Source organism: Lycium barbarum, chromosome 7, assembly GCF_019175385.1.
Source record: "Lycium barbarum isolate Lr01 chromosome 7, ASM1917538v2, whole genome shotgun sequence".
NCBI lineage: Eukaryota > Viridiplantae > Streptophyta > Magnoliopsida > Solanales > Solanaceae > Lycium > Lycium barbarum.
The window spans coordinates 93761976-93834064 of NC_083343.1; the positions used below are offsets into that span (position 1 = coordinate 93761976).

Below are 72089 nucleotides of genomic sequence, written 5' to 3' on the forward strand. Positions count from 1 at the left end.
GACGGGGTCCTGTCCCGTCTATGCGCTTTGTACTTCAGTAGAGGCTCGTAGATACATGGTGTGGGTTATGTGGTCAAACAGGGTCATTATGGTATAATTGTATATATTATTTTGATAGCCTAAAGGGATTATGTATGTGAAACTATTTATGTTTGCAAATGAAACGTGACTTTCTCATGATTTGAGTATAAAATCGATAAAAGAGTAGTTAATGAGCATGATAAGTAGTAGAACGAGCGGTGCTCGGTGGTTAGACTCGGGTACCCGTCGCGGCCCCTAGCTGGGTCGTGACAAAAGTGGTATAACGAAGAAGTACTAGGCCTAATGAAGCCCTTATCCAGCAAGTCCTGCAATTGCACCTTTAATTCTTACAATTCGGCAGGGGACATATGATAGGGAGTAATAGAGATGGACTGAGTGCCCGGATACACATCAATTGCAAATATGATTTCCCTTTCGGGAGGAAGACATGGTAATTCATCGAGGAATACGTCCTAAAATTCATTAACTATAGGAACAGACAGTAAAGTTGGTGGTTCGACTTCAGTGCTCCTAACTCAAACCAAATGGTAAATATAGACTTTAGAAATCATCTTCTGCGCCTTAAGGTAGGAAATAAACCTACCCTTTGGTGCTGAAATATTGCCCTTCCATTTAAGAACTGGTTTGCCAGGAAACTGAAACTTCACAATTTTGGACCAACATTCATCATTGGCATAGCAAGAAGCTAGCCAATCCATACCCATAATAGCATCGAAGTCCACCATTTCTAATTCTACTAAATCAGCAAGAGTTTCGCGGCCACATTTAGTAATCACACACTTACGATAAAGTTGTTTCGCAACAACAGGTTCCCCACTGGATAGAAACGGAGAAAGGCTTGGATAATGATTCTGGCATAATACCAAAGTTAAAAGCAACATATGGAGTGACATAAGATAATATGGAACCTGGATCAATGAAAACATAAGCACCGTGAGAACAGATGGATAAGATACTTGTCACAACATGTGGGGACGACTCAAGATCTTGCCGCCTTACGAGTGCAAAAATATGATTCTGAGTGATACTTGAACCAGACGTCTGACCTCTGCCCCTTTATTTACCTGCTGGGGCTGGAGAGGAACCTTCCCAGGAGGGCGAACAGAAGATGAAGAGACTCCGATCGAGCCTGTATAACATGACCAGGCTGCCCACAATTATAGCACACTCCCATACCCTGGAGGCCTTGACTGACTAGACTCTCGCTTGAAAAGAGAAGTTGGTGCCCTCGAACTCTGACCAGGTCCAGAACAGGTGGAACGGTTATAATACTGCCCCTTAAAATGTGAAGATGCACTAACTACTGACCAGGCCTATCGTCTGGAGAAATGAAGCCGATAACCTCCCTGATAATCACCAGAATAACCCACAGACCTTTTCCGTTTATGACAACCTCTATTCAGATCTTTTTCGGCTCGCTGGTGACGCTTGCAATCCTCCAGATTCTGAGCATATTCCTGAATACGAGCAATATTCATACCATCCTGAAGTGAGGCCATCATACATTTATTTATGAAGTGGGGCCTAAGACCTATTATACAATGATGAACCCTATCTTCCATCTGAGCAATAATTGCAGGGGCATATCTGCTCAAAGAGTTAAACTTTAAACTATATTCTCGAGCACTCATATTATCCTACCGAATCGATAAGAACTCATCAACTTTGGCCCTACGAACCTCGGCCTGCAAATAGTGAGCCAAGAAGGCCCTAGTGAACTCGGGCCATACTACTGGAGGTGCATTCTGCCCTCTCGACTGTAGCCAATATTCATATTATACTGCCACATCCCACAATTTATAAGAATCCAACTCTACTGATTCTATATCAGAGGCATGCATTACCCTTAAGGAATGACCCATTCAATCTATAAAGTCCTGGGGATTCTCCTTCGGGTTTGACCCCGTGAAGACCGGAGGATCCAAATTAAGAAAATCACAAATGCAGGAACTGACAGCCCTATTCGAAAGGCCAGCTTGCCGCTAAGTCTGAGCACCTACCAACTTAGTCAATAACTGGACTGCATCTCGCAAATCCTGATCTAGGGCAGCAGGGGGAGGAGCCGGAGGAATTAGAGCACTTCCATGCTCTTTTACAACTGGAGAAATAGGGGTGGCATGCGAGGGAGTGCCGCTCTGAGCCTTACTATGTCCTAACTCAGCCGGGGGTACTTGGCTGGTACCTTCCCCAGCAGTGCCCAGTATTTTGCTGACTTTCTTCTTTCTCGGAGGCATAGCTGAAAATTTAACAGGGAGAAGGAGAGATTAGATCACTGCATTCTTAACTTGGCTCTACCGCATGATCTAGATCACGAAGAAAAATGACTTCCTAAATGCCCTGTAGCCTCCTTGCTATAGATATAGTGCACGACATACCGATAACCAGGACTCTACTTGACACGACTCATAGACATCCCTAGGATTGACCTGCTCTGATACCACCAAGTCTGTCACACCCCGATAAGGAGCATGATGGGAACCAACCTGTAGGCCGAATACCACCTGGCGAAATATTTACCGTGATAATCATATAGCCGTTATTCGATATAATAAGACTCAAACATGACTCAGAAGACACCTACACGCAGAAAAGGCCCAATCATTAAAGTATGCAATGATCCAACAAATATATATGTACAGGAGCGAGCTGACGATGCCGCTACAAACATCATAAGTGCCATAAATCCGACAAGGCTATCAGAAGAACATCAAAACCAAAACAAGTCCGACAAGGCTAGACATGACATCTACATACACCACTATGTCTTTGAGCCTCTAAGAGTTAGCGTATAAAAGCATCATGGTTGTGACAGGGCCCCGACGTACCCATGTGAACATATAGCATGATAACATAAGTATACCAAAAGCTAGCAAGTCCGGAGTAGTGGCACTTGCTGACACTCGTTGAAGCTGGAAGTCCTACTGCAGTTGCTCTTCAATAAATCTGTCAGGACCTGCAGCACGAAATGCAGCGTCCCGTAGGATGGGATGTTAGTACGGATAAAAGTACTGAGTATGTAAGGCAAGAATACAACAACATCATCAAAATATAAGTGTAAGTGGATGGAAACAACCTGAAACTCCGAGGACATATGACATGCATGCATGAGTTTGGAAAATCATATGCATAGACATACATATATAAATAGCATCATCATCATAACATACCCAGCCTTTTTAGTACTCGGTGTGTAACGTACCCGGCCATAATAGGACTCGGTGTGAAGCGTACCCAGCCACAATGGGACTCGGTATATATATAATGCATGAGGGACTCATAAAAGTAACACATGGGCCTTTCAGAGTGACGTAAGGTCAATAACCTCCGAATAGCATTATGGAAATCAAATCAATGTCAAGAACCCTTCAATGAGGCAAAAACAATCAAGACAAGAGTCTGCTACATAGCTAAGACATAATAAATGAAGCATAAGACATTAGAATAGAGTAAATTTGTTATGGAACGTTCATGGTCAAGTTCTACTTAGATTCGTGCTAATGGAGAAAGAAAACGAACACCTTACATACCTTTAGTGTCGAACCTCTACTAGTGATGTCCAACTAGCCTCCTCTACCCATTAATGTAAAACACTATTAGAACCAGCCCGCTCTATCCTGAGCTTTCAAGAAACGAGCACTACAAAAACTACTAGGGCGAGCAAGATGTGAACTTCAAAATTGGACTTCAAAGCTAAGAGGAATTCCTTCAAATTGGATTCTACAAGATGAAAACAATTGTTGCTTAAGATTTTTGCCTCTTCAAAGTAGTTCATACGTAGTACTAATGTTGATGTAAGGTGTTGGCTCCATCAACCAATTATCCCCAAAATATAATTAGTTAAAATGACAACTTTATATCTAATTAGTCTTATAATGACACATGTCCCTTACATGCCACCTACACTAATTAGTCACCCCTTTATAAGTGAATATAGAAGATCACACGTTTCTGACTCTAGGACCAAACATTGGTCTTTATCCATTGTTATTTATAATGGTGAATATTCACTTGTGGGACCCACATGGGAATATTGTCCACTAAACATTACCCAAATATTTTTAACTAATTCTTTTTCCTTCCACTTCATCATAACATTTAACTAATTAAAAAATTTAATAATTTTTTGGTCTCAATTTACTTATATATTAATCTCCTTTAACATACTCCATATACTCATTATCATGGCCATGTGATATGGCACTAGTCCATAAACCATTTTGACAAACAAAATATTATCTCCAATCATCATCGTCACACTTTTCCGTCTTAAATCATTTCAGGACTTCATCCTTTTATGCACAGAGCCCTTGATTTGCATGCTTGAATATGATCAAATCCTATGGGCTCGGGTAAATTTATTCAGGTTAGACGGTCCGATTTCCTAGTCCGAAAAAATGAGGTATTATAGCTTGTACCGTATTTCATTCAAATAAATATTGATCCTCGACGAAACATATTTTCTTCGATTCGTTTAACTTCTAATCCTTACGATGTGTCCGTACTATCATTCTAACCACCTACAAGCTTTGAGGATAACCTCATTTTTCACTACTTATGTCGTTTACTTGCACGCTTTCTAATCCATCAAAAAACGGGATGTAACAAATACACCTCCAACTTATACTATGCATATGTTACCATCTACCTATGACTTTACTACCTCAATTGGGCTTGTACACACCTCAGGGTCACTTTAATTACATTTTTAGGAGTACGCTTAGCCTAAATTAATCATGACCAAATTTATCGCGTTTCATCTTACCCTGGGATCAGAAAGACAGATAAGAGAACTTTTTAATATCATTCAAGCTAGGTTAAAATGTTTTTTTAATTGAAGCTAATGAAGTTACTGGTTCGTTGACTATACATGATCAAGACCTACATCTAAAAATTCATCAAAATAATAACAATCTCCCTAGTACTAGAGGTCTCCTCAAACAAGATAAAATTTTATTCCTCCATAAGGCTTAGGTTTCTAAGAAATGATTTTGTGTCGTATAGCTCACGATTTTAAATTAAGATATGTTATGCTCCCGAGAATGCGCTTCATGTGCCCCTAAAATCTCCCCAAATTCCGTCAAGACAAGATGAATGTGCCTTCTTCTGGAGACCGAATCTGAACCACTAGGGAACATCTGAATGACCCTCCTAACTCTAACAATGTCCTGAACTCTTACGCTGCTATTATTTTTGTTCCTTCGAAGAGAAAAAGAGACTGCAGTTCAAGGTGCCTGAGATTTACAAAGGTGAACCAACCGTCCTCTTCACATCTCACTTTGTTCCTTTGATTGCTGAATTCCCCCCTAGAAAGTTTAGAAACAAAGACTATGAGTACGGTCCCTGACTTGGTTTCTGTCTCATTTTCCTCAATCTTGCACTGCTTCACTTCCTTGCCTTTCCACTATCAACACTATTTGTTTTTTCATCTAAAATGTGTGTCATGCCTTCCTTGATTATGATATGTTTGGTTCTGAACTTTGATACTCAATTCCATGCTAAAACTGGAATAAAAACTACTTTTGCAAGAAACAATGTAGTACCTGCTTACTTGTACCTGCCTCTATAGCTAGTTTGTGAATTACTGTGGCCCATACACATGATTTCCCACCTCCACCTGCTTGCTTGTGACCATGACAAGTTTAATATAGTATTTTGAGCCTAGGACAGTGTCATGAACCCATTTTGGGCCACAGTTAGGACTATTTGGATCTGTAATTGTTCTCATATAACTCTCCTGTGATTTGTGATTTGGTATGATTGCAGTTTGAACTATGTTTGCACCAATGTTAGCTTCATCCTCTTAGGAACTTGGTCCTGTCTTGGCTATTCATTATACCATGGTTAAATTATGTTTGATCCTACATTCAAGTTAAACCAATCATGCTCTTCCTAACTGTGCCATTGCTATCTTCTGTGTCACGACTCAGCTAGGGGTCGTGACGGGTACCCGAGGCTAACCACCGAGCACCACTCGTTCTACTACTTATCAGGCTCATCAAACGTTCTTTTATCAAAATCACCCTCAAATTACAAGAAAATCATCTTTCATTCGGAAACATAAATACTTTTTTATGCACAAGCCTTTTGGTCATTAAAATAATATATATATATATATATATATATATATATATATATATATATATACATACACAGTATCAACCTCATGAGCCCATACAACCCACACTACGTATCTACAAGCCTCTACTAGAGTACTAGACATATGGACGGGACAGGACCCCGTCATGCCCAAAATATACGTATGTACACAAAAGAATAATCATAAGCACCTCCGAAACAATGGAGTGCTCTCAACTCAGCTAACAGCTACTACGGGTCTGGATCAAGCTCACCTCCCTGTCTACCTGTGGGCATGAACACTCCAAAGAACACGGACGTCAGTACGAATATTGTACTGAGTATGAGAGGCATAAACATTATTATAGCGTCAATGAAATAAAGGAAGTATCAATAAGGAACATCTGTATCTGACTGTCAAATATAAAGGGAAAGACGCATGCTGGTTTACTCAAAATCATCATCATATCATATATGCATAAATGTATAAACTGCCCGTCCATATCGGATCGGTGTGATAATCAATAGCTTGCGTCCAGGCCTCCTGCGTCCGGGGTATCATCTCATGCTGCTCACTAGTGGTGTCTGCCCATGCCATCTGGCCATAGTGTACATGCTGTCTGCCTTAGCGGTGACTGCCCGGCCAAATAGGCGCGGTGTTATATCATCATCATAATATGCTCATCATAGTGCATGCATAAAGACTCCAGGATAACTATGCTTTATTCGGGTGACGTAAGGTCGTGATTCTCCGATTTCATTATGGAGCACTCATTAACATTCTGCCTCACCTTGAAGGGAAAGGTATATGAGGTGAGTGTAGGCAATAAATGACATCATTATTGGGCTCATAACATAACTCTTACCTTGTGTAGCTATTCAAGAACATAGACTCATAGTTTTCCGGAATTTAAGAGATTCATGAAGAGGGAGGAAAGTCATACTATAGGATTCATGCCATGAAATAAAGGACTAGCCTCACATACCTTTGTCATTTAACTATTCAATCGCTTGATCGTCCTTCTTCGATGCTCGCGTTCCTACCTTCAAGAGGATTCGCATTAACATTAGTTACTCGGCTATAACAACATTTTACTATTTCTAGGGAAAATAAAGCAGCATTTCCTTTGTTCCTACTACTTTCCCCACGTTCTATATCAACTCCCGAACGTTCATAACAATATTCAGAATAACGCAACAATAATCATCAATCGTCTACATTTACCACAATTCACCATTTCCTTTCAATTTCTCCACAATTATGGTTATAGCTCATTATCGTGTTTTGTCATATATAATACTTCTTCCATGTTCTAAGTGTCATTAATAACATATTAACTATCATAACATACTAACATTCATAATTCCTCCAAACTATTGTTCAATAGTGACATTATTCACTCATTCATGACCCATTTTCTACCTCCTTTTACAGTCTAAGTGTTTCAACTTTCAACACCTTAAATAACATGTAAATACCATAAAACTCACCTTGGATGATGGATGAACAACCTTTGAGGGGAACTTCTCTTCTAGCACCAAAACCCTAACTTTCTTCTCTTGAGTTTTCTTGGCTTAGATAAACTTTTAATGGGTTTCATACACTTGTTTTCATGGATTTGGTGCAGTTGATCTTGGCTTTCCCTTAGTTTCTTGAGGATGAATGGATGGAGAAGGTTCTAGAGGGTTCTTGGCGTGTGGAGGAGTGAGATGGAAATGAAATAAAATGAAGGAGGGGTCCTTATTTCAATTCTCAAAATCAGTCTCGACCGAGATATACGGTACGATCGACGGACCGTCGATCTGATCGATGGAGCATTGATCTGGTCGTCGACGTCGTTAAATTTCCAGTGACAAATCTGTCGTTTCCTTTCATTCTACGGTGAGAAGGACGGTTCGTCGAACTGATCGACGGAGCGTCGATCTATTCGTCGAATGGTCTTCACTCTAGCTCGCTTCTACGGCACAATCGACGAATCGTCGGCCCGTCCGACAGTACAAAGAACGACCGTCGGACTTCCTTTTCGCAGAACTGCAGTGAAGTTTCATTTAACGAACTTTCTCCCTTGCCTCTAACTTCTTTGGAATCTTAATTAGGATTATTAAGTATCCCTTCTTACTTGTAGGGACATCATGTAAACCTTAGCTTGCGTTAGTCCCCTCACTGCTCAACAACCCAAAGTTCCAGGGTGTAACATTCTCCCCCCCTTTTGGAACATTCGTCCTCGAATGTTAAGTACTCGGGAATTCTACAAAAATTTTGCCAGATTTTCCCCTGTAATATGGCACTACCATCCTGTCACAACAACCCATAATAATTCTACCTCACAGGGCTACAACACAATAAAACTCTAAGAAGGACTTACGAAAGCTCCCGAAGATGGGGGATATAATATCTGAGTAATTATGGAAATAGGGGTGTTCAGATACTCTAATTATTACACTTCATTTACTGCATACATACCTTATATTGTTGGTATTTCATCTTGAACCTCTCCTGGGGGTTGGAATAAGTGTGGATACTTGCATTTCATTTTCTCTTCCGCTTCCCAAGTCATCTCTTCTCGATTGTTATTCCGCCATAAGACTTTAACTGAAGCCACTTCCTTGTTTCGAAGTCTTTGTACTTGCCTGTCTAAGATGGCAATGGGTACTTCTTCATATGCTAACTTTTCTATCACTTGCACATCATCTATTGGAACAATTCTCTTGGGATCTCCAACACACTTGCGAAGCATTGAGACATGAAAAACTGGGTGAACTGATTCATGCTCCGAAGGCAAGTCTAATTCATAGGATACTTGGCCCACCTTACGGATAATTTTAAAGGATCCAATGTAGCAGGGACTCAATTTCCCTTTCTTGCCGAATCTCATCACTCCTTTTATTGGCGATACCTTCAAAAATACCCAATCATCAACCGGAAATTCCAAGTCTCGCCGGTGGTTGTCCGCGTAAGATTTTTGGCGACTTTGGGCTGTCAGCAAGCAATCTCGGATCACTTTGACTTTTTCTACCACTTGCTGAACTAATTCAGGGCCTATTAACTGTACTTTCCCTATTTTGAACCATCCAATTAGGGACCTACACTTTCTTCCATACAAAGCTTCATACGGGGCCATTTGGATACTTGAATGGTAACTATTGTTATATGCAAACTCAATAAAGGGTAGGTGATCATCCCAACTACCACCGAAATCCAGCACACATGCTCGGAGCATATCTTCCAAAGTCTGAATAGTACGTTCGGCTTGTCCATCGGTTTGCGGATGAAATGCCGTGCTGAGCCTTGCTTGAGTACCCAAACCTTCCTGGAAAGATTTCCAAAACTTGGCTGTAAATTGTTCTCCTCTATCCGTGATAATGGATAATGGAACACCATGAAGTCGCACAATTTCCTTGAGCTATAACCTCGCATAATCTTCTGCAGAGTATGTGGTTCTGACTGGAAGAAAATGGATTGCTTTCGTGAGTCTGTCCACGATCACCCATATAGAATCATGCTTGCCTCGGGAAAGAGGTAAGCCCACAATAAAATCCATATTGATCACTTCCCACTTCCAAGTAGGGATTTCCATTGCTTGCAATAATCCTCCTGGCTTCTGATGTTCGATCTTTACTTGTTGGAAATTTGAACATTGGGCTACAAATTCTGCTATGTCTCTCTTAATTCCATCCCACCAATATATCAATTTGAGATCGTGGTACATTTTTGTTGCACCTGGGTGAATAGAATATCGAGAATAATGGGCTTCTTCCAAAATTCGTCGGCGCAATTCTGCAACATTCGGAACACATAGCCTGCCTTGTTATCTAAGGATCTCATCCATCAAAGTTTTAAATGGAGATCTCTCTTTTTCATGAAATGTGTCTCTATAGTGGCTCAACTGAGGATCTTCATACTGACGCTCTTTCACATTCACATTCAGGGACGATACCATGGGATCATTAATAACAATCCCTGCACTACCTCAATCAAACACACGCACTCCAAGATTAGCTAATGATGGAGCTCGTGAACCATCTCTTTCTTTTCCGAAGGAACTTCACATAAACTGCCCATTGATCTGCGGCTAAGCGCATCGGCTACTACATTTGCCTTTCCAGGATGGTACAAAATATTCACATCATAATCCTTCAATAACTCTAACCACCGCCTCTACCGCAGATTTAACTCCTTCTGCTTGAAAATGTATTGAAGACTCTTGTGGTCTGTATAGATATCAACATGTACGCCATACACGTAATGTCTCCATATCTTTAATGCATGAATAACTGCAGCCAATTCAAGATCATGGGTTGGATAGTTCTTTTCATGCTTCCGCAGCTATCTCGAAGCATAAGCAATAACTCTACCGTGCTGCATTAACACGCATCCTAACCCAACACCGGAAGCATCACAGTATACCACATAACCATCTGACCCTTCTGGAAGTGTTAAGGCTGGAGCTGAGGTTAATCTATCCTTCAGCTCTTGGAAGTTGCGTTCACAAGCATCATTCCATTGAAATTTAGCTGACTTCTGGGTTAGCTTCGTCAATGGAGCTGAAATAGAGAAAAATCCTTCTACAAACCTTCTGTAGTATCCTGCCAATCCCAGAAAACTACGAACTTCCGTAGGTGTCGTAGGCCTTGGCCAATTCTTCACAGCTTCAATTTTCTGAGTATCAACTCGAATACCGTCATCTTATATGACATGGCCCAGAAATGTTACGGAATTCAGCCAAAACTCGCACTTTGAAAATTTTGCAGATAATTCTCGAGCTCGAAGAATTCCAAGTACGATGCGTAAATGATCTGCATGCTCTGATTCTGTGCGAGAATACACCAGAATATCATCAATGAATACTATCACGAATAAATCCAAGAGTGTCCTGAATACATTATTCATGAACACTTCCGGGGCATTAGTCAGCCCAAACGACATCACCCGGAATTCGTAGTGGCCATATCTTGTTCTGAAAGCTGTTTTGGGAATATCTTCTTCTCTAACCCTCACTTGATGATAAATCTTGAACTCAGGGGGAAGGGACCTTAATGACAACAAAAGAAGTGCATGCATTTCCCGATCAAAGAAGCCCTTGAACTCGCCTCCATTCAACAAAGAAATTTCACACATGAACTCTCCTCGGGACTGGACTCTTTCTGACAGCCCTTTTGCCAGCGTAGATGAATCTTCTATCCAGAGACCTCAAGTCTATTTTAGAAAACCACTTGGCACCCTGTAGTTGATCAAATCAATCATCAATCCTAGGGAGAGGATATTTGTTCTTTATCGTCACCTTGTTCAACTGCCTATAATCGATGCACATTCGTAGGGAACCATCTTTCTTTCTCACGAACAAGACTGGTGCTCCCCACGCCGATAAACTGGGTCTAATAAACCCCGTCTCAAGAAAATCTTTCAACTTCGCCTTTAGCTCTTTCAATTCTGCCAGAGCCATTCGATAAGAAGGAATAAAAATAGGCTTGGTATCCGGCAGCACATCAATGGTGAAGTCAATCTCTCTTTCTGGAGGAAGACCTGGAAGTTCATCTGGAAATACATCCAGAAATTCATTCACTACCGGAACAAATTGGAAAGTTGGTGACTTTGCTTTGGTGTCATGAACTTGGACTAGATGATAAATATAGCCTTTAGCTATCATCTTCCTTGCCTTAAGGTAGGAAATAAACCTACCTTTTGGAGAGGCTGTATTACCCTTCCATTCAAGCACGGGCTCTCTCGGAAATTAGAATCAGACTATCATCATTCGGCAATCAACATTAGCATAGCATGAGGCCAACCAATCCATACCTATAATCACATTGAAATCTAGCATATCCAACTCAATTAAATCAGCTTTGGTCTGGCGATTGTATATCACAAGTACATAATTTCTGTACACTAGTCTAGCTATCACGGGATCATCAACCGGAGTAGTTACCTCAAAAGGTTTGATTGGCTCAGGTTTCACCCCAATACGACCAGCAACATATGGAGTAATATAGGAGAAAGTAGAACCCGGATCTATCAAGGCATAGACGTCATGGGAAATATGCATAATGTACCTGTAACCACATCTGGGGAGGACTCGAGATCCTGTCGTACGGCTAAAGCATACACACGGGGCTGAGTGGCACCTGAAGTAGACGCTCCCCCTCTGCCTCTACCTCGACCTGCTGGGATCTAGGGAGTCTGCCCTACTGGACGCACTAAAGATGAACCCGCTGCTAATCCTGTGGGCTGAATCCCCACTCTACCGCTCGTTGACGGGCAATCTCGCATCATATGCCCAACCTGGCCACAGGCATAGCAAGCATCCGAACCTTGGTGACATTGTCCGGAATGTAGTCTACCGTACTGGCTGCATCGCGGTACTGAGGGTCTCCTCTGACTATAATCTTCCCTGAACTGAGAATCTGAGGCCCTCGAACTATGACCCTTTCCTGAATGAAAGGAGCGATAAAATCTCCTACCCGTAAATCGAGGAGGTGCACTACTCACCGACTGGCCTGAATGTCTAGAATATGTCTGCATTGATCCCCCTCTATAATCACTGCCTGCCCCCATAGATCTAGCCCTCTTGCTTTGCTTTCTTTCAATATCGCGATCACCTTTTGGTGGTGGTTGTCGTCCTTCTAAGTTCTAGGCATGAGCTTGTATTCGGGAAATATCCATCCTTTCTTGTAGCGAAGCCGTCAAACAATCCTTGAACAAATGTGGCCTCAAGCCACTCACAAACTTGTGCACCCCATCTCCCATATCGGCCACCATAGTCGGGGCATATCTAGCCAAGGAGTTAAATTGCAGGCTATACTCCTGGGCACTCATACTTTCTTGCTTCAAATTTAGAAATCTATCCGCTCTAGCTCGGCGGACCTCGGGTGGAAAATAATGGCGAATGAAAGCATCTACAAATTCTTTCCACACGGGAGGAGGCACATTTTCTCTCCTTGATGCTATCCAATTATAATACCACAATACCGCCACATCTCGGAGTCTATAAGATGCCAACTCCACGGATTTAGTCTCAGAGGCCTGAATGATTCTCAATGTTCTCAACATTTCATCAATGAAACCTTGCGGGTCTTCATCCGGCTTTGACCCAAAGAATTCCGGAGGATTCAAGCTCATAAAATCACGGGCTCGGGTACTAGTTGACCGATCACTTGGGCCCGCATTCTGCCGTTGTGCCTGGGTGGCAACCAACTCTGTCAATAGATGAATGGCCTCAGTCACTTGTTGACCCGGAGCGACCGGTGGAGGAATTGGAGCTGAAGCTCCTCCTTGTTCTTCTACATTGGGCGGGGTAGAGGAAGCGTTAGATAGGGCCTCATTATGTATCTCTCCCTCTTCTACATTCATTGGCGGCTCTTTTTCTACCCGTCTTTTTGACGTAGTCTTGCCCTTCTGGACGGCTGTAACTCTTCTCTTTGGCGGCATTGCTGAAATCACAACACACTATTAGGAAGGATAAAATCTTATACATGGCTCTATCGCACGATCTCATAAGAAGAAAGATGGTCATTTTTCCTACATGCCCTGTAGCCTTCTATTTATTGATGTGGCGCGCAACACACCATAAACAAGACTCTACTAGACACGGCTCGTAGACACTTCCTAGGACTGAACTGCTCTGATACCACTTTTGTCATGACCCGGCTAGGGGCCGTGATGGGTACCCGGGGCTAACCACCGAGCACCACTCGTTCTACTACTTATCAGGCTCATCAAACATTCTTTTATCAAAATCACCCTCCAGTTACAAGAAAATCATCTTTCATTCGGAAACATAAATACTTTTATATGCACAAGCCTTTTGCTCATTAAAATAATATATATATATATACATACATACATACATAGTAGCAACCTCGTGAGACCATACAACCCACACTACGTATCTACTAGCCTCTACTAGAGTACTAGACATATGGACGGGACAGGACCACGTCATGCCCAAAATATACGTATGTACACAAAAGAATAATCATAAGCACCTCCAAAACAATGGAGTGCTCTCAACTCAGCTGACAGCTACTACAAGTCTGGATCAAGCTCACCTCCCTGCCTACCTGTGGGCATGAACACAGCGTCCAAAGAAAACGGACGTCAGTACAAACATTGTACTGAGTATGAGAGGCATAAACAATAATATAGCGTCAATGAAATAAAGGAAGCATCAATAAGGAACATCTATATCTGACTGTCAAATATAAAGGGAAGGATGCATGCTGGCTTACTCAAAATCATCATCACATCATATATGCATAAATGTATAAACTGCTCGTCCATATCGGATCGGTGTGATAATCATTAGCCTGCGTCCAGGCCTCCTGCGTCCGGGGTATCATCTCATGCCGCCCACTAGTGGTGTCTGCCCATGGTGTATACGCTGCCCGCCTTAGCGGTGACTTCTTGGCCAAATAGGCGCGGTGTTATATCATCATCATAATATGCTCATCATAGTGCATGCATAAAGACTCCAGGATAACTATGCTTTATTGGGGTGACGTCAGGTCGTGATTCCCCGATTTCATTATGGAACACTCATTAAAATTCTGCCTCACCTTGAAGGGAAAAGTATATGAGGTGAGTGTAGGCAATAAATGACATCATTATTGGGCTCATAACATAACTCTTACCTTGTGTAGCTATTCAAGAACATAGACTCATAGTTTTCCGGAATATAAGAGATTCATGAAGAGGGAGGAAAGTCATACTATAGGATTCATGCCATGAAAGAAAGGACTAGTCTCACATACCTTTGTCGTTTAACTATTCTATCGCTTGATCGTCCTTCTTCGATGCTCGCATTCCTACCTTCAAAAGGATTCACATTAACATTAGTTACTCGGCTATAAGAACATTTTACTATTTCAAGGGAAAATTAGGCAGCATTTCCTTTGTTCCTACTACTTTCCCCACGCTCTATATCAACTCCTGAACGTTCATAACAATATTCACAATATCGCAACAACAATCATCAATCGTCTACATTTACCACAATTCACCATTTCCCTTCAATTTCTCCACAATTATGGTTATAGCTCATTATCGCGTTTTCTCAGATATAATACTTATTCCATATTCTAAGTGTCATTAATAACATATTCACAATCACAACATACTAACATTCATAATTCCTCCCAACTATTGTTCAATAGTGATACTATTCACTCATTCATGACCCATTTTCTACGTCCTTCTACAGTCTAAGTGTTTCAACTTTCAACACCTTAAATAACATGTAAATACCATAAAACTCACCTTGGATGATAGATGAACAACCTTTGAGTGGAACTTCTCTTCTAGCACCAAAACCCTAACTTTCTTCTCTTGAGTTTTCTTGGCTTAGATGAACTTTTAATGGGTTTCATACACTTGTTTTCATGGATTTGGTGTAGTTGATCTTGGTTTTCCCTTATATTTTTGTGGATGAATGGATGGAGAAGGTTCTAGAGGGTTCTTGGTGTGTGGAGGAGTGAGATGGAAATGAAATAAAATGAAGGATGGGTCCTTATTTCAATTCTCAAAATCAGTCCCGACCGAGATATACGGTACGATCGATGGAGCGTCGATCGGATCGACGGAGCATCGATCTGGTCGTCGAAGTCGTTAAATTTCCAGTGAGCGATCTGTCGTTTCCTTTCATTCTACGGTGAGAAGGACGGTTCGTCGAACTGATCGACCGAGCGTGGATCTTTTCGTCGAATAGTCTTCGCTCTAGCTCGATTCTACGGCACAATCGAAGAATCGTCGACCCGTCCGACGGTACAAAGAACGACCGTCGGACCCCCTTTTCGCAGAACTGCAGTGAAGTTCATTTAATGAACTTTTCTCCCTTGCCTCTAACTTCTTTGGAATCTTAATTAGGATTATTAAGTATCCCTTCTTACTTGTAGGTACATCATGTACACCTTAGCTTGCGTTAGTCCCCTCATTGCTCAACAACCGAAAGTTCCGGGGTGTAACATTCTGAGTCTCAAACATTTGTTGTGTCTTGCCTTAGTTATCTTTGCATTGCCTAAAGCTATGTATTTTCTTCACCTTATGTTTGATGGACTACTCTGTGGCATTTTTGTTTCTGTGATAACTAGCCTTGCATCTGTGCTTGATTGTTTAAGCTTTGATCAGTAGCCAAAAACTCGAATTTGAAATTGTGTGGATTTCTGGGGAATTTATGGCCTGTACATGACTTGAATATGGTGTTTAGAGTCAAGTTTAACTGAATGTGTAGTGTATATCAAGTGTATATGGAGGGTATGCCCTTTAAAGGGTTTTGCTCTTCATATTTTAGTGGTACACTGATAGTATATCATGTATATTACAGATTTGACACTTAGAAAAAAATTGAGAAAAAATGGAGTAGTATATCTGTGGTATATCATGTATATAACCTTTTAATACTTCGGAAATTTTCAGCCTGGGTTTGTTATTTGGGCCTATCGCCTGTGTGTGGTTTATTATTGCTATTATTTTTGGGCTTATTTCATATTTGGGCTATTTTCGTTATTTTGCCGTCACAAAATATGAAGTGGGTTTTGCCCAAATCTGATGTAATTCAATTTTTCGCATTGTAATAATTATTATAGCTTTTTAATTTTGTAGTTAGTTTAATTTGTGAACATATACTAATGTCATATATGTCCTTTACCTCTCTGTCCATCCAAAACCCGTTGGGGCCCACTAACGTATCTAGATCCAGTCAACCCAACTTGGAGAGAAATGGAGCATACGTTGGAATTAAGATAAACCCGATTGCATAAACATTTTCCTTTTTTGGGCTTGATCGGCCCAAATTCTCTATCTCCTTTAATTATGCACTTTCAATTATTATTTGCGCAATTATTATGTCAATTGGAACGCTTATGAGATTGTCGTATTTTAAAGTCTCCAAAATGAGTTTACTACAAAAGTCAAGACTAATTTTGAGGCATTAATGCAAATTGGGACTGATTTGATTAAAAAGACCAAAATTGCCAATTTTTATGAAATTTGGGACTGATTTGAACATTTATGAAACCTGTGGACTTATGACGTATGGACTTGTGGGACCAATTATGATTATTTAGACTTATACTAAAAATTAAAATTTGACTAAAACTTAGCAAAAGATAGAATAAAAAATGGACTATATATGTAGAATACTATATGGACTATAATAATATGCCTAAATTATTTTCTTAAAAACTATTTTTCTATACTATAAAAATATGTTTTAAAACTATTTTTGGGTGGACTTACGTAGAGTCCTACTTAGGCTAAGAGCCTTCGAGTATTAGCCTAAGTGTTCTAGTCCGACACCCTAAAACGCCCAATTTTAGGCAAAACTTTACCATTTTTGTTTCTTGAAACATGGTATATTTCATGAATGACTAAAATCCTTTATTGAGGAAATATAAGCTGAAACAATTTTTCACCATAAACAGATTATATCTACAAAGGCATATTAGTAGAACCCGTAGGTCAACCGTATTTCACTGATCCTTAATACCAAGGTGCCTAACACCTTCCCCGGGGGATCACCAGAATCCTTACCCATACTTTGGTTAGATTAGGATTCTTTTAAAATTTAACCGTTTTGAATGAACCCTTTTCGAACTGGCTTTTATAATTTCCTAAAATTAGGTGGCGAGTCTAAAATAAGTCCACTTAGAGCACCATCCACGTAGAAGTATATTTTTCCATTTTCCCGGTATGATTGACAACCGTACTTCCCCGGGACACTTTCCTTTTTAATTAAGGCAAGTGCAAATACGAATCGAAAAAATAAGAACCGCTACAGTGTTTGCTTTGAAAATTTTGAAGCATTACTTATATGGAGAAAAGTGTCACATATTTACTGATCACAAGAGTTTGAAGTACTTAGGTATACAGAAAGAGTTGAATTTGAGACAACGTAGATAGCTTGAACTCATTAAATATTATGACTGCATCATTGACTATTATCCAGGTAAAGCCAATGTGGTTGTAGATGCTCTAAGTCGCAAATCCTTCGCCATTTTATCTCTAAGCCCTTTGCCTTTGTTTCTTGAATTAAGATCCATAAATGTTTGTCTTGCATTAAATTCTGATGGCCCTATTGTTGCTAGTTTGCAAGTCAAGCCCATTCTAGTTGAACAAGTGAAAGAAGCACAGAAGTTAGATGAGAAGCTTGTGAATTTGATCAAAGCAGTTCAAACTAGAGAAAAGCTTGATTTTTAAATTAAGGGAGGATGGTGTTCTATTTTATCAAAATAGGTTACATATTCCTAAAGATGACCACTTGAGGAAAGAAATTTTGAATGAAGCACATACTTCACCATATGCAATGCATTCTGGAGGTACTAAAATGTACCAAACCATTAAAGAACACTACTGGTGGAATGGTATGAACAAAGACATTGAAGAGTTCATTTGTAAATGCTTAGTGTTTCAACAAATAAAGGCCGAGCATCAAGTCCTAGCTAGTTTGTTACAACCCTTGTCGATACCAGAGTGGAAATAGAAAGAATAACTATGGACTTTTTTCCTGGATTTCCACATACTCAAAGAAGTCATGATGCAATTTGGATTATAGTTGATAGGCTAACCAAGAGTGCTCATTCTTGGCCTTCAGAGTGGACTACCCACTTGAACGATAGCAGAATTGTATGTTAATGAGATTGTGCGACTGCATGGAGTTTCGATTTCTATTGTATCTGACCGAGACCCGAGGTTTACATCATGATTTTGGAATATGTTGCAAGAAGCTTTGGGTACTAGGTTGAACTTTAGTACTTCTTTCTATCCTCAGACAGACGGCTAGTCCGAGAGGGTAATACAAATCTTGGAAGATATGCTTCGAGCTTGCATTATTGCTTCGGATAGACAAAAGTCTTATGCTGATCTTACGAGGCATGAAATTGAGCACTAACTGGTAGATAAGGTATTTTTAAAGGTTTCTCCATGGAAGAAGCTTATGAGATTTGGCCAAAACGAAAAACTTAGTCCTCGATTTATTGGACCATATGAAGTGCTTGAGAGAGTTGGTCCAGTTGCATATAAACTAGCACTTCCACCTGAGTTAGAAAAGATCCATAATGTCTTCCATGTTTCTATGCTTAGAAGATATCGCTCAGATCCATCTCATGTTCTTCTTGTTGAATCCATTGAGGTCAGTCCTGACTTGACATATGAAGAGGAACCTATCCAAATCTTAGCGCATAAGATAAAAGAGCTTAGAAACAAGAAAATTCCATTAGTAAAAGTCCTTTGGAGGAATCATTCTGGCAAAGAAGCTACCCGGGAGCGAGAAGAGGATATGCGAATTCAATATCCACATTTGTTTCGAGACTAGTATAAGGTAAATTTAGTCCACGAAATTTCTTAAGGGGGAGAGAGTTGTAACACCCCAAAATTTTTAAGCTAACACTTGAATTTTCGATTGGCATATCTTGATAGTAAGGGTATATTTTACTTCGCACTTCCTAAACGTGAATTTGACGATATTTGGAACTTGTTTGTAGTGTTATAGTGTAGTTATGTAAACTACTCCTACTATTTTTCTCTTAACTAAATTAAGAAATGGAATAGATATTTAGAATTTTGGGCAGCCATTTTTTCATATTTATCCAAAGTATTATATAGTACATTTCTGACACACCTTTTCCCAAAGCATCTCTTATTTTCATTCCTTCATGCTAAAGAAAACCCCAATCCTCTCTCCTTCTTATCATCAGAAATACTACACCAAAACCTTCAGGTTCTTCGACTAAATCAACCAGTAAGATTTTTTCTTGTTGATCCACAAGCTACTCCTCTCTTTTCTGGTAAGTTGCTAAGCCCATTTTTACACTGGACAACTGTTAGAAGTTTTAGCATATCTCCTTGTACAAAATTCTGTTTTAACTAAGCCAAGTTGATCTTGAAAGGTATTTTATAGCTCTAAAACTTTTATTCAGGTTCCAAAACCTATGTTTGTTTGTATTTACCCGAAAAGGGGTGATAAAGTACAAGGCAGGTGCTGCCCAGATTTCTGTTTCACAAAACCTCCATGTACTACTGTTAGTATTTTAAGAATATATTTTTGTACAAAACTGATATAGGGGTGATTTAAATTTCTCTGAAACCCTAATACATATATCTACAACTTTAATGCAGACCAAAAAGTCTAGTTTTGTCGTTTACCCCTTTGAAACTAAGCCACAATACAAGACAGTGGTATTGTCCAGAATTTATATTTTGATAGTTTAGGGTGATTTTCATTGATATCATGGTTAGTTTCGATGTGCTAAAACCCTTGAACTTAAATAGATATTTTACTGTGTATTTAAGGTATATATACTCTTGTACAAGGTAAGAGAAATTGTTTGACGAAGTTGACTTTTGTTGGTCTATGGCATAGACGATTTGAACTCCTCGAGTTGTGGTACAACTTGTTGTGTGGTAGAACTTGTTGTGTGGTAAAACGCCAAGGTTTGTGTATAAACCTGTAGTTGAAATATCTTTACTTGAAATTCCCAAAATAGGTCATCTAGACTCCATGTTGACGATGTCAACTCTTAATCTTAACTTAACTAGTTTTCAACTAACGACCCAAATCCCATCTGAACGCCTCAGTTCTCGAACCAACTACTCGATTAAGTCAAAAATCACATTCCATACCGAATAGAGCTATCAGAATTCAATTTCTAGCACATTTACACAAAAGTCAACCGTTGGTCAAAGTTTTCACAAAAACAAAACTAAGAACTCAAAACATAGGTTTTCCTCTCCGATACTAACTCGATTGCCTCGAGAATCATGCTAGCCATCCCCTCAGGTCAAATACGTCAACAAAAGCTAAGGGATGTATTATTAGGAAAAAATGAGTAAAATCGTCAAAACGACCTAACAGGTCGTTACATTATTCACCACTTAAATGCATGTTCGTCCTCGAACGTAAAGGGAAAATAAGTACCTGAATCAAAAAAAGCTGAGGTTACCTACTCTGCATGTCAAACTCGATCTCTCGAGTAGCCTTTTCAACCGGAAGATGCTTCCATTGAACCTTCACCGAATCTACCTCGTTGGATCTCAACTTCCGAATCTGCCTATCTCTAATAGCAACCGGTTGTTCCTCAAAGACCAAATTCTGATCAAATAACACTGAATCCCACTGAATCACATGAGAACCATCTGAATGGTACTTCTTGGGCATTGAAATATAAAATAAGAGATGAACACTCGATAGACCAGGTGGCAAAGCCAACTCGTAGGCTACCTCGCCAATATACTGAAAAATCTCAAAAGGGCCAATTTACCTGGGATCAACTTGCCCTTATTTCTGAGCCTCATCACACCTTTTATGGGTGAAACCTTCAACAAAACACGCTCACCTACCATGAACTCCAAATCACAAAATTTTGATCCGCATAACTCTTCTGTCTCCTCTGAGCCGTGACGAGCCTCACCTGAATCAACTTGACCTTGTCCAAAGAATCGGGTAGAAAATCCATACCCCAAGGCCTAATCTCAAATGCATTGAACCAACCAACCGGAAAATGAAACCTCCTACTATACAATGTTGAAATGGGGCCATCTCGATGCTCGAATGGTAACCTTTTTTGTAAGAAAATTCTGCCATGGGTAAGAACTTATCCTTATGGCTATCAAAGTCAATCATAGAGGCCCGTAGCATATCCTCCAGAATCTGAATAGTCCGCTCGTACTAACCATCGGTCTGAGGAGGAAACGTTGTACTAAGCACCACCTAGGTACCCAACTCCTTACACTACAAAAAAACTGGTTTTAGTGTTGGATCTTAGCGACACAATTTGTTTAGCCACTAGGTAACGACGGATTACCTACAGAATTGTAATTCTATCGCCAAAAAAAATAAATAATAAGAAATGATATCTAAACTAACGACGGAAGAGCGACAGATTTTTAGATTCGTCGCTATATTTTGGCGCGAAAATTAAATGCCTTTATTTTAGCTACAAAATCTACCGACAAATTTGGGCGGAAAAAATTATTACAAATTAGCGACTGAGTTAGTGAGGGATTTTGTCCGTCATTAGATAATATGTATGTATCACCATATTTAAATATCAGTTGCTACAGATATTTTCGTCGTTAACTTTTAAAATGGCAAAATTTCTTGTTAATCTTAGTGATGGAACCTGTCCATTGGTAAAACTATCAGTAAAAAAACTTAAATTTTTATTTTTATCAAAGAAATAAAACAAAATAGACCACAACTAAAACTTCCAACCCACTAGAACTTTCTCTTCAAACCCACTAAACTCTAAACCCACTAAAAATTCAGTACGCTCTTGCTCTCTCTGGCAATTATCTCGCCGGTCGCTCTTAGGGTTTGTCTTTACTTCCCTTTCCTCTTCCCTTTTCTCTTCCCTTTTCCGATAGATCCGATTTATCTTCCCTTTTCTGTTACAAGTTGATAAAATATTAAGGGTTTGGATATCTGTTTCTTCATTTCTTTTTCTATTATGTTTAATGTTTATGCTTTGACTAGGTGCTGTTATAGAACCTAAATTTTGGAGGGAAATTTTCATTGGGTGAAGTATACCTTTTTTTTTTTTTTTTTTTGTGTGTGTGTGGTGTTGGTTTTGTTGTTATGAGTGGTGTGTTGGTTTTGTTGCCATTATGGTTTGAGTAAGCTATGTGATTAGTGAAGAGAAAGTAAACAACTCCAATACCATTTGTGTGTGTCTGTTCGTTCATTTATTTTTTTCATTCTCAAAAGTCAAGAAGCAGCCCCTGCATAATTCACTGGTTTAGTCTTCTTGTTCATCTCACTAGTTATCATTTTCAAGCTTTGTTCTTTCCTCAAAACACAAATTTTTTTTAAAAAAAAATCTTTAGCAAGGTGAAGTTTCTGTTTTCCCCTGTAAGTATTTTTGGTGCTGCACTGCCACGTTATATATGTGCTTTTTGAAAATGAAGGTGGGTGTGGTTAATTTTTCTAAAATATAGATTGGAGTGATCTATTTATCAGGTTACCATTCCAAGAAGACTCCTTTTCAGGCTAAAAAAGAGTATTTTTTATAAAGGTAAAGATTACTGGTTTTCCTTTATAGGTCATGGTTTTCCTGTGCATATTCTCGCTATTGATTTATGCTCTGTTAAGTTTTCTAACTCGTATAAAAACCAATTTCTTATTGACTCGCTTTTTGGTAATCATGCTAAATTTACTTGTAATCAAGTATGAATATTTTCTTGGACTCTTTTTTTTTTGTGTTTCTCAAATATAGTTTAGTTTTTTCTAGAATTTTTGGTTCTTCAGGCTAAATCTCGGTTTCACTAATACTGAAGATTAGGGTTTTTATTTTATCATGGAATTGGGAATTTAGGGATTTGGGGTTTCTGAAGGATTTGATTTTCAACTACTAATATGAAACAAGTAATTGTGTTTACATTCATTTTTGCTGGATTCAGGAAAGAGTTGTACTTCATCAAATTATTCAAAAAGCTCTCGGAAGGTTTGTTGTACTATTTGCTCTCACTGTTTGTTCACAAATGGAAAAGTTTTAAAGTCCTAAAATGAGCTTAACATTAATCCAAAAACTTTGAGTTTGAGTCATTTTTAAACTTTATTTACTAAATACATGAATTAGTCAAAATTGTTGCAATACTTTGAGTCTTGAAATGTTGTAAACATGATCCTCTTATGACAAGGCTAAGTAATTTCAAATGGTAAATGTAACATTCGTTGATTAAGTATAGTATTTCAAAGCACTTTTCGGTTCTGCCCGTTTTTTGCCTAAAGTTAGCAGGTTTAACCTCTCTAAAATGAACATAACTAAGTCTATAGTCACTCTGGGGAGTCCTAATTAATGTGACATGTTATTTCTTTTACCTCACCAAATGCTTGAATTAGTGAAACTATTTACTCCTTTAGCATTTTGATAAATTCTGTAAAGAGCAGATTTGCCTCGTTTTGCTTAGTTGATTTCTTGAGTTTCTTCTTTCTTTAACAACCAGAAAACTAAGAGAATAACCCGTACAGTAGGTTGTTTAATTACCTTTAACTTTGGCTCATAATGTTTGGGGCTATCCTCTATGTCATGCTTTGTTTGTTTAGCCTTGCTGAAATTATTTGTAGTTGATGGTGCATTTTAGTGAAGTTGTATCTGTACATGCTTGTTTTGGAGTTGGTAATCTTTTTTATCTTTGCTACTTTTTTTTTCCTTTGCTATTTAAGTAAGTTTGTTAACTTACCTCTTTAAACATCATGTTCAATATATTCTATGCTTTTTTTGCTACAATAGTTCCAAACAGAAAAATGTTGAGTTCACAGTCATATTTAGAAATTAGCAGAATGATACAAAGTTACTTGTCATTGTTTATAGTAGTTACTTGTCACCACTGCCATAAGAGGATTTAATTTGACATTCTCTTTTAAATATGGTCTTAAACTCAACTTGTTTTTCCCTTTGGATGATATTCTGATTGTCTTACTTATTTACAAAAAGTAACTCTAAGTTTCTTGTTTATTTTAAACTTAAATCGGATAATGGATAATCAACAGCATGGTTGGATGGTCGAGCGGGTATTAATTCTAGTTTCATAACTAGTGTCAATAAGTTCCTTAAGTTCTCATGTTCTCAGAGAAGCCGGATGAGTGGTGACGATGTTAGATGTCCGTGTAAAAAATGTCACAACATTAAATACATGGATGTTGAAACCGTTAAATTGCACCTTTTTCGGTTTGTATTTGTTGAGAACTATTTTGTTTGGAAGTATCAAGGGGAAAAATAAGTGATCAGTGAGATTTATAGTGATTTACATGGTGGTACTCAACCTAAATTGGGATATGATAATCCAATCGCCAAATGATTTTAGATGCAGCTGGACAAAACTTTGGCCTGGGTTCAAGTAATACTGAACCTGAGTCATCTCAACATTGTGAACCTTCAATGGAGAAGGAGCCTAATCCTTTAATGGATGAAGAGCCTAATCTTGAGTCTTAGAGGTTTTATGATTTGTTACAAGCCGGTGATGCAAAATTGTACCCTGGTTCTTCCCTCTCTCAACTGGCAATAGTTTCTAGGATGTTAAATATTTAAAGGGAGAATACTTGGTCATAGAGGGGTTATAATCAAAAGATGCAACTATTCAAAGAGGCTTTACTTGAAGATAACATAGTGCTTGATTGTTATTATCAGACCAGGAAGCTAGTGCATAGCTTGGGTTTGCTTGTTGAAAAGATTGATTATTGAAATTCAGGATGTGTGTTGTATTAGGGTGATGATATGGACCTAAAATCTTGTAAATTTTGTGGCTATGAGAGGTATAAACGTCATCTTGGTTCTCGTAAGAGAATATTGGTCCCTTATAAGAAAATGTATTATTTCCTATGGTTTCCTAGATTGCGGAGATTATATGCGTCCCATGCTACAGCTGCCGACATGAGATGGCATCATAAGTATATACAAGAAGAGGGGTAATGCGTCATCCATTAGACTCTGAGGCTTGGAAGCACTTTAATGAAACTCATTGTTTTTTGCTGCTGAACCAAGGAATGTGAGGTTAGGGTTATGTATGGATGGTTTCCAACCATTTGCCCAGTCAGGGAGAAAATACTCTTTGTGGCCTATGATTGTCTCTCCATATAATTTGCTTCCAGGGAGGTGTATGAAGAAGGCATACATGTTCTTAAATGTTATTGTAACAGGGACACACAATTTTGAACAAAAAATTAATGTTTATCTACAACTTCTAGTAAAGGAATTGACTTTTTTTGTGGGAGACAAGTGTAGAAGCATTTGACATCTCAAAAAAGCAAAACTTTCAATTAAGGGCAGCTTTGATGTGGCTAATCAATGAATTGGCAGCATATTCTATGTTATCAGGATGGAGTACAGGAGGCAACTTAACATGTCCTTATTGTATGGAGGAAGCACAATCCTTCATATTAAAACATGGTGGGAAAACAACTTGGCTTGACAGCCATAGAATGTTTCTTGACCAAAATCATCCGTTTAGGAGAGATCGTATTTTTTTTTTTAAAGGTCATACTGTCACAAGGCCACCACCTCCCTTTAGAACAGGAGAAGAAATTTTGAATCAAATTTGTGAGTTGGGGATAAGGAAATTAATTGATTTAGATGCACAAGAAGTTAATAGGAGAATATGTAAGTCTTGCGGATGGAAAAAATGAAGTATTTTTTGGGATTTGCCTTATTGGACTTCTAACATGATACGACATAATCTAGATGTCATGCATATTCAGAAGAATGTTTTTGATAATGTGTTCAACACTATTCTTAATGTTGTTAGCAAAACCAAAGACAATCTTAAAGCATGTCTAGATATTGAAATATACTGCGATCGACCGCAGTTAGCAAGGAATCCTGATGGAAGCTATCCCAAAGTTGCATATACAATAGAAAAGAATGAAAAAGTTGTCTTGTTCAATTGGTTGGGAGGTGTGAAGTTTCCAGATGGGTATGTTTTGAACATGAGCCGATGCCTTGACACGCAACGATTATTGCCAATTGCCTTTCGTGAGCTACTTCCTAGTAATGTGTTACAGGCACTTACAGAGTTGAGTTTATTTTTTAAAGATCTTGCTTAGACTGTTCTTCGAGTGGTGGACTTGGAGAGATTAGAGGTACACATCCCACAGATCTTGTATAAGTTAGAACGCATATTTCCCATGGGATTCTATAACTCAATGGAACACTTACCGGTACACCTGCCATATAAAGCACAGATTGCTGGACCTGTACAATACAGGTGGATGTATCCTTTTGAGAGGTAAATATAAAATATTTATGCTCAAATGGTGACAAGTGTCCTATAATTTAATGGTTCACCTTTATAGGTACCTTCGAACTCTTAAAAACATGATAGGGAACAAAGCTAGTGTTGAGGATTCCATTTGTGAAGCATACTTGATGAAGGAGTCAACACAATTGTTTTCTCATTATTTTGAACCTCGCTCAAATTTACATTAATCGGTTAGACTCACTCAATGGGCTATAAACATAGTGTTAGTCATGGTTTTCTAGTCGATCTGTGACACCCGGCCCAAAGCTTGCTGCCTTTGAACCCTTAATGGTGTACTCAAGCCAATTTGAACACCTCTTAGGCTATATCTGCTGGGTTATTTACAATAGTTCGTGCTCTACTCTACCAGAGCGCCGTTAAAATGATTAAAATTGGGATCAGCTTATCAAAGATATTCACAGGTTTAACAAGTTGTTGGATTTTTATGGGAATTTACCAACACCGTAGAAATAGTAAATATGTATGTACTACTAAAATGACATTTGTTATGAGCACCAACATAATACCTGACCAATATCTACAATATTCATTCTATACTAATGCTTACTACTACTATGACTCTATCCCTTCTTTACTACTAGTACTATTTTAGTTGCACAGTATGAGTACACTTGTTTTTTTTTTTTTTTTTTGGTTACTTTTTCCTTTGTGAAGATTAAAAAAGAAAAAAACTTGGTATGTTGGTTGCTGTGTATTAAATGATAGGTTTAACTACCATCCGCTGTTTCCTAAGTATTTATTTTGGATATTAGTACTGTACTTTTTGGTTTAGAACAGTAAATTACCTTGTTGTAACTAGCTGAAATATGCAATTCCCAGCTCATCCTGGTGGTTGAAGTATTAATACTTTATTCAACAAAATAGTCTTGTTTTTTCAAATATACTCAACATTAAAGTGAAAATCTGAATTCGTTGACCATGGTTACGTTGGAAAGTCTGTATAAAAAACATCATACATCTACTTGTTTGGAGTAAATATATGGTGAAAACAAGTTTTTAACGAGTTTTATTTGCTAACTAAATCCAGTAGAATCATACTTAAATTAGGATATTTGTGTTAGAGATGAAGGTTTATTTGCTTTCATTTGATTTGAGTACAATTTAGATAGGTTAGTTTATTTTTGGGCTCATGCATAAGCTAACAAGTAAGAGGAAAACTCTCATTTTCCACATTCATATATCTGCAATCTCACTCATCACATCCTATATTGTTCTTCATGTACAGTTTCTTTTTTACCAGAATTGTTAAATATCTTAGAGATATAAATTCTAGTTTAGCGGAACATCGTGTTATTTTAGATATCATCTTGTGACCATATGCTTAATGACTCGTTATCGGAAAAGGGTCAAATATGAACTATTAGTGAAATGAATTTCACTAATTATCACTCTCTTTTACAGGAAAAATATCAAGAAATATTATGACGCCAACACAAACCCAATCTGAAGTTGATCAATGCCAAGCCTGTTACGAAGCCGTGGGAGGGGTAAAGAAAAGAAGAATATACAGTCTTGGATCTCAAGCACAATTATATTATGGGCCAAATCTTCATCCTTCTTCTGGATCTGATGCTACATCCCCAGTACCACCTCCGAATGCCCAACCAGCAGCTACAGGGAATTTGGATGAGTTAGTGATGCGATTGATTCCTGCACTGACAGATCACATGATTCCTACACGGACCAATAGCATGATTCCTGCACTAATAGATCGCATGCTTCCTGTATTTGTTGAGCGGGTGCGTGGATTGATTTCTCCATCATCTTCTAAGCCAAACACTCCTACCGACCATCCATCATCTATGGCACCTATAGTTCTAGCTCCTGCCACTGCTAACATTGATGAGGTTCCTGCATCAGTTTCTAATGATGACTGTGGCTCTCCAGTCTCTCATTAGTTAGTTTTTTTGTTTGGACTTTATTGTTATTGCATATGATTTTGGACTATCTTGTTTCGAATGTTATCGTTGTGGATGCTTTGAACTTGATTTGCATTCTGCTATGTATTTTGGACCTTGTAGAATATTAGTTTCTATGAATTAAGTTATTTTATAAGTATCTAATATATGCATGAATAAGTGTATTTAAAATATTAAATAAAACCAAAAAAAAAAAAAGTTGCGACGGATTTTCAGTAGCTATAACTAATACAAAATCAAATTTTGTGACAAATTATTTTCGTCGCCAAAAGGAATGCAGAAAGGTTTATTAAAAGAATTGGCAACAGAATTAGCTACGGAAAATATTGGTCGCCAATCAAATGAAACGACGAAATAACTCATAGAATTAGCGACGGAAGTTACTAACATCGCGACAGATTTCATGTGTCGCTAATGTTGGCCATGGATGAAAATCCGTCGCCAATCCGTCGTTAATCCTGCAACGGATTCATTTTTTTGGTCGGCAAATGGTTAGCTACAAGGATTTTGCCGGCGAACTGAATTCCGTCGTTATTCTGTTGCTATATTGGTTTAGCAATGGATATATTATGTGTACAGACGGATATCGTTCGTCGCTAAACTCGGTTTTTTTGTAATGTTTTGCATAGACCGCCAGAAATGAGATGTAAACTGCGTTCCTCGATCCGAAATGATAAAAATGGGAACGCCATGCAAAATAACTATCTCCCCGATGTAGATTTTGGCGAATTGTAAGTAGTCTGAACTGGCATGAAGTGAGCAGACTTGGTCAAACAGTCCACAATGAACCAAATGGCATCAAACTTTGCCAGGTCCGTGGTAACCCTACAATGAAGTCCATATCAATTCGCTCCTACTTCCACTCAGGTATGGATATCCTCTGAGTAATCCCACCAGGCTTTAGGTGCTCGTACTTCACTTGTTGGTAATTCAAACACTGAAACACAAACCTTACAATATCTATATTCATACTACACAACCAATAATGCTGCTTCAAATCCCTATACATCTTTCTAGCCCTTGGGTGAAAAGAATACCTTGAACTTCGAGCCTTCTCCATGATCAATCTAGTAAAATCCCCCACTTGGGAACACATATGCGACCCTTGATTCTCAAAATACCCTAATAATCTAAAATTGCCTCCTTGGCCTTTCCTTACAACACCTTGTCCCGAATTTTACACAACTTCACATCATCAAACTGCCAAGCCCTAATCTGCTCCAATAAGAAAGATTGTGCCTCCACACAAGCTAGAACCTTGCTAGGTTCCAAAATATGAAGTCTCACCATGCTATTCGCCAAAGACTTAACATCTATAGCCAAATAACGCTCTCTAACCTATAACCAAGCTAGGCTACCCATACTCACCGACTTCCGACTCAAGGAATTCGCCATTATATTGGCCTTGCTCAGATGATAAAGAATGGTCATATAATAATCCTTGAGCAACTCCAACCATCTCTGTTGCCTCAAATTGAGATCCTTCTGATTGAAAATGTGTTTAAGACTCTGGTGATTGATAAACACCTCACAATGCACACCATAGAGATACTGTCTCCAAATCTGCCAAGCAAAAATCACCGTCGAAAACTCCAAATCATGAGTGGGATAGCTCTTTTCGTGCACCTTCAACAGCTTGAAGCATAGGCTATGACCGTCCCTTTATGCATCAAAACACACCCAAGTCCGACTCGTGAAGCATCACAATATATGGTAAAGCCATATCCCTCCACGGGTAAGGTTAAAATTGGGGTTGCAGTCAACAAAGTCTTGAGCATCTGAAAGATCGCCTCGCACTCATCCAACTATTTAAACCCATATTCTTTTGAGCCAATTTGGTTAAGAGAGATGCAATAGATGAGAAACCCTCCGCAAAACGTCGCTAGTAACTAGCATGTCCAATGAAACTCCGAACCACCTCGATCTTCTTAGGACCCACCATGATACCATCCTTGAACACTACATGTCCCAAAAACGCCACATAACTAAGCCAGAACTCACACTTCGAGAATATAATTTAGCGTAGAGTTGCTTTTCCTTTTAAAATCCCAAGCATAATCCTCTAATGCTTCTCATGTTTCTCTCTACTATTAGAGTGAATCAGAATATCATCAATGAAGATGATCATAAAAGAATCCAAATATGGTCGAAAACACCGTTTATCAAGTCTATTCAGTGTAACGACCCGTTCGGCCATTTTAGGCTTTTACATCTTTTTCCCCAAATACCTTTCCTGTAGTTCCTTCTCGGTGTTTATGACTTTCGGGTATGGGTGACACGATTCCCAAGGAAATCGGGCGAGTTTTAAATCGTTTTAATGAAATTAGAGTTTTCTAAGTTAAGAAAAGGAAGTTGTTTGACCAAAGTCAGCATTGGGGGTAAAGGCGTCATTTTGGGAGTCTCGTCGATTCCACTAGGTCCGAAATGTGATTTTTGACTTAGTCTTCGGGGGTGATTTTGGGTCATTGGTTGTAAAGTTAGGATTTTGTAGGTTTGGAGTTGACCTTGGCCAACCCCGGGTCAAGATGACCTCTTTTGGAAATTCCGAGTGCGCGAGCAAGTTCGTAGCGTGTTTCTAGAAAGAAATACATATTTGATTTGTGTCTGGCAGTTTGATCGAGATTCAGGAAAACAAGATTTTTCTGATTTCCAGCTATTTTGGTTTCCCGCGTTGAAGGCTCGCGTTCGCGAGGATTGGTGAACCAGGAGGGTCACATTTGCAAGCTAGGGCTCGGGTTCGCGATTAAGAAAAGGGATATGGGCTGGGGTTAGGCTGACCCATTGCGTTCTTGATTTCTTTGTCGCGATCGCGATGAGTAGCGTTGGGTCAGGGTCACGTTCGCGTTTGTGGGCTGCGTTCGCGAAGAGCAATTTAATCCCTGGACAGATTTAAAATCCCATTTCGAGTTTCAATTTCATAAAGACTTTCATGAATAGGGATTTCCCGCCAGCAATATTCTCTTCCTATCACGTCACTTCGTTTTAGAACTCTGATCTCACCGGCCGAGAGAATGGGAAGGAAGGTGGTCCGTGAGCAACAACGAGAGAGGGCTCGTATGCCCCACACCCCTCCCCCCACCCACTCACTCTTCCTCCCTCCTATTTGTTCACTCGAGATGTAGGGCTCTTTTTTTTTTTTTTTTTTAATGAAACCCCTTTTAGAAGCTATAGACCTCGGATTAATGTGATTCAAAATGCAAAATTCAAGTGAAAGGTTCTAACCTCAGTCTAAATGATTATTACTGATTCCTAAGCAGAAAATTAAGGGTTTCCATGGAAATAGGTGTCACGACCCGACTAGGGCCGCGACGGGTACACGGGACTAACCACCGAGCACCGCTCGTTTCCTCACTCGTCATAACCATTTTACATTTCTTTATCATTCATAATCTCATAATCATAAGACAACCATTTTTCATTTGACAACACAAATGATTTTATTATACATGTGCCCCTTAGGCCATCAAAATAACATATACAAATATAACATAGTAATCTTGTGAGACCATCTAACCCACACTGCGCATCTACGAGCCTCTACTGACATATTATACATATAGACGGAACAAGAATCCGTCGTGCGCGAAATACATAAAGGAGCCAAAAGAATAAACATAAGCACCTCCGAACAATGGAGTGCTCTCAATCAGCTGACAACTACTAAGAATCTGGATCAAGCTCACCTCCCTGTCTACCTGTGGGCATGAACACAGCGTCCGAAGAAAACAGACGTCAGTACGAATATTGTACTGAGTATGAGAGGCATAAACAATAGCAATATATCAATGAAATATGAAGGCATCAATGAGATAAGGAGGCATCAAGAAAGGGCAATCTGTACTGGCTATCAAAAATAACTGAAATAATGCATGCTCACTTACTCATAATCATTACCATGTATGTATTCACATATAAGCTGCCCGTCCATATAGGTACGGTGTGATAATGTATAAGCTGCCCGTCCAGGTAGGAGCGGTGTGATAATCATAGCCTGCGTCCAGGCCTCCCGCGTCCGGGGTATAAGCTGCCCACTATAGTGGTGTGCACATCTACGTGGCTGCCCGGCCGACTATAGCGCGGCGCGGTGTGAGAAAATACATACGTATATATATAAAGCATGCATAAGAGCCCAATCAAAAGCCATAACTATATCGGAGTGACGTAAAGTCGGTGGCTTCCGACGTCATTATGGAACATTCATTGACATCCTGCCTCACCTTGAAGGAATTAGCATATAAGGTGAGTGTAAGCAATAAATAACATCATTAACATCATAGGATCATCACAACATGAGTATTGGGATTTCTATACTTTACTCATTACCTTGTGTGTCTAATTATGGACATAGACTCGTATTTTTCGGAACTTAAGGAAACTCATGGATAAAAAGAGAGTCAAGCTATAAGATTCATGCCATAGAAAGAAAGGACTAGCCTCACATACCTTGAACTCTATCTAATGTCCAACGTCTACTTCTCGAGCTCGCAGGTCTAAAATTAAGATAACATAGGCCACGGTTAGATTATCCACATCACTTACTAACCAATCCAAGTACGAATGAAACTTAACAAAATTCGGGCAGCATTTCCCCTGTAAACTTAACAATCCTCGAAATTCCAACTTAGCCAAACATCAATAAAAATACCAACAACAACAATACCAACACTTAATCATGCAATTTTCTTCCTTCCAATTCCACTTAATACAATTTAATTTTTCCACTACAATATCATTAACTCTAATTTCATGACAAAAGAAGAAGTCTTACCTCAAATATAATTAGGACAGATCTTCCAATAACTTGCACAATTTGCCCATTTCATCTTCTTCAACTTTAACTTCTGATCTTGCTGCTCCCTCAAACACTTAGAACACCTCGGAGATTATTTATTTATTTATTTTATTTTATTTTGCTATCAAAATCTTGAGCCTTATTGTGGACTGCCATGGCCGTGAGCTTGGCAGCCATGGTTAATGCTAATTTTCTTAAGAAACAAAATCATTAGCTAAGAGAGAATGGTTTAATTTAGGGGTGCTGGTACGTTTCTTAAGAAGCAAAAATGGAAGCAATGTAAAAATGGGAATTCTCCAAGTAGAAAGTAATGTGCAGCAATTGTAAATGCAAAAAGGCATTCACTTCCTTTGCCTTAAACGTATCCCCATGCACTTTATGTGCTTTATGACTCACCCATACACTTCATGCCACTTTTGTCTAATTCACATGACAAGGACACATGACACTCATTACTATTATTTAACGTAGCATTTGGTGAATTATGCAACTTCCTGTAATTGTATAAGAATGAAACACGTACTGCCCTTGGACCAAACATATGTCCTTGTCCAATATTATCTATAATGATTATCCCTTTGTGGGACTCGCATATAAATGTTGTCCTCTTAGCATCATCCAAATATTTTGACTAATCATTTTTGTTTCACGCTACCTTCGGCCACTTTTAATTTATCCACATAACTAGTCTCTTACTCTCAGTTCACTTAAATAGTAATCATTTTTTAGCACACCTTATATACACATTTTATGCTCCTATGATATGTCACTAGTTCATGGCCTCTTTTGCCACACATAAAATATTATTTCCAATCATCGATGTCACTTTTTACCGTCTTAAATCATTTCGGGACTTCATCCTCTTATACACCGAGTTCTTAATTTGCATACTTGAATATGATCAAATCCTCCGTGCTCGTGTAAATTTTGCTCATATTGGACGATTAAATTTTTCTAGTCCAAAAATACGGGATATTATAGCTTGGACCGTATTTCATCAAATAAATTTCGAACCTCGACAAAACTTATTTTCTTAGATTTGTTTAATTTCAAATATTTATAACACATCTGTATCATTACTACAACCACCCACAAACTTGGGAGGATAACCTCATTTTCGTTACTAATATCATTTAACTCGCACCCTTTCCAACACATGAAAATACGGGATGTAACAATAGGTCTCGATGAGATTGTGAAATTGAAGGCTCAATTGGGATTAGAACGTCATGACATTTAGGATATGGACTATCTAACTGTAGAATCGTATTTTAACTTAGACTTCATATATTTGATAGACTTTGACCGTTCAGAAGCACTCCAGAAGGGAAAGTTGGCTTGAGGGTTCGTGACTCCTGTTCATCCTAGAGGTAGGTTACAATTTATTCTTTAGACTCTGATTGGAGGGCATATGGGTAAGATGATTTTATGTTGAATTTTCCGCTAACCCTTGAGGTTCGGGCTTGGTTATTTTGGGCTCATTGTGGGATCCAGACTAAAGTATAGCAATATGAGTATTGTTGTAGAATACTAATTTGACTATGCTGAACTCAGTATCCCGATAAATTACCGTTTTGACCTTCGGGGTTTTGGGTTGATTGTTTTTTTCTTTTTCTTACCCGAATACTTTTTATGGAAATATGTAGAAGCTCTTTTATGTGTTAGATCAGGTTTTGGGTTGTATTTGATACCGGTATATGTTTTTGTATGTGCTAGAGACAACATACGAAGAAGCGTAAAAAAATTCTTAAATACGGATAATAACACCTCATGAAAGCAAGCTTAATAACCAAGTGGAGTGCTAAGTAGCTTTTGGATATGTGAAAGGTTCTTCTGTTAGGAAGCTATAGATAATATAGTCTACTAATCACGCGTTTACAGCTGAGCCGAAGCTAAACTAATTGCAAGTTATTTGTTCCTCTTTTCTTGGTGAAACTAATTGGAAGTTGCTACAGCTGTGCATGTCTGGAAATGCATAAATATATTTTAGAAGATATAAATAGGAATTAGAATAATACAAATGGTAATAAACAACCATGTGGACTTGTGAACTATTCTCGTGGCTAATAATAATCAAATTTAGATGATCTGACTTAGCGGATAAGCAGTTAGCCATAAATAATGTAACAATCCCAAATTTGATAATAAACCAAGAAACTGGCAAACATAATTAGATACAAAACGAAGTAAAAGTACGCAGACGACCGGGTTCTCCAAAAACACCTGAAACTCTATTTTGCCTTGCATTTTGTCCCTTTCCCCTTTAATATTTTCCACTTGTTTCGTTATAACAAGCCAAATTTTATTTATGGAAAGTCTTTCCGTTATAAACTACTTTAACAGAGCAATCCAGTGCACTAAGCTCCCCCTATCCGCGGGATTCGGAGAGGGGCCGCACACAACAAGGGTCATCGTATGCAGTTTTACCCTGCATTTCTATAAGAGGTTGTTTTCACGGTTTGAACCCGTGACCTCCTGGTCACATTACAACAATTTTATCAGTTATGCAAAGGCTCCACTTCCATTCTGAACTATTTTATATTTGCCAATATGTACGACACTTTTCATTTTTCAAGTTTGAACCTATATGAACTTTGATCAACAATTTTCTAACATAATTATTTTTCTTATTGTGTTTGAATATCTAAATTTGAATTTTAAACTTTTGAGTGAATCTAATTTAATTCAGCTTCAATGATTAATCAAATTGATTTTCAGTAAAAACTGTCTCTGGTAATATTATGCTGAGATGTTTAGTGTGTGAACCAGTTTATCCTACATTTTATTTACAGTAATAATAAATACTAGTCTTTTCAAAATATAACCTGAAATCAGATCTTTAGACTATCTACCTCATTATTATTCTCCATTACAAAAGAGGCAGACAGCCAAAATAGAAAAATAACAACAAAAGAGAGATACACAAGGGAAGTTGGCAGTATAAAATGATCAAGATTCTATAATACTTGTCGTAGAATGAAATTTAAAGGAGGACACTAACTTCCACTACACGAATGAATGCAAAAAATAATACAACCATATTACTACGTTGATAAATGGTTGGTTGCCGAGATTTATCAGAATTTCCTAACAATACAATATTTTCATTTAATGACTTATCATTAAAGTATACTCCATCTGTTTCAATTTGTTTGAACCTATTTCCTTTTTAGTCCGTGTCAAAATGAATGACCTCTTTCCTAATTTGGAAACAAATTCATTTTATGAATGATTTACAGTCACAATCCGACTTCCCCAGAGCCTCCGGTAGCACAGCCGAGATAGCAACGGGTTCTCTGCCCCTACGGGGATGGAGCGACAGAAGTTTTTTTGAGAATTCAAGAGAAGGTCACGGCGAGACGAGCCGTTTATCATTACGATAGGTGTCAAGTGGAAGTGCAGTGATGTATGCAGCTGAGGCATCCTAACAGACCGGTAGACTTGAACCTTGTTCCTACATGACCTGATCAATTCGATCAGACACTCACAAATTTTCAAGGCTTATTTTGAACCACAAGTTTCAAAAGTCTTCCCTCTTTCTTAAATGTCGTGCCCAGTCAAATGAGTTCATATAAATTGAAACGGAGGGAGTAGTTTATTATTCCTTAGTATATTAAGGTAAAATTGAATGACTTTTACATTATAAACAATGGTCTAGTAACGTTAATGTAATAACGTAAAATTGTATGACTATCCATAAAACCCTCAAATTTAGACTCACCAAACTATAGGATACTAAAACCATAAAACGCACCGACATGACGACTGTGATGAGTGGGTAGTTGCCGAAGTTAGCTCACATCCTAAATATATAAGTACTTAATTAAATAACTTATATCACTTTAATATCTTTGACCTTTTTTTTTTCCTTAAGAAAACTCTTTTTTGTTTCATTACTAATGCTATCAACCATTCATATATCAAAAATGAAACAAATTAGAACGCAATTGAAGAAAAAGTCTTGCTGACCCGATTATATAAAAAATTTCATGTGGATTTCTCAAAAACCCAGGTATATTAACCTAACTTCTTATGAAATTTATTTTATTCCTATATTTCTTAGTTTGTAATGAGATCTGAATATTTTCTTTTCAAAAATTTTACTTAATGAAATTTGACACTAACTCTGAATTAGTAAAATTTGAGCGGTAAATATTTCATGGAAGAGGTTTGACAATTGTATAAAAAAGTTGAATATAACAAAAAATGCAAAAGCTACGTACTTTTAGAGTTAGGGTTCCGTGTCAGACTTCAAAAGAGAAGATGGTAACAGCGATACTGGAATACAAAAATGGGAGAGTTTCCTTATTTGAGAATGTGGTCATTTTTTTTACACCGACTAATAAAGAAATAACTTCACATAAATTGAAATAAAGAGAGGATAATATATACGAAAATGATTTTAATTTTGTGGCCTTAAATATATCATGTGAGATGTTAAAATTAAAGAGTTGTCAAATTAGGAAAGAAACATTCTTTTTCAGATAGACTAGCAAGAAAAGTAAGACAAACAAATTAAATCTCAATGCATGTTAAAGGTTTAACCATATTTGACACGACTCACGACAAGCTTATTAATTAAGAGCTGTATTTATTTTTTAGCTTGTTAATTTCACTTACAAATTTTAATTTGCAGGGTGATATTGACGAAGACGAGGTGCATTCATTTAATAAACCAGTGTACATCACATCTTCCTCTGAATTAGAAGAAGCAATTAGAAGAAATGGAAATTTTAGCATAGAAAAACTAGAGATTCTTCCAAAGGAAACATCACCAACCAGTGGTTTAACTGCCAAAGATGCGTCACTGCCCATAAGGGCTATAACTGAGGGACTGATTGAAGAAAAGTTTGGACCAAAAATCTTGGACAAGCTCTTTCAACTTCATACCCAAAAACTTGAGGATGCATATCCTGAATTGCTTTCTGGTGAAGCAATAAGTTTATTCACAGCTCTTAAACGCAAAAATAACCTCTAATCGGTAGGTTCAAAAAATAATGGTGCAATTGGAAACTCAATCATGGAGAAAGCCATGGAGTGCAAAATAACAGTGTGTATAACATGTTTTCTTGTCTTCTGTTTTGTGAAGTGTTGTTTCTAAGTACGGTGTGTGTCCTTTCGGTTGTGAAATGTTATTTCAATTATAAGTACGGTGTGTGAAGTGTAATGCGCCCTTCAAATGTTTTGTTAGAAAATAATAAATTATCCCACTATTTTGTGAAATGATTCAGAAATCCGTGAATGAGTTCAACAAGAATAAACTGAGAAGAAAGAAAGAAGAAGAAAATGAAAGCCGAGAAGAGAAATAGAGAGAGAAAGTAAAGTTTTTATTCAATGACGAATTGTATGAATTAACTTGTACAATTATAATGTATGAGATCCATATACATACACAATGGGATAATGAAGATTAACTACTCTAATCTAAGCTGGATAATGAAGATTAACTACTCTAATCTAAGCTAAAATCAGAGAAGTACTTAGTAGAATAACTAACTTACATAACCTCTAACTAACTCCTAACCTCCTTATCTAATAATTGGAAACTGTGTAATTGCAGAATTGCCCTTTTGTATTTGTACTTCATTTTCTTCAACACTCCCCCTCAAGTTAGGTGCCCTAAAAATGTTTAACACACCTAACTTGGAATTGAGATATTGATGTTGTACTTTTGCATGACCCCTAGTCAAGATATCCGCAGGTTGTTCCTTAGTTGAGATGTACTGTGGCGGCCATTATTTGTTGAATCTTTTCTCTAATGAAATGGCAATCTATTTTAAGATGTTTTGTCTTTTCAAGGTAGACTGGATTTGCAGCTATTTTAATTGCGATTTTCTATCACTATAGATGTTGATGGGTAGTTTAATTTCAACTTCCAACTCCTTGAGTAATCGTAGTGACCATGTGAGTTCTGAGACTGTTGATGCCATGCTCCTATATTAAGCTTATGCAGAACTTCTGGAAATGATTCTTTAGAACTTCTGGAAATGATTCTTTGTTTCTTTGATTTCCATGACACTTTTGATTCTCCTAGTTTGATTAAAAACCCTAACACTGATCTTTTACTGTGTGTGCAAGTTGTCCAATCAGGATTACAAAATGTTGTTACTTTCTAAATAGGTTTGTTTGATATAAGGATTTCTTTGCCTGGCTGAGTTTTGATATATTTGACAATTGGTATACCTGCTTCCATATGAGATTTCTTTGGATGTTGAAGATATGACTTAGTGTTTGTACACTAAAGGTGATATCAGGTCTTGTGACTGTTAGGTATAGTATTTTACCTATGAGTCTTTGCCATGGACCTATATATGATAATAAAGGATCTTCTGTAGTTGATCTTCAAGTGGTCATCATATTCCGTTGTTGTCAACTTCACATTAGTGTCAATTGAAGTGCATATTGGTTAAGTAGCTGAGAGTCCCAATTCTGAGATAAGCTCTAGTGAGTATTTTCTCTGAAGCATTAAGATTCCTTCTTTGGATCTAACAAACTCCATTCCTAGGAAATTTCTTCAATTTCCCTTGGCCCTTCATCTTGAGTATTTGTTTTAATGCAGTTTTGGTTATTCAATCAACTTCAAACTATCACTAGTAACCAACATCTTATCTATATATACTAAAATGATCACAGTTCGTTATCTGCCTTTCTTACAAATAAGGAATGATCATGTTGACTTTGTCTAAATCTCAGTCTTAATAAAGCTTCTTTTAATTTTGCATTCCACTCTCTAGGAGCCTGTTTCAATCCATATAGTGACTTGATAAGTCTGCATACTGGTATACACTCCCCCTAGCACATAAATCTATAAGGAAGTTCCATGTAAATTTCATCATGCAAATCTCCTTAGAGAAATCAATTGTACATATCCATCTGATGGATGTGCCATTGTTGATCAGATGCAATAAACAACATTTTCCTTATAGTAATCGTCTTAACCACAGGTGAAAAAGGTCTCTTGGTAATCATGTAACACTCCATAAATTCAGATTAGGTGTGCTTGTGTTAAATGAGTGTCAACGTGACATTTTATCCATATGAATTACTATCAGGATTAGTTGAGGTGGAAATCGTTGTTTTGGAATCAAGACGAATAGTGAGGTGTTTAAGATTCGATAGAATCAACTAAGTTTATGGCAGGTCCCTTCCAGCTTAATTTCGTGAAATTGAGAACACTTAAAACATGAAAGTTGCAGCCCTTTAAAATAATTTTCCAACAATATGTGGATCAGCTCAAATAGAGCTTTGTACTAAAAGTTATGCCTGTTTTAGTAACGTTGGTACGAGCAGAATTTTCAGATTTTGGGTTACGTTTTAAGCCTTTTCCTACTCGAATTGGGTCTTCTTATTTTGTTATTTTATGAAGTAAAAACATCTATAACACTATTCTAAATCCTAAGAGACTATTTATTCTCTCTCTACCTCCATCCCTAAAGAACCTAGGCACTCCAATTTTTCCAAAACCACAAGAAAATCATTCTTGCAATCAAGAAAAATCAAGAAACCGTCAAGAGTTTGGTTTGATAATCTAGTTGCCTAAGGTTTCCTCCAAGGTAAATCTTTCAATCAAGAGCCTTTGTATTCTACAAAACTACATCATTTCTAAACACTAGAATAAATTCATCCACCCGAGCACCCTGTAAAATCAAGAGTCATAAAGAGTTAGAGATAACCCTAGTATTTTTTGTAGACTTTCACTCCGACCAGTCATATTTAATTGCTGTTTCCCGATAATATAACAGTTGGATCAAACCCAAATTTTATCTGAGTGTTCATAACATATAAATCTTAAATCTGAATGGTGGAGATTTGATTAGGAGGTCTAGAGAAGTGCCCTTTGAGCTATCAACAGTAGCTACAAAAAATGGTAATTCTTCTCAAGTGATTCAAGCTAGGGTTTTGCGTGTTCTTCGTCAGAAACGCAAACTAGTTTGTTGGATTGGAGCTTTTACAAATATGTAGGATTTCTATTTATGTGTGGGAACATTATTGTTCTTTCCCATGCTATGTTCTTCCGTGATTATACGAAAGTTTACCAAAACTAGGGTTCTAGACATGTTCATGATAACCCTAAGTACACGTACCATGATATACCATGTTTGTATGATTAATTCATTATTGTGTTCTTAATATTCCATTATGGTTATTGAGAATCTATTCGTAATCCATGAAAATCCGTACTTTGCATTCTATGGGTTCTTAAATGCAAGATATTGATTTTTATGTTTATTTTCATGAAATTATACATGTTTCCATGGTTTTATACAAGTTACTATGCATTTATCCTCTTGTTATAATACAATCACGAATCATGTATACATTTAGGATTACATAATTCATGGGCTACTAAGCCAAATATATCCATGTTCATGTTTTGGGAGTTGCAACGATTACCGAGAAGGCTTAGACAGCCTGAAACTACGTATGCCAGCATAGGATAAGGATCGCTCCACCTAGTTAGGACGATACCTTTATGTTTACCCATTGCTGGTTATTGGATCCATGCATGTTCATGTTCATGTCTTGTACCCGGTAAGGTACAAGATGGCTTAGCTGGTTGGGCAGAGATCAGACGCCATATACTTACGTGGTGGTTACATGTCGGTTATATTAAGGCTCTCCCACTTAAAATGTTTTACTCATGTTATGTATACATATTCATGTCAGATGATATTCATGTTCATGTTCAGCTTATAGACACAGTTTCGATTTCAGTTCTATTATTTCATGTGCCATGCTTATTTCATTTAGTTGCTTTACATACCAGTACAATTCAAATGTACTGACGTCCCCTTCTATTTTCTTGGGGGCCTGCATTTCATTATGTAGATTTACAGGACGACGAATCAGCTTGTTAAGACTTAGCTCGTATCAGCTATTGTTGAGCCCCATCTCATTCGGGGTTTTATCTCTATATCTATTTATTTCAGTTATGCAGTTAAGGTATGCCGGGGGCCTTTTCTCGGTAAACTGTTTAGTAGTCAGACTTATATCAGAGGTTTCATAGATTAGACTAGTTCAATTATGTCATGACAGATGTTTAGAGTTGTATAGCCAGCAATGGCTCAACATTTATTATATATTTTTAGCCTTGTGATTATTTAATCCCATATTTTACTTCTGCCATGCATGTTTAAATTATTTTCAGCATCAACTTATGCCCCACGTTGATTCAACAAGCCATGTGGTTTGCTCGGTCACATGCAACAAGGCACCAATTGCAGTGTTAGGCCCAGGCCATGGTTCGGGGCTTGACAAAGCTTGGTATTAGAGTCTGGGTTCAAGTGTCTTTGGGAGTCTATGAATCGTATCTAATAGGGTCACTTTTATATGTGTATGCATGCCGCCACACATATAAACAGTTGACCACCAAGACATCTAGGATTGTTTCACTTCTTTCTACTCTAGATCGTGCCATGAAGCTTAGAGCAATAGGTAACATTCTTTACCTATCGAATTTCGTATGTATCGAATGCACAAGAGACGAGCAGGGAGTTCAAGGTCCACGTGAGGATGATTATCCAGTAGGGTATGATTGTGAAGTGTAAGATGGTAACAAATGATACTTGATATGATATTGAAAGTGAGATAAAATGCATAGTTACTACATACTAGAGCATAACCCTTATCAGAATTCAAAAGCTTTTATTATATTTTTTGGCCATCAGTTTATCTCAGTTATCAATTATGCAACCCTTCAGTTAGCAGAGTTATGGTTATTTAGTTCATCAATACTCAGTTATTTAGTAACCAGATTTCAAATTTTCAGTGTATATGATTTCGTGTGACTTGTGAGCATACAGTGATACCTATGGGTGGTAAAAGAAAGTGTAAGTAATGATGACTATAGCGAAATCTTTGTATGTTCTACGTTTAGGTTAGGACCCGGGAAGTGATTTATTACATCATAGTATACTCTCAAGGACAAATTTGTGCATAATAGTATATCCATACTTGCTTTACATTACAGAATAATTTATTCTTATTTTTTTTTAGGAATGGAGCCGTATGTAGGATGATGATAGCTCAGATGTCAGACCCCACGGTGTAACCGGTTAAGAATTTAGCCGCAACGGGTATAGAATTGATCGTATAATTCTAGACAAACAAGAGCCTATGGGAAAAATACCTAGAAGACAGAAAATTTTGATATAACCAAATATGTGTTTTTTTTCCGTACTACTCATGCACATAAATAAGAAGATATGATGTACGGAGTGAGAACAAGGAGCAAGCGGTTTTAAATTTCTAGAAATAGTTTTAGTTTAGTTATATCAGAACCAGAGATTACGACATTAGTAGGTTACTATAAGAAGTAGATATTATTATGAGAAAAGAAGATGTGATAGTTCCCTCTTAGGTTATTTGAGTAAGTGCTTACCCTAGAAGTGGATAGTCATATATCATTTTGAAGTGTATAAAAAGTTCAGGGTTAGGTATTCCAATTTCGTTTATGACAGATGAAATTTCCCCAAGTATGACAGATGAAATTTCCCCAAGTATGACCCATGTCTATAGTTCACAAAAGATAGTATGCGACCATAGAGAAGGTAGGTAAGGGAATGAAAAGATAAGTATCAGGGCGATAGTCTTAGAGGTAGAACTAGAGGAATGGTCAAATGGCGATTTATTACTAGACTTAAGGGATCCACAGGCTTAAAACATCAGCTTTTGGACTAAGGGGGGAGATGGTACGACAAGGTACCAAGGTATATCATGTGTTCCTTATATCAATAAGTGTCGAGAAATAAAGGTTTAGAGTAACGTTGCGTTTCTAGTTCTGGAGTAATTCACGTACAAGGTGGTACTATGCCCAGAAGTAATCTACTCATACCTTACGTACTATATCGTGCCCATGTTAGTGCTTTACACTCCATGTTCATGATTCAAGAATGAAGACTCCATAACGATAGTGATATATGCAAAAGAAATGTTCTTTCATGTTTTTCACTTTAGTCTGTGCTCATGTATAAAGCTAAAAGCATATTCATATCACGCCTATCTATCGTGCTTTTATACCCATGTCCATGTTCTAGCTATTAAGTACTCTTCAATAAGATGATAATTTTGATGAGAATCAAGGAGAAAGTAATGTCAATGCTTAAAGACAAAAAGTCCTATGCGATATACACCTATCCCTTGAATAAAGGAGAATGCCTAAGGTAAATGTTTGATTTTGACCCCAATGATTATGTTATCCACATTTCCACATACTCGTACCCCAATTCATCTCTTCATGAATCCTACATATAGCGGTATCGTAACAATGATGGTGATAGGTAATGATTAAAGTAGATCAAGATGGATGTCCTGCCCACGATTCGATGTAACTCATGCTTATGTTCCTCTGGCTAAATGTTTTAAACCATCTTGTAGCCTGGCACAAAGGATGTCCTTCTCTTTTCCAAAGTACCTATGCCCTGTTTATGTTCAAGATGACTTTCCACTCATGTCTTATGTGCTAGAACGTAGTATTCATGCCTATAATTCTTTCCTTCATGAATCTTATTTTATAATAAGGGTGTCGACTTACAGTTATAAAAGTAAGCTATGTTGAACCATGTCCCATTCTTTCAGTATATCTAAGTTCTAAAGGTAATTCTTTATCCATGCCCTATATCCCTGACTCAAGAGTGATGCCTACAAATTGTACTCCATGTAAGTCATACTTATACCTTAGTCTTACTTCAATGCTCATGAACTCATGTCCAAATGCCATGGTATGTAGCTTTCAGATACTCATGTAAATGTCAAGTTGCTCATTTCCCCATGCCCCATGTCATGCTATTCACATTTTATGCCATATTAATCATGTTTCCATGTACGTATGTTCCAATTTATGTCATTCATCATTCAATTTACTTGTGCCATGCTTATGCTCTGAAATGAAGTGTCTCATATGATTCGTACGAATGATTCCTTTTCTCTCAAATCCTTTATGATCCACTCACGATAATAAGCAAGGTAAGCCAAGGTATTCATAGCTATGTTCAGAATGAAGAAGGTATGGTTCGAAGTCAGGTACATTTCCATTTAAAAAAGAAATCCTTTCATGTACCTTGTGGTACTTATCCCAGAAGTATTACACTCAGATTCAATGTATTTATGTCATGTATATACTAGAGCATTGGACTAGGAGCATATTCGTGTTCTATGACTTATGTCTGTCTCATTCGCACCGAGTTTTTTTTTCACATTCAAAGCCTAAGTCATACTCCTATCTCATATGTCTATCGTAGTGGTATATGAACATCTATGATCAATTCTCTAAGTGTTCAGGTCCCATCTCAGCTCAGCATACAGGTCTCTTGTTGTAAAATTCATGTTTTCAGCATTCAAATGTCGTGATATGATATCCATGTTTTCACGTATTCAGGTCAGTTCAACACTCACACATCCACGTTGGCTAGTATTCATGTAGTCATGTTCCATGTCATGCTCGGGTTCCAGTACTCATGTTATATTCGTGCCTGCGAATTCTTTATCAAGTCCTATGTATAGTATCCATGTATTTATTCACTCCAATATCTATGTGTTCATGTCAGATCGGGATTCATGAAAGTTATTATTCACGTATTCATGGCAGTTCAGTATTCATGGTAGTCACTTTCATGTTTCAATACCCTGTTATCTCATGTCATGCGTGTTATGATGGCCTTTGAAGCTTGTGTTGTGCGCTGGTTAGCTGGTAGGTGGTTGAGAACTAAGAAAATACCCTCAGTAAAGGTCTCGTGGAGGAGTCAAAAAGTTGAAGAGGCTACATGGAAAGCCGAAGAGGACATGAAATCCAGATATCCTGATTTATTTGAAGAGCAAGCAGAAAGCGCTCAAGGTAAATACTTTCAGTATCCATGTCATGTCCCTTATGCATTCGCGCATCCCGTTCATGTTAAAGTACTCTCTACTCATGTCTCATGTTTCAGTGCTCATGTTTTCACGAACCATGCCATGCATGTTCAGTTCCCATGTTCCATGTCATATTTCTTCATGTTCTTGTATTCAAGCCCTGTCCAGTTGCAGTTTTTCATGTTAGGTTTGCGGGGCTCCTACCATTCCACCCTCGGTGGGTGAACCCTTATCCCAAACAAAAAAAAAATCGTTTGCAAGTAAAGAACGGGATTCATTAATCTTCAAATGTAAAAAAATCAAAGTGCGGAAATCAAAAACCATTATGTATAAATGAAAATGGTGGAAATGTTTACAACAACCTTTAAATAGACTGACACATGACTTGGTCTAGACTTGTACAAGAGAGACTAAGATCGAAGAATAAATGCAATAATAAATATAAAATTTCAACCACTATCTAGGAATGAGAATGATAGAGGCCTTCAAGATAGGCACTGTGTATCTTTCGAGAAACTCCAATCAATCAATATCCTAAAAAACTCTACACCCCAAAAGGGACATAGCAAGAATAGCATCAGTACAACACTCGTACTGATAAGCATCATAGTCCGACAATAGTTAGAATAACATGTCGGTAACAGAATTCACAAATAAGCACTGTAAGCCAAACTAAGTCTATTAGTACACATCACCTACTTCTCGTCTCAACAATTATAAGGTTCTTATTTCTATAAACTCTTCCTTAGTGATCCATTCTATTAACTACATTACCACTTGCCTTATAGTTCGTCTAACATACAATAGACAAATATTCTTAACGGTCACCAGTCAACTTTCATTATAATATTCGCTCTAGTTTTTAGGGAAAGTTCTCTCGTCGTTCTAGTATTTATCACTCACCCAACCAAGCAAATCATACACATCCATATTAAGGTCACCTAGCACCACACCCTTCCAACCTAAGATCGTAACCTATGGTTATAGACACTAGTCCCAAAAATAGCCAATCTGAACAGTATATCACAACCATATCTCAACAAGTCATCACCTATATTATAGCATCTAAACCCAACTGTGCCAAGTCTTAGTGCTACCAATCCGAACTAGTACATCACAATCTTATCGCAGGAAACCAAAATATATAATGCAATGCAATATGGTATGTATGATAATGTAATGCATATGCACCTTTGTACAACATGTCCCGAATGGAATAACTCCACGTCTCGATGATCATGACCTATGGGGGACCCACGAAGTCCATGTAACACTCTCATGACCCCGGCAAAGACCTCGGGCATCGGACACTCTCATGCTTCCAGCAAAGGACTCGGGCATCAGACACTAATCTCTCTCTTTTACGCTCTCCAACAAATACCACGGTGGCCAGCCGCTCTCACTTATAATCATCAGTACCAAGTCACCGCTCATATCAATGTATCATGTAAAATGAGTATGAATACCATGCATAATATCACATCCAATAGTAAATCATAATGAAGATGTCGTTCGTGTCTTATCATAAGTACACATCACAATTCAAGCCCACTCTCGTTATCCTTCCTTTTTTCGATGATAAGTGAAATACAAAAGAGAGACGAATGCAAAACACAAAGGTGACAAATATATATGTAGTATGGAATGCATGTCGTGCACTTCCTCATCCTCAATTAAACATATCAATTATGAAAATCCTCAACTATATATTGTAATATGCAGATCAACATTCCAATTTTCATCCATGCCACTTGTGGAAACATATCACAATATCAATATTTATTCAACAATATCGAGTGAAATTATATCAAGTCCCAATCACATGCACACGACAACAAAGCCATAAGTACATAGACCAAGATAAGTCAACAACACAACGGGGTGGCTAGCCCCAAATCATATGTTACACATCAAAAATTATCACATAGTTCATATCCTAAGTAAACTAATATGAGTACGGGGGAAGCCATGAAACACCTACAAGGCTAAGGGAGGTATTAAAAAAGTGTTAAGCACGTACCAAAAGTTTTCAGGGTTGAACGAATCAAAGATATTATGACCCGTACTTTCAGGATAAAACTATGAGTGATTAATATGTTAAGGAGGTCATGTTTTAAGTTATTTTAATTATATAATATTCGTTTGTTAAGTTTTGAAGTCAAGTAAGTTGCAAAACAAAAGTCGGCAAAAGTTATTGCAAGTAATGTTCATATTTTTTTTTTTGCGGAAATTTGTGTCTAATGCGACTAAGCTTTTCTCCTAATTTACTTGGAGTTGTGGGGGTGTTCCACCCACCAAATTAAATATCTACGGGTCTAGTTTCCAACGCACTAAATCGTTCGTTGATATGAAGTCGGAGTAGAGAGATATTTGCATTTTTGCGAGATTGCGCAGGAAACCATTTTGGACCCACTTGAGGCGGTGGAAAGCCCCAATGTCATATTTGAGCAGTGACAAACCCCTCATTCACCATTTTCGACCAGATCTGATTTCCAAACAGTCACAAGACCCTCTATAAACATATCCCCATGGTTCTTAAGAAAATATAAGGCCAAACTACCCAAGTCCAACACAAAAAGTCTTGTAGAGCCTGAGAAGAACACCTCTATGTGTTGTTGTTGTTGTGTTGAGGATTATTTCAAGTTAAAGGAAGCTTTGTTCTAAGGTTTTTCTTTTTATGTGAGGTAAGATTCTTCTCCTCCTACTTGTATTTGAAGTGTATCTAAGTCCTAGCTAAGTTGTATGGATTGAAAAGTGCAAGATAACACTTGGAAATAGTATGGAATGTTGTTATTCTTGTTAGGCTGTTTTAGAATATTTTTTTTATTTTTTTATTTTTTATGAATTGTTGCAGCTGGAAATTGAAGAACATAACTTGATTATGGTATGGTTGTTATTGTTATTCATATTTATGTATTATGAAGAGAATTGATAGATAGAATATGTATAAACTTGAAGAAAGGTAAAGATTGAAGTGTTGTGCTGTGGGCTGTTTTGAAAGGAGTTTTGGAGCTAATTCTTGATTTGATTTGATTGTTGTAGCTAGATATATTGGTGTTAATATGGTTCTTGATGGTTTAAGAGTTGTTTTGTATTGGATGGAAGTGAAGAATATAGGGGAAATGCTGCCCAAATTTATATAGCTCACCTACTAGCTTAGAAAGACTTGATGATATTCTTCTATAGCTTAATCATGGTTCTTATTGCCTGATTATTGATTGATGGGTGTTGGAGGATATTTGTTGAGTTGTTAAACTAAACGGCTAAGGTATGTAAGGCTAACCTTTCTTCAGTTTGGCATGTCTTATTATGAGACGAAACGTAAACGGACGCCTTTCCATAATGAACTCTACCTCGAAAGATATATTACCTATCTTGGTGGTTCATTCATTTTATTATTTCCAAATGTGTCTAAACATAAGTATTGATTGTTAATGGAAGTTCTTGATATTGATATGGATGTCCATAATGTAATTCGAAGGATAACGACTTGAAAGTCAATCCGAAGGGAGTTCCAAGTCTTATAATTCTTTTCATGCAGTACTTATTCATATATACATACACATATAAAAGATGATTTTTATGGGAAATGGGAAATGGAAAGGCGTTATATACGTAAACCACCTGATCAGCTGGTATATGATGATGATGAAACCCGAAGGGGCCCAATATGATATGAATGTTTTTAAAAGAATAATATGCACATTCATGGCCTTCAGTGGCAGGTTATGCTATAGGTTGATTCTCGTATCCCTTTACGATTCATGTCTTACTATTAGGTTCCATTTCTACCCTACATATTCAGTACATTTTCGGTACTGACACCTTTTTGCCTAGGGGTGCTGCTTTCATTCTGTACAGGTTCAGGTAGATGAGTTGAGGACCCTTCTTCGTAGGCAACCTCGGATTCCAGCGTTTTGATTGGAAGGCTCATGTACTTCAGAGTTACGCCGAGTCTTGATGTCTACATGTATATATATCGTTTTAGTCATGGGTACATTGGGCACCTGTCCTGGCTTATGCACATGTCATCTATGTCAGTTTAGAGGTCTTGCAGACTATGTCCTGTGTTTGGGTCATCATATCATGATATATGTTCATTTTGGAACCCTTGTCGGCCTATTATTTTATATATCTTTTGGCTTTGTTTTCGAGATTCAATGTTTCATTTCCATCTTTTGAAGATCATTTATGGGGGCCTAGATGGCCAGAAAAAAGGTTCATAATAAAACTGAACTATGCTCGATTAAGTGGGGCACGGGGTGTCCGTTACAGCTCTATGGTTTGGGTCGTGACAAACTTGATATCAGAGCAGGTATGTCCTAGAAAATCTGCAAGTGGTGTCTAGTAGAGTCTTGCTTATGGGTGTGTTGTGCACCACACTTATAATCAGAAGGTTACAGGGCATTTAGGACGATTGTCGTTCCTTCTTAATCTTAGATCGTGCGATAGAACTGAGTCGTATAAGAGGTAAAATCATTAACCTTTGGCTTGTTTTAAATACAAAGATGCCGATAATCAGGAAAGCTACAGCAACCCAGAAGGGAAAGGTTATAATGGTTGAAGATGCAGGTAGAGCAGCAGATGATGATGGCACCAACAGGGCCCCGATTAAGGTTGAGGGCCATAGTGAGGCCCAAAAGTGTGGGTGAGACTCATACCCATGGTTCTCCGACCCCGACAACACCTGAGGGACTGGAGAAGGATCCTGGACCTCCAATCCCTCCACCTGTTGCTCCTGGGGAGGATATTAATATACGGAGTGCTATGCGATTATTGATTAAATTGGTTGTTGCTCAGACTCAGCGCTAGGCAGGCGCCGTTGCAGGTGTTGCTGATATGGCCGTAAGTGCCCGTGTGAGGGATTTTACCAACCTTGATTCGCCAGTGTTCACAAGAGCTAAGTCTGGAGAGGAACCACATAATTTTATTTATTAGATATCAAGGACCTTGCGGGTGATGCATGCTCATGTATAGAGTCTATTGAGTTAGCATTTTATCGGTTGCGAGACGTTGTTGTAGGTTGGAATGAGGCTTGGGAACGGATTAGAGGGATGAATGCACCTCCTGCAGTATGGAGAGAGTTTTCTGAGGCATTTCTATATCATTATCTGCCAGCAAAAGATTCCTTGGGCAAGAGTAGATCGATTCATGAATCTGTGTCAAGGAAATAAGTATGAGGGAGTATAGCCTGCAGTTCGACTTATTGGCGAGGTATGCTCCTACAATAGTAGCTGAAATGGAGGACAGGGTACATCAGTTTGTGAATGGGTTGGGGCCGTATTTGATTAACGAGTGTTTTAATGCCGCATTACTTGAAGGAATGGATATCTCGTGCATTAAGCTTATCCGCAAAATTTGGAAGATAGAAAGCGGCAACAACGTGAGGATCGTGATAGGGGTTAGCCAGGATGAGAGTTTTCGGGGTGATTTTAGGTCCCAGCATTCTAGGCACTCAACTTATCCTGGAGCTTGGGTACCTTCACAACTTTATAGGACTCAAAATGATAGGGTTACTTATTCTGGATAGAGGCATAGTCCTCGGGCTTTGGGCTCTCAGCAGCGGAGGGATTTTGGATAGATGATGCCACCTACTCCACAATGTGTTACTTGTGGTAAGAATCATTTAGGGCCATGTTGTCAGGGTGACTGTTTTACTTGTTGGGATCTTAATCATTTCCTTAGAGAGTGTTTGATGAGAAGTAGAGGTGGTATGACTCAGACAGAAGGGTCGGTTGCTACATCATCATCTTTAGTACGTCCCCAGAGTTAGGACCTCAGGCATCTTCTTACCGAGGTAAAGGCAGGGGTGAATCATCTAGCTCCGGCGATGGTCAAAACCGTACTTGTGCTTTGACAGGGAGACACGATCAAGAGTCGTCAGCTGACATTATCATAGGTACTTTGTCCGTTTCTGGTTTTGATGCATATGTATTGATGAACCTGGGTGATATTTTATCTTAGGTCGCACCTTATGTTCCTACCAAATTTGGTAGAAAAACCTAGTTGATATGTAAAGCCTTTGAGGTACCTATCCTCATAGGTGACAACTTAGTAGCTAGAAGGATGTATAGGGATTGTGAGGTTGTGGTTTGTAATTAGTATCTTAGTGGACTATTGGAGCTAGAGATGGTGGATTTCAAGGTGATAATGGGCATGGATTGCTTGAGATCTTGTTATACTAGTGTCGATTATTAGCGAAGCTTGTCAAGTTTCAATTTCCAGGTGAACCTATTCTTGAATGGAAGGGTAATGTTCCAAAACCTAAAGGACGATTTATTTCATACCTAAAGGCGACTAAAATGATATTGAAGGGTTATATTTACCATCTGGTAAGGGTTAAAGATTCTGAAGCAGAACCCTTGACCTTACAATCTGTTCCGGTAGTGAATGAATTTCCAGATGTGTTCGTGATGAACTTGTAGGTCTTCCACCAGAAAGAGAGATTGAGTTTGGCATTGATGTACTTCCGGATACCCAGCCAATATCTATCACTCCTTATGGAATGGCTCCAGCCGAGCTATACGAATTGAAGGAACAATTACGAGACATGTTAGAAAAAGGCTTCATAAGGCCCAGTACTTCTCCGTGGCGAGTGCCGGTACTATTTGTATGAAAGAAGGATGGCTTGTTGCGAATGTGTATCGATTATCGCCAGCTAAAAAAAGTTATGATTAAGAATAAGTATCCACTTCCTCAGATAGACGATTTGTTTGATCAATTGCAAGGTGCTAAATATTTCTCGAACATAGACTTGCGATCTGGATATCATCAGTTAAGGGTGAAAAAGAAAGACATTCCTAAGACTACTTTTAGAACAAGATATGGGCACTTCGAGTTCCTAGTTATGTCCTTTGGGTTGACGAACGCGCCAACAACTTTTATGGATTTGATGAATAGTGTGTTCCACCCATTTCTGGATGTATTTGTGATTGTATTTATAGATGACATCCTAGTGTACTCGCATTCGGAATATGAGCATGCGGATCATTTGAGAAAAATGTTGTTAATATTGCAATATCGGAAGTTGTATGCTAAATTTTCCAAATGTGACTCCTGGTTGAATTCAGTGGCCTTCCTCGGCCATATTGGGTCGGATGAAGGTATTTGGGTTGACACTCATAAGATTGAAGCAGTAAAAAATTGGCCAAGGCCAACAACACCATCTGAGGTTTGTAGCTTTCTCGACTTAGCAGGATATTACAAGCGGTTCGTAGAATGGTTTGCTACTATATCTGCACCTTTGACAAAGTTGACCCAGAAAGGGGCCAAATTTCAGTGGTCGGATGCTTTCCAGTGCAGTTTCCAAAGTTTGAAGGAAAAGCTGACAACCACACCCATTCTTACTCTTCCTGAATGTACCGAGGGTTATGTTGTTTATTATGATGCTTTGAGTATAGGTATAGGTTGTGTGTTAATGTAGCATAGAAAGGTCATTAATGACCTATGTTGCGAGACAGTTGAGAAAGCACGAGGGAAACTAATCGACGCATGACCTGGGGAAACTAAATGAGAGGACTGGATTAAAATACTACCATAACATTCGAGGACGAATGTTCCTAAAGGGGTGGGGGGGGGGGGGGGAGAGGGAGAATGTTACACCTCCGAATTTTTCACATCGTTCTTATCCTAAGTAAAATAATATGAGTCCAGGGCAATGAAACCCCTAAAAGGCTAAGGGAGGTATTAAACAATTGTTATGCATGTACCAAAAGGTTTTGGTGTTGAACAAATCAAAGATATTATGACCCGTACTTTCGGGGTAAAACTAGGAGTGATTAATATGTTAAGGAGGTCATGTTTTAAAGTATTTTAATTATATAATATTGTTTTGTTAAGGTTTGAAGTAAAGTAAGTTGCAAAACAAAAGTCGGCAAAAGTTATTGCAAGTAATGTTCATATTTTTTTGCTGAAATTTGGGTCTAATATGGCTGAGCTTTTCTCCTAACTTACTTGGAGTTATGGGGCGTTCCACCCACCAAATTAAATATCTACAGGTCTTTTATCCAATGCACTAAACCGTTCATAGATATGAAGTCAGAGTAGAGAGATATTTGCATTTTCATAAGACTACACAGAAGCCATTTTGGGACCCACTTGAGGTAGTGGAAAGCCCCGATGTCATATTTGAGTGGTGACAGACCCCTTATTCACCGTTTTCGACCAGATCTGATTTCCAAACAGTCATAAGACCCTCTCTAAAACATATCCCCGTGGTTCCTAAGAAAATCTAAGGCCAAGCCACCCAAGTCCAATACAAAAAGTCTTGTAGAACTTGAGAAGAACACTTCTATGGTGTTGTTGTTGTGTTGAGGGTTATTCCAAGTTAAAGGAAGTTTTGTTCTAAGGTTTTTCTTTCTGTGTGAGTAATATTCTTCTCCTCCTACTTGTATTTGAAGTGTATCTAAGTCCTAGCTAAGTTGTATGGATGGAAAATTGCAAGATAACACTTGGAAATAGTATGGAATGTTGTTGTTCTTGTTGGGATGTTTTAGAAGATTTTTCTTTTTCTTTTTATGAATTGTTGCGCCTGGAAATTGAAGAATATAACTTGATTATGGTATGGTTGTTGTTGTTATTCATATTTATTTATTTATAAAGTGAATTGATAGATAGAATATGTATGAACTTGAAGAAAGGTAAAGATTGAAGTGTTGTGTTGTGGGCTATTTTCAAATGAGTTTTGAAGCTAGTTCTTGATCTGATTTTATTGTTTTAGATAGATATATTTGTGTTGATATGGTTCTTTATGGTTTAAGAGTTGTTTTGGATTGGATGGAAGTGAAGAATGCAAGGGAAATGCTGCCCAAATTTGTATAGCTCACCTACTAGCTTAGAAAGACTTGATGAGATTCTTCTATAGCTTAACCTTGGTTCTTATTGCCAGATTGTAGATTAACGAGTGTTGGAGAATATTCGTTGAGTTGTTAAACTAAATGGCTAAGGTATCTAAGGCTAACCTTTCTTCATTTTGGCATGTCTTATTATGAAACGAAACGTAAACGGAAGCCTTTCCGTAATGAAGTCTACCCTCGGACGATATATTGCCTATCTTGATGGTTCATTCATTTGATTATTCCCAAATGTGTCTAAACATAAGTCTTGATTATCAATGGAAGTTCTTGATATTGATATGGATGTTCATAATGTGATTCGGAGGATAACGACTTGAAAGTCACTCCGAATAGAGTTCCATGTCTTATAAGTCCTATCGTGCACTACTTATTTATATATACATATATACATACATATATAAAAGATGATTTTATGGGAAATGGGAAAGGGAAAGGCACTATTTTGCAAACTAGCTGATCAGCTGGTGTATGATGATTATAAAGCCCGAAGGGGCTCGATATGATATGAAGCCCGATGGGGCGAATGGGAAAGGATATATGTATATAAATATTTTAAAAAGAATAATATGCATATTCATGGCCTTCAGTGGCAGGTTATGCTATAGGTTGTATCTCGTATCCCTTTACGATTCATGTCTTACTATTAGGTTCCATTTCTACCCTACATATTCAGTACATTTTCCGTACTGACACCCCTTTTCCTGGGGGTGCTGCATTCATACCGTGCAGGTTCAGGTAGACATGTTGACGACCCTCTTTCATAGGCAAGCTTGGATTCAAGCGTTTTGATTGGTAGGTGTTACACCCCTCGTTTTCGTAGTGGTAGAACCTATGGTTTCCTAGTCGGGTATGCCCTTGGAATAGAGAACCCAGCCCGAGTTTGGAGGTAGAAAGTATCTTACCACATGTACAAGGGTATTAGCAGATATTTCTGGCAATTTATAGAGTTAAAAGTTGAGCAAATAGAATCGACGCAATCTGAACTGAATCAGAAAAATCTGCAGAACACCAATCATCGTCGACGGGTCATCGACATGATCGATAGACCGTTGATGTACGACATAGATAGGGTCCCGCAGCCTTGCATCTGCAGGCGTAGGTCGCGGAGTAAGTCGACGGGCCGTCGACCCGCTCGTCGAATCGGATCGCTATAGCCTTTTTTAATTCCGAGTATAAATAGGTGTTTCACGACCTTATTTCTCATTTTCCTCCATTTCAAATCAGAAAAACCCTAATATATTCTCTCCCAATATTTTCCATTATATTAGTGAAGATTTCACAAGCACCGGACCTTGTAAACCCGAGCTTGTGAAGAAGAAGGTTACTTCTAGGGTTTCTTCAAGGTTGTGAAGCTTAGGGAGTTGGAGTTGAAGTGATTCTTGGAATTTCTGACCCCCCAAGGTGTCACGACCCAACCAGAGGGACTTGATGGGTATCCTGTGCTAACCCACCCGGGTACCTCTTATCATACTCTTATATTCACATCTAGGTGAGCCACATGGCTTACTCATAATTTATATGCATCAATAGTGCTAATCTCATTGGGCAACAACACATTTATATCATCATCAATAACAATGCCCATATCCATATATACAAGCCGACGAGGCTATCAAAATGATATACAAAATATGAGATGACAAGGCTAAGGATATCTAATGATATACAACTGTCTACAACCCTCTAAGAAGAGTACGCCACATCATGTAGGCGGGACAGGACCCTACCATGTCCATAGGTATGTACACAAAAGAATAATACCAAAAGCTGTAGCTCCAGATAAAATGGAGCTCCTCTATGTAGTCCCTGAATAAGAAATCTACGGATCAAGGCTGTCTCCCTATCCACCTGCGGGCATGATGCAGCATCCACAAACAAAAGGACGTCAGTACGAATAATGTACTGAGTATGTAAAGCATAATCAACATCATAATAGGAGAATAAGAGACATCATAAGAAATAACATAAGATGGGAGAATCAGGAGATAGTAGCCATCATCGTAATTACTTGCTTGTCTTTCATAAGGACCTTCCATTTCTAGTGCGTGCTCGTGTACATACATATATACGTATACAAATATCCATATCCGTGTCCATATTCGTATCCGTATTCATATACATATTCATAAGCATAGCATACCCGGCCATGACAAGGCTCGGTGTCATACATACCTGGCCCTACCAAGGCTCAGTGTTATCCGTACCCAACTGCAGTGGTGTGCGCGCGATAGGTATCATACCCGGCCATATGAGCTCGGTGTTACATAATGGTCATACATACTTAAATCCGTATACATAGGAGTTCATGAGTATCATCGTCATCATTGACATCATCATTTTCGTTATATCTATCCTTAGAGGATCAACTATCGTATAAAAGAGACAATAGAATCGTGAACGTATCGAGAATCGTAAGCTTTGCAATCTTAGAGATAGAGTCATTTGGAAGACATTATGGAGCTCATGAAAGGATACATATAGTAAGGGAACCATGCCTTAATGAAAGAAGTGTTAGCCTTACATACCTCTTCGTCTCCTCAACTATTTAACGTTCACCATTGAAGCTTGAGTAATCTACATTTAGAAGGATTTTATACCATGGTTAAGCCTTGATGGTACTCTTAAATTCAAACTAGAATGATTCATGATCTAATGAAAATTGGGCAGCATTTCCCCTATTTCATCAATTTCCACCATATCACAAAACAACTCCCAACAACCACAATAACATCCTTAATATACTCATAATATCATAATCAAGTGATCACACTTCGTTAAGCCTTTAAAATTCATCCTTATATTTAAATTATGCTAGCCACTTCGTACCCATTTTAGCACGGATTCATATAATGCTTCCTCATCACCATTATTACCTCCCATAGCAAGATTATATCCATATCATACTAAGAATCATAACTCAAGTTAGCATACTACTCAAAAACATCATAAAAACTACATTTAGAACTCATTTTCTACTTTCTCCTTCTACCCAAGTTGTTCAGTAACTAAACATTCTTGATAACATGTAATAAGTATGAAAACTAACCTTTTTATCTCATAAGAATGAGCTTTGGAGCAAACTATCAACTTATATGAAAACCCTAGCTTCAATATCCAAAGAATCCTTGGAGTCTAATAACCCTAGCAAGGCTTCTAACACATGGGTATCTTGATTCTTGCCTCTTGATATTTAATATCCCTTGGATTTTGGCTTGGATTAGTTTATGGAGTGGAAGAGAGGGTTTTTGGAGAGCCTTTGGATCTGATTTGGTGAAATGAAATGTCCAAATGAAGTGGAGTAAATTATATAAAGCGGAACATAAAATCCCGTCGGGCAATTTTGCGCTCATTTTGACGGACCGTAAAAAATTCCTACGGACTATCAAAAGGGTCCGTAGAACTGCCTAGTAAAATATGGTTCACTGTGACCATTTGATGCTGGGCTGGTGCAGTTTGACGGAACGCAGAATTTTCTGCGGGGCGTCAAAATTCCTGCGGATTCTGCGGGGCGTCAAAATTCCTGCGGGCCGTCAAATGGTCAGCAGAAACTTTCTACTCAGACAATCTGTCGTAAAACATGCATAACTTTTACTCAGACGTCACGTTGACAAACGGTTTATTGCGTTGGAAACTAGACTCGATAAACTTCAATTTGGACAAAAGAAATACGCCAAAACTCCTCATATTATAGGAGATATGCCTCCCCTAATCCGGACCAAAATCCTGTCCGAGAATTTTGCCATGTTTTACCGAAGTTCCCACAAACTCCATTCCTTTATTTGTTTGTTCTTAAATCCTTCCATAGCTCATTTCATGGGCTTAAACTCCCATAACCATAACATGGGAACATGTAATCTTATATGTCCTAAGGTAACTCCCGTTTCCACGATTAGGAAAACTAACGCCTAACGAATGTCAACGGATAAAACTACGAGGTGTAATATTCTCCCCCTCTTAGGAACATTCGTCTTCGAATGATAGACTCTTGGGGATTCTACAAAAATTTCTCTAGAGTTTCCCCTATAATATGGCACTACCATCCTGCACAACAACCCAAAATACATCGCCTCACAGGGCTATAACAACACGACAATAACTATGGCCACACACTACCAAGAAAACATCAAGAAGAGCATTACATACCTGAGGTTAATGGCGTCTCTGCCTGTCTCTGCCTGAATCTCTTCTTAAGGTGAAAATAAATGCGGGTACCTGAACTTCATGTCCTTTTCAGCTTCCCAAGTCATTTCCTCTCTGTTATTATTCTTCCATAAAACTTTAACTGAAGCTACCTCTTTGGTTCTGAGCTTTCGTACTTGCCTATCTAAAATGGCAATGGGTACTTCTTCATAAGACAATTGTTTAGTAACTTGGACATCATCTATTGGCACAATTCTAGAAGGGTCTCCAATACACTTATGAAGCATCGATACATCGAAAACTGGATGGACTGAGTCCCAATCCACAGGTAGGTCTAATTCAAAAGCCACTTGGCCTACCTTGCGTACAATCTCATAAGGTCCAATGTACCAAGGACTAAGTTTGCCCTTTTTGCAAAATCTCATGACGCCCTTCACTGGAGACACCTTCAAGAATACCCAATCTTTCTCTTGGAATTCTAAGTCTCTTCGACGATTATCTGCATAGGATTTCTGATGACTCTAAGCTGTTAATAATCGATCTTGTATAATCTTGACTTTCTCTATAGCTTGCTGGACCAAGTCTGGCCCTATCCATTTGGTCTCTCATACTTTGAACCACCCAATTGGAGATCTACACTTTCTCCCATATAAAACGTCATGCGGGGCCATTTGATTCTAGAATGATAACTATTGTTATAAGCGAATTCAATAAGGGGTAAGTGATCATCCCAACTACCTCCAAAATCCAATACACATGCCCGTAGCATATCCTCAAGGGTCTGAATGGTACGTTCAGCTTGTCCATCAGTCTGTGGGTGAAAGGCTGTGCTAAGATTCACCTGAGTCCCCAAGCCTTCTTGGAAAGATTTCCAAAAGTTGGCTGTAAACTGAGTCCCTCTATCGGAGATAATAGATACTGGGACACCGTGAAGTCGCACTATCTCTTTAACATAAAGCTTTGCATAATCTTTTGCCACATATATAGTTTTGACTGGTAAGAAATGAGCTGACTTCGTGAGCCTATCCACAATCACCCATATAGGATCATACTTACGTCGAGAACGGGGTAAGCCTGTAATGAAATCCATGTTAATTACTTCCCATTTCCAAGTTGCAATTTCTATAGCTTGCAATAATTTACCCGGCTTTTGGTGCTTAATTTTCACTTGCTAACAGTTAGGACATTGAGTTACGAATTCCACTATATCTTTCTTCATCCCATTCCACCAATATGTAGATTTAAGATCATGATATATTTTCGTTGCTCCTGGTTGAATAGAATAACGTGAACAATGGGCTTCTCTCAATATTTGGTGGCGTAATTGTTACACCTCGGAAATTTTTCCGTACTTGTGTGATGAGTAGAACTATGAAGGGCTTGAGTGAATGATGTTTTATTAAGTCGGGAATGGCTAATTAAGAATTTTTGGAAATAAGAAAGTCGCGGAAAATTTTCATCCCAGTGGTCGTATATGGCACTATACGGCCCGTAAAGTGATTTACGGACCGTATAGTGCAATCGTCTTTCAGCTTGCCAAAAATCTCAAGTTCTGCCCAGTGTTGATATGGTTAAATACGACCCAGTTTATGGCCCGTAAACTGGTTTACGGATAGTAAACCAGGTCGTAAAATGCCAGGTTCCTCAGCCAAAACTTTCTATTTTTGAAATGATTAAATAGGGCCCGTAAATGGTGGTTTACGACCACTGTTCATCCTGACAAGAATTCATTAAAGATCAGATTTTGTGATTTTTAAAAGGGACTTAAGCTCATTTCATTTCATTTTTCATCAAGACAACTCAAGAGACTTCTAGAACTCTTCAAATATTTCCTCCACAAGAATTCAAGAGAATTAAAGAGAATATCAAGACCAACAACACTAATTTCATGGAATCAAGTGTAAGAACACAATAAAGGATTATCTAAGTGAAGAAATTCCCAAGAAGGTGGAACTAGGGTTTTGGCTAATTAAAGTATTTCAACTTAAGGATTGTTCAACCATCATCCAAGGTAAGTTTCATGATTATTCCATGTTGTTTGAAGTATTGGAAAGCTTAGACACTTGAAATGTAGAAGAACATAGAAATGGGTCATTATTGAGTGAATAGTGACATAAATGAATGATAGTGGAATTGAACTATGAATATTGAAGTGTTGTGAGTACAAATACGTTATAAATGATGTTTATATCATGAAACAGGCATTAAATGCATGAAAAAGCAAAGACGAGTCATAAGGTTAAATATGGTGGAAATTGGAGGAAAATGGTGGATTTTGCTAAACGCACGTAAATGACGATTGTCGATTATGATATTGCGAATAATATTATGAATATTGGGAGTTGATATAGAACGTGAGAAAAGTAGTATGAGAAAAGGAGACGCTGCCCAACGTTTCCTAGAATTAGCGATGTGTTCTTGTAGTTAGTTTACTAATGTTGATCCGAATTCTCTTATGAAGGTAACGACGTGATTCTGAAGGAGAGAAAGAGAGCGATAGCCTAGCTAGGCAACCAAGGTATGTGAGGCTAGACCCTTTTCTTTCTATGGCATGAATCCCATGACATGATTTCCTCTCTTTCCCTGATTCTCCTCTACCCGGAAAGCCAAGAGTTTAAGATCATAAATAGCTATATGAGTCAAGAAACATAATATGACGTTCCCACGACGTACATGATATTGTTCCTTGTACACACTCACCTTATACATTGATCCTTTCAAGGTGAGGCAGAGTATTCATGTATGGCCATAATAGAATCGAGGGTACACGACCTTACGTCACCTCGATGGAATACAACCGATCTAAAGCCTTTATGCATGTATAATAACAAGTATGTTTTAGTAAGCATATTGTATAAGTATTTTTATATAGAGAATGTCATGATTGCATTCACACCGGGCCTAGTTGGCCGGGCAGACACCGCTTCGGCGGGCGGCGATACGGATACACCACGACCTACGGACGTGGGCAGACACCACTAGTGGGTGGCATGAGATGGTACCCCGGACGCGGGAGGCCTGGACCCGGGCTAATATTATTGATTATCACACCGTTCCGACATGGACGGGCAACTTGTATATGATGCATATATGTCATGATGATGAGTATGAGTAAGATAGCATGCGTTACTCCTTTATGATTATCAGTCAGATCCAGATGCTTCCTGTTGATGTTATCACTACATTATTGATGCCTTCTTTCATTGTTTATGCCTCTCATACTCAGTACAATATTCGTACTGACGTCCTTTCTTCGGACGCTGTGTTCATGTCCACAGGTAGACAGGGAGGAGAGCTTGGCCCATATCCTCAGTAGCTGTCAGCGGATAGAGAGCACTCCATTGTTCGGAGGTGCTTATGGATATTCTTTTGATGTACATATACATATGCATATTTTGGGCACGACGGAGTCTTGTTCCGTCTGTTTATACAGTATGTCAGTAGAGGCTCGTAAATACGCAGTGTGGGTTAGATGGTCTCACAAAAATGCTATTATTGTATATTTTATTTTGATGGCCAAGAGGCAATGTATATAAGTATTTATATTTTATTTAAAATATGATTTCTCATGCTATTTGTATACTAAGTTGGTAATAGACTATTGCGTGAGTAAGATAAGTAGTAGAGTGAGCGGTGCTCGGTAACTAGCTCCGGGTACCCGTCGCGGCCCCTAGTCGGGTCGTGACAGTAATCCTGCAACGTCAGGAACACATAACCTACCTCGGCATTGGAGTACTCCATCTCCAGAAATCTCAAATGATGACTTCTCCTTCCGAGGGAGTGTATTTCTATAATGAAGTAGCATGGGATCTTCGTATTAGCGCTCTTTCACTTCCACTACTAGTGACGAGACCGCTGCATTTTGAATGATAGCTCCCATACTACCTAAGTCCACTACTCGAACTCCTAGGCTAGCTAACTGCTGGAGCTCACGAGCTATCTCTCTTTTCTCTGGCTGAACATCACATAAACTTCCCATAGATCTATGGCTAAGAGCATCAGCCACTATATTTGCTTTCCCAGGATGATACAGGATGTCAACATCATAGTCTTTCAACAATTCCAACCATCGCCGTTGCCGTAAATTAAGTTCTTCTTGCTTAAAGATATACTGAAGGCTCTTATGATCTGTATAAATATCAACATGGACGCCATGTAAATAATGTCTCCACATCTTCAATGCATGAATTACTGCAGCCAATTAAAGATCATGGGTCGGATAATTTTTCTCATGTTTCCGAAAATGTCTTGAAGCATACGCAATCACCTTACCATGTTGCATCAACACACAACCTAACCTAACGCCTGAAGCATCACAATAGACAACATAACCTTTCGATCCTTCTGGAAGTGTCAGGACTGGGGCAGAAGTTAATCTATCCTTTAGCTCTTGGAAACTACGTTCACAAGCATCTGTCCATTGAAACTTAGCTAATTTCTGGGTCAGCTTCATGAGTAGTGCAGAAATAGAAAAAAAGCCTTCTACAAATCTCCTGTAATAACCTGCTAAGCCCAGAAAACTACGGACCTCCGTAGGTGTTGTGGGCCTTGGCCAAGTCTTCACCGCTTCAATATTTTGGGTATCTACCCGAATACCATCGGCTGAAATAATATGCCCCAAAAATGTCACTGAGTTCAACCAAAATTCGCACTTATAAAATTTGGCAAATAACTCTCGAGTTTGAAGAACTCCAAGAACGGTACGCAAATGATCCGCATGTTCTGCCTCAGACCTAGAATATTTCAGAATATCGTCAATGAACACAATCACAAATAATTCTAAGAAGGGCCTGAACATATTGTTCATCAAATCCATAAATACTGCCGGAGTATTAGTTAGCCCGAATGACATTATCCGGAACTCGAAATGGCCGTATCTGGTTCTGAAGGCTGTCTTAGGAATATCTTTCTCCCGAACTCGCACTTGATGATACCCGGATCTCAAATCTATCTTTGAGAACCATTTGGCGCTTTGTAATTGGTCAAACAAATCATCAATCCTTGGGAGAGGATATTTGTTCTTGATCTTCACCTTATTCAGTTGCCAATAGTCAATACACATTCGCAATAAGCCATTTTTCATTCGCACAAACAACACGGGTGCTCCCCACGGGGATGAACTAGGCCTAATAAAGCCTTTCTCAAGCAAGTCCTTTAATTATTCCTTCAACTCTTTCAACTCTGCGAGAGCCATTCTGTAAAGAGGAACGGATATGGGTTTTGTGTCCGGTAGCACATTAATAGTAAAATAAATCTCCCACTCGGGAGGGAGACTTAGAAGCTCTTCCGGGAATACATCTGGAAACTCATTCCCACTGGAACAGACTGAAGAGTTGGCGATTCAGCTTCTACATCTTTAACCCAAACTAGATGGTAAATACAACCTTTGGCGATCATTTTCCTTGCCTTGAGATAGGAAATAAACGTACCTTTTGGGGACGCAGTATTTCCTTTCCATTCTAAAACTGGTTCTCCCGGAAACTGGAAACAAACCATTTTCATTTTACAATCAATATTGGCATAGCAAGAAGCCAAACAATCCATGCCTATGATAACATCAAAGTCCACCATTTTTAACTCATGTAAATCAACCAGACTACGATGGTCAGAAATCACGACTACATAATTTGCCATATACTCGGCTAGCTATTACCGGTTCACCAATGGGTGTAGATAGCTCAAAAGGTTTGATCGATTCCGGTTTGACCCCAAACCGACCCGCAATATATGGAGTAACATATGACAATGTGGAGATCGGATCTATCAAAGCATATATATTATGAGAAAATACCGATAATATACCTGTGACGACATCGGGGGAAGACTCAAGATCTTGGCGTCCAGCCAAAGCATAAATACGGTGCTGAGGATCACTAGAACTAGGAGCTCTCCCTCTACCTCTACCATGGTTGACCGGCGCCTGTGAACCTTTCCCCATAGGGCGTATCGATGATGAAGACCCGGCTGCCGATCCTGCAGGCTGGACTCTACCCCAACCATCAACCAAGGGGCAATTACACATGATATGGCCTGGTTGACCGCATATATAGCAAACTTGTGAACCTAGTCGACACTGGCCCCAATGTAACTTCCCACATTAGGAACATCGTGGCACGGGTAGCCTAGCCTGACCCGAATCACCCCTGAACTGAGAACCCGAAGCCCTGAAACTCTGACTCGGCTCGGAATAAGTAGACCTATCAAATCTCTGGCCTGTAAACTGTATAGGCGCACTAGTCATAGAATGGCCTGAATGCCTAGAAAACTGCTATCTCTGCCCACCTCTTAACTCACTCGTCGGACCTGAAGATCTAGCCCTCTTGTTATACCCTCTTTCATGCTCACTCTCACTCCTTTGTTTATTGTTGGCTTTCTTCCAAAATTCTGGGCATGGTCTTGAATGCGTGAAATATCCATGTTGTCTTGAAGGGATGCAGTCAAGCACCTATCCATCAAATGTGGCCCTAGGCCTCTCACAACCCGGTGCACTCGGTCACCCATATCCGCTACCATGGTCGGAGCATACCTAGCCAAATTGAAGTGGAGACTATACTCTAAAGCACTCATACTTCCTTGCCTAAGATTTAAGAACTTATCAGCTCTAGCTCACCGAACCTCTGGGGCAAGTAATGTCGGAGGAATGCATCAACAAATTCTTGCCATACCGGGGGAAGTGCATTGACTTCCCGTGAAGCCATCCAAACTGTGTACCAATGAACCGCGACATCCCTCAATCTATAGGATGCTAACTCCACCGATTTAATGTCTAAAGCATGCATTAACCAAAGTGTCCTCAATATCCCATCAATAAAATTCTGGGGGTCCTCATCCGGCTTCGATTCGAAGAATTCCGGAGGGTTCAAGCTAATAAAGTCACAGGCCTTGCATTAACAGCCCTATCACCTTGCCCTACACCTTGCCGCTGAGTCTGGGTGGCAACCAACTGAGTAAGTAAATGAATGGCCTCTATTACATCTTGGCCCGACATATCTGGTGGAGGAGCTGGAGGTGCTGGAGCTAGGGTTGAGGCTCCCTCACGCTCCTCAGAAATAGGTACTGAGTGAGAGGACTGAGATTGAGCCACATTCTGGGACTCACTTTCCTTTAAAATTGTTTGTGGTGCTCTTTCAGCCCGGTTTCCTGCGACTGTCTTGTCCTTTTAGGCTGCCATAGCTTTTCTCTTTATAGGCATTTCAAAAATACATAATACACGGTTAGGGAAAAAGAAATCCTTATATCATGGCTCTATCGCACGATCTTATGACGAAAGAAGGTCATTCATTCCTAAAATACCCGCAGCCTACTGTTTATAAGTGTGGCACACAACACACCCATAAACAAGACTCTATCGGACTGCTCGTAGACACATCCTAGGACAGAACTGCTCTGATACCACTTTTGTCATGATCCAACCGGAGGGCCATGACGGGCACCCGGTGCTAACCCACCCGGGTACCTCTTATCGTACTCTCATATTCATATCTAGATGAGCCACATGGCTTACTCATAATTTATATGCATCAATAGTGCTAATCTTGTTGGGCAACAACACATTTATATCATCATCAATAACAATGCCCATATCAATGTATATAAGCCGACGAGACTATCAAAATGATATACAAAATATGAGCCGACAAGGCTAAGGGCATCTAATCATGTACAACTATCTACGAGCCTCTAAGAAGAGTACGTCACATCATACAGGCGGGACAGGACCCCGCCATGCCCATAGGTATGTACACTAAAGAATAATACCAAAAGCGGTAGCTCTGGATGAAATGGAGCTCCTCTATGTAGTCCCTGAATAAGAAATCTACGGATCAAGCCTGCCTCTCTGTCCACCTACGGGCATGACGCAACGTCCACAAACAAAAGGACGTCAGTACGAATAATGTACTGAGTATGTAAAGCATAATCAACATCATAATAGGAGCATAAGAGACAGAATAAGAAATAGCATAAGATAGAAGAATCAGGAGATAGTAGCCATCATCGAAATTACTTACTTGTCTTTCATAGGGACCTTCCATTTCTAGTGTGTGCTCGTGTACATACATATATACATATACAAATATCCATATCCGTGTCCATATTCGTATCCGTATTCATATACATATTTATAACCATAGCATACCCGTCCATAAAAGTTCAGAGGTTTCACATACCCGGCTATGATAAGGCTCGGTGTCATACATACCTGGCCCTACCAAGGCTCAGTATTATCCATACCCAATTGCAGTGGTGTGCGCGCAATAGGTATCATACCCGGCCATATGAGCTTGGTGTTACATAATGGTCATACATACTTAAATCCGTATACGTAGGAGTTCCTGAGTATCATCGTCATCATTGACATCATCATTTTCGTTATATCTATCCTTAGAGGATCAACAATCATATAAAAGAGACAATAGAATCGTGAACGTATTGAGAATCGTAAGCTTTGGCAATCTTAGAGATAGAGTCATTTGGAAGACATTATGGAGCTCATGAAAGGATACATATAGCAAGGAAACCATGCCTTAATGAAAAAGGGTTAGCCTTACATACCTCTTCGTCTCCTCAACTATTTAACGTTCACCGTTGAAGCTTGAGTAATCTACATTTAGAAGGATTTTATACCATGGTTAAGCCTTGATGGTACTCTTAAATTCAAACTAGAATAATTCATGATCTAATTAAAACTGGGCAGCATTTCACCTATTTCGTCAACTTCCACCATATCAAAAAACAACTCCCAACAACCACAATAACATCCTTAACATACTCATAATATCATTATCAAGTGATCACACTTCGTTAAGCTTTCAAAATTCATCCTTATATTTAACTTATGCTAGCCACTTCGTACCCATTTTAGCACATTTTGATATAATGCTTCCTCATCACTATTATTACCTCCCATAGCAAGATTATATCCATATCATACTAAGAATCATAACTCAAGTTAGCATACTACTCAAAAACATCATTAAAACTACATTTAGAACTCATTTTCTACTTTCTCCTTCTACCCAAGTTGTTCAACAACTAAACATTCTTGATAACATGTAATAAGTATGAAAACTAACCTTTTTATCTCATAAGCATGAGCTTTGGAGCAAACTATCAACTTATATGAAAACCCTAGCTTCAATATCCAAAGAATCCTTGGAGTCTAATAACCCTAGCATGGCTTCTAACACATGGGTATCTTGATTCTTGCCTCTTGATATTTAATCTCCCTTGGATTTTGGCTTGGATTAGTTTATGGAGTGGAAGAGAGGGTTTTTGGAGAGCCTTTGGATCTGATTTGGTGAAATGAAATGTCCAAATGAACTGGAGTAAATTATATAAAGCGGAACATAAAATCCCGTCGGGCAATTCTGCGCTCATTTTGTTGGGCCGTAAAAATTCCTATGGACCGTCAAAATGGTTCGTAGAACTGCCCAATAAAATATGGTTCACTGTGACCATTTGACGCTGGGTTGGTGCAATTTGACGGACCGCAGAATTTTCTACGGGGCGTCAAAATTCCTGCGGGCCGTCAAATGGTCCGCAGAAATTTTCTGCTCAGCCAGTCTATCGTAAAACATGCATAACGTTTTAATCAGATGTCACGTTGACAAATGGTTTTTTACGTTGGAAACTAAACTCGATGAACTTGAATTTGTACAAAATCAAAACACCAAAACTCCTCATATTCTAGGAGATATGCCTCCCCCAATCTGGACCAAAATCCTGTCCGAAAATTTTGCCAAGTTTTACCAAAGTTCCCACAAACTCCATTTCTTTATTTGTTTGTTCTTAAATCCTTCCATAGCTTATTCCATGGGCTTAAACACCCATAACCATAATATGGGAACATGTAATCTCATATGTCCTAAGGTAACTCCCGTTTCCACGATTAGGACAACTAACGCCTAACGAATCTCAACGGACGAAACTACGAGGTGTAACACAAGTTATGTAAATGATTTCTACCCTTGTATTTGAGTCTATTATCAAGAGTTTTAGTGATTTAAGTAAAGAGAGGGTATTTGTGGGAGTGGTGAGTTGATGAAGGACAAGATAGTGACTTGGGGTAATTTTAAGAGATACTTGGAAATGGATTTAAGTGTGTTTGTTTATATAAATATATATATATATATATATATATATATCTGTGTGTGTGTGTGTGTGTGTGTGTTTCCATCGTGTTGTCGGTATTGCGGTTGATGTTGGTTCGAATGAGAAGTTGAAGAGTTGTTAAGCTTTTAAGGAAAATGTTGCCCATAAATTGTCAAGCTCTATTCATGTTTAAAATGATTAGTAAGCCAGGTAAATAGTCTAATAGAGGCCTATGCTATCTTTATTGTAGACTTGCAAGTTCGAGAGGTAGAAGTTGGACGATTGCGTATACTTCGAGGTATGTTAAGGCCATTCTTTCCTTCTTTTGGCATGATCCTATGATATGTTCCAACAAGCGAGTAAGCGAGCTTCCATATTACTCTACTCTTAGAAGCAGTAGAAGTACTTTAGTCTTTGATGTTCATGTACCCCGTTTATGAGTGATCCTTCTGTTCATGGGTCCAGTCTTATGCAGCCAGTTCTATGCATACAGTTGATTCATGCATTACATTCATTATATATTTATGTACATTGACCCATGACCAGAAGGCGTTATATACGCAAATATTATATATATATATCTGTGTATGTGTGTGTGTGGGGGGGGGGGTATGAGAAGAGGGGCAGGCATTATATACGCATTACCACCTGATTAGCTGGTGTACATTGATGATGATATTGATTATGGTCGCAGAGGAGCCGATATGATATGATAGGATGCCATAGAGGCTTGACAGGCGTTATATACGCATACATATCAGGTTTTATATACGCACACATATATAGATGTATGACCTTCATTCATAGGCATGACCATGCATATTTTGCGTCCACAGTGGCATTGTTAGTTATACAGATTTATGCAGATACAGGCAGATACTAGTTCATACAAGTACATGCAGTTAGTCATTTCAGTTTATGAGTTCAGATCTTATCCATGATTCTTATCTATATATGTTGTTCTTATGCCTTACATACTAGGTACATTATCCGTATTGACTCCCCATTGCTCGGGGGGCTGTGTTCATGCCTGCAGGTACAGGTAGACAGACAAGTGGTCCAGCTCAGTAGGACCTCTAGATATAGCAGTGGTCAGTGCGCTCCATTTGATCCGAAGCTGTAGTCAGTTTTGGTATGCCACCCTTTTGAGATGTGTATGCATATGGGTATGACGGGGCCCTATCCCATCCTTTCTACAGCTTTCATTCTAGTAGAGGTCTGTAGACAGTGTGTGTAGTATTTAGATGATGTAGCCTTGTCGGCTTCTATTCTTTCGTGTACAATATATGTAGCAGCCGAGCTAGCTTGCACTGTTCTTCCGCATGTTGTGTATATATGCAGATTGTATAAAGTTTTTATGTTCCCCCTTTATGAGATCAATTATGCCATTATGGGCCCTTGATGTGTAGTACGATTCAGATATGAATATAGGGGTGTTTGGTCGCTAGAGGTCAGACGGTCGTCACGACACATCAGTTTGGGTCGTGACAGATGTGGTATCAGAGCCAGGTTCTGTCCTAGGGTTGTCTATAGACCATGTCTTGTAGAGTCTTATTAATGGGCGTGTTGTGCACCACACTTATAAACAGAAGGCTACAGGACATTTAGGATGATGTCATTCTTTCTCTCTTAGAATGTGCGATAGAGCCCTGTGTTAACCGTTGGCTTTCTGATAAATCGTTCTGATTTCAGGGATGCCCCGCAAGAAAGCTACAGCTGCCCAGAAGGGCAAGAGAGCGGCCGGTGAGGCCACTAGACATACTCGGCAGTCCACGAGGGCCCAGTATGAGATTCAGAGTGAGGGGTTGTCTGACATCATATACATCGCTTCCAGCACCTGCCCCAGTTCCTCAGCCGGATGCACAGGGTCAGAATGTGCGGGATGCTGTCTGGTTGTTGACCAGATTAGTAGGCGCTCAGGCTCAGTGACAGGGAGTTGGTGTTGACCAGGCAGACAGGGCCGGTAGTTTGAGGGTTAAGGCCTTCCTTGGGTTAGGTCCTTTCGAGTTCTCTGTGGTAAAGCAAAATATGGACCCCCAAGATTTCATTGATGGTATGCAGAGGACCTTCAGGGTTATGCTCGCGGATGAGGTTAAGTCGGTAGAGTTGGCTTCATATAGACTCCGGGATATTGCGATATAGTGGTATCAGGCATGGGAGTTATCTAGGGGAGAAAATGCCCCTCCAACTGTGTGGCGAGAGTTCTCAGATGTTTTTCTTCACCATTATTTACCTCCAGAGGTTCGACGGGCATGAGCAGACAGGTTCCTACGTATTGAGCAGGGCAGTATGAATGTTCAAGAGTATTATGTACACTTCGACTCCTTGGATAATATGCCCCAGCCATGGTGGCTGAGATTGAGGATAGAGTTCATTGCTTTGTGGCTGGTCTAGGGCCACACTTGTTAGATGAGTGTACGACGGCTGCACTGCAGCCAGGCATGGATATCTCTCGTATACAGGCGTATGCACAGAATTTGGAGTATCGTAAACGCCAGCGGAGGATAGAGCGTGAGCGTGACCGGGGCCATGATAAGAGGGCTAGATCTTTTGATATGGTTGGTGAGTTCAGGGGAGGACAGAGA

At 38.7% G+C, this 72089-nt stretch overlaps 3 protein-coding genes across 3 annotated transcripts; all 3 read left to right on the plus strand.

Moving 5' to 3' along the window:
- Nucleotides 1-18601: 18601 nt before the first annotated feature.
- LOC132601606 (uncharacterized) lies at nucleotides 18602-19421 on the plus strand. The gene is made up of 2 exons (XM_060314687.1): nucleotides 18602-18733; nucleotides 19023-19421. The coding sequence occupies exons 1-2, from the start codon at nucleotides 18602-18604 to the stop codon at nucleotides 19419-19421; spliced, it is 531 nt and encodes a 176-aa protein (XP_060170670.1).
- Nucleotides 19422-22309: 2888 nt separating this feature from the next.
- Nucleotides 22310-28899, plus strand: LOC132603577 (uncharacterized). The gene is made up of 3 exons (XM_060316706.1): nucleotides 22310-22419; nucleotides 23504-23547; nucleotides 28262-28899. Exon 3 carries the CDS (start codon nucleotides 28282-28284, stop codon nucleotides 28756-28758), a length of 477 nt encoding a protein of 158 aa, XP_060172689.1. The 5' UTR covers nucleotides 22310-22419; nucleotides 23504-23547; nucleotides 28262-28281; the 3' UTR covers nucleotides 28759-28899.
- Nucleotides 28900-37834: 8935 nt separating this feature from the next.
- On the plus strand, nucleotides 37835-38549 carry LOC132601607 (loganic acid O-methyltransferase-like). The gene is made up of 2 exons (XM_060314688.1): nucleotides 37835-37891; nucleotides 38208-38549. Exons 1-2 carry the CDS (start codon nucleotides 37835-37837, stop codon nucleotides 38547-38549), a joined length of 399 nt encoding a protein of 132 aa, XP_060170671.1.
- Nucleotides 38550-72089: the final 33540 nt, after the last annotated feature.

Coding starts and splice junctions, on each gene's coding strand:
- LOC132601606 (XM_060314687.1), top strand. CDS start 18,602: ATGGACTTTTTTCCTGGATTTCCACATACTCAAAGAAGTCATGATGCA. Junction 18,734..19,022: donor ACTTGAACGATAGCAGAATT/GTATGTTAATGA, acceptor GTATTTTTAAAG/GTTTCTCCATGGAAGAAGCT.
- LOC132603577 (XM_060316706.1), top strand. CDS start 28,282: ATGACGCCAACACAAACCCAATCTGAAGTTGATCAATGCCAAGCCTGT.
- LOC132601607 (XM_060314688.1), top strand. CDS start 37,835: ATGGTAACAGCGATACTGGAATACAAAAATGGGAGAGTTTCCTTATTT. Junction 37,892..38,207: donor TTTCCTTATTTGAGAATGTG/GTCATTTTTTTT, acceptor TTTAATTTGCAG/GGTGATATTGACGAAGACGA.